Here is a 72,089-nt window from a genome sequence, read left to right on the forward strand (position 1 = left end):
CAGCCGTGTTAGTCTGTATTCGCAAAAAGAAAAGGAGGACTTGTGGCACCTTAGAGACTAACCAATTTATTTGAGCATGAGCTTTCGTGAGCTAGTGAGCTGTAGCTCACGAAAGCTTATGCTCAAATAAATTGGTTAGTCTCTAAGGTGCCACAAGTCCTCCTTTTCTTTTTCTGAACATATTGTAAACTATTCACTTTTCTGTAAGCTGAAGACTTCTATCCAGTTTCTTTTCCCATTCCCTTCTTCTGATCAATGCCCAAAAGAAAATCCCGTGCTATCCTTAGCTAGTCTCTTTCAGGGCAGCCAGCCAAAAAAAGGCATTAGTCACAAAGATATCCAAAGGAAGACATGAAGGTATTAGAAGTATGCTGTACTAAAAAGTATATCTCACCTGATATGTCCATAATTCACTGTATTCCAAAACTCTAATTCAGCATTGGATATATGAGTAATTTATAAAGATCTCAGACTCGAAAAAAAATAGTTTTCCCCCACTTCATTATATTGTTTTGGTAGTGTGTTGATTTTTTTTTTTTCCAGCTTGCTGCTGCTTCTACCATCACAGCTTTGGAAGGCTTCTGCAGCTGGTTCCTAAAAAGAAACCTATCCGAAATTCACATTTTGCCATCAGCTCAGAGCAATTGTTTTTGTCATTTCAGCTGCTTAAAGAGTTTCAGTATTTTATACAAAAGACCAAACTTTCCCATGAGAGTTGGATGCAAAATTCTAGTGTATTGTTTTTGGAGCTAACACAACTAGAATGATAAGCCTTCCAGTTTAAACAAATTTAGACTGTTGGTCAAGAGCACAGGAAGACTTAGTGAACTTAATGATTAGAAGGCTTAATGAACCATTTTGTTTTTCACTTTGCTCTTGGGAGTAGTCAGTACAGGGATCCTGAATATCTTGAGTCTCACAAGGAATGGGGATAGCTGTCTGTGATATCATTTCCCTTGCTCAATGTGAGAGAAATTTCTGTGGGAATGTACTGCAGAAGAACCCTGGTCTGTGTATAACTCCTGACAAGGGGCCTGGAGGGAGCAAAGGTACTGAATGGGCAGCAGCTTGGGGAGACAGGTCATCAGCTGATTCACCTTATACTGTATTCTGATGACCAAACTCCTTGCTACTTATGCAAGGTCGAAGGATGTGTGTGTTTTGAACCCATTTGGAGTTTCCTGTCCCTATTGCAGAATCAGTACACGTAGGGGATGAGCTCTTTATACTTAGTTATTAATTGTTTTTTAATTGTTACCTGTTTCTCACCTTCAGCATTGAAAACTGCTTTTTTAACACCCAATTAATTTCCTGTTTCTGTTGCCTTATATATCTGAAGTATATGAAACATTTTAGTCCTATTTTTAAAAAAAAAAATCTCTCAATCAGGCATATTAATAAACATTTTGAAGACTGTTTTGATCAAAAGGCAATGTTGAATTTTCTACAAAGAGAGTGTAAATTACACTTAACTAGTCCAGTTATATTTGAGACCAATTATAATTTATGGAATATTAATTTTAGTACAGTTCATAATATAGCTAGAAAAAACTTTGAAATGAATATTAAACATAGGGTAGACATTAACAGTGATTTATCTTCTGTCAGTAATTTTAGACCATATTCTTGCTTGAATTGAAACATTGTTTTATTAAGACAAGAGCATAGTTTTAAGTACAACTTCTGCAGTCACTGTGTTGGTATTTTGGGAGAAAAGCTCAGAGCTACCAATGATTGGTATGTATAGGTCATACACTTTGAAAGTGCTAAAAAGGTATCATTGCAGGATGAAGTAAAACCTTAAATTGGACTCATGGTCAATATTTCAAACGAAGAAAATAAAATTTAACAATTGTGAATATTCTTTCATAAGGGTTCTGAGATTCTCATATTTCCTCTTAAAACACCTTACGTTGAAATAGTAGAGCTTAATCCTACAATGATCTGGAGGGTGAGGTGCCTGCTGCCAGCTGTCTGTCTATCATAAGTACTCATACGGCCCTGTAATAGGGTACACTCACTGCTGTGGCACCTCCATCTAATATGGGGATTAGCTCTCTCCTGATCTGGCGCCCCCTCCTTTGGTTGCATGGCCCATGATCGGTCAGTCTCTCTTTCTCTAGACTCAGGGTGTTCCCTCTTCATGATATGGTGGAAACCCCTAGTTCTAGCACCTATGCTTCCAGGTGCAGCCTGTAAGGTTAGTTGGCCTATTTTACTGGCTCAGGCCATATGTGGGGTAGACACCCCATCATAGGCCCATTACCATAGTATCTGAGTGTCTCTCAATCTTTAATGCATCCATTAATGTAATTAAAGCCAGCACATGAGAAATGCAGTAGCAAAACAATCAAACTCAACAAATAAATGAAAGTTAACATAATTGGCGAAGTTTCTACTGTATCAGGAAATACGCACTCTAATTATACATATATATATTTTAAAATCCCATGAATAAAGTATACAAAGCATGGAAAGAACTGTCCTGTGAGTCAGAAATTAACCAATAAATCAAAAGCACCATTAAAAAATAATGGAGATTCTTGATGTAGAAACTGAACACAGTTATAATTAATACAAGATAACTTTTTAAGTGTCACACAAAAAATACAGTGTAAAATAAAATAGTTGGTATGAAACAGTAAATCAATGTTAAAATATAAATTTTGACTTACAAATTTCTGAACTATGTACAACTAATATTTTGTTCCTTGTCTAAATTTAGACTTATGTTTAATTTATATTATGGAAGTGCTCAGAATTCCCAATCAGGATTGGCACCCTGCTGTGCTAGGCACTACAAACTTGGAGGTTAACATGGTCAATGCCCGACAGATCCCTTTATATAATGTTCCAGTTATGGTGAACAGCTCTACATGGGTTCCAGTCAGTGGGGTTCCACATGGGTTCTCAGGTCTTCCTGTATGTTGAATTTGCAGCATCTGACCTCAGAAGATAGGCAACATAAAATGGGGTGGGGAGGAGACAAGGGAGACAGTCAAATATATGCAGTTGTATAACATGTCATAATTTTATATACATTTTCTATATGCCTATGGAAACCCCTCTATACATTTTCTTCGCCCATTTGTGTGCTTTCTCTAGCTGCCTGTGGGTATACTATGTGACTGGAATAAGCAGGTGGTTGATATTTCCATATTTGGCATGGTGGAGAGGATATGGCAATGCATTAGGAGGCAATAAGAAGTGAAAGGCAAAGTTGTGAAGGCTAAGAAGCTTGAACTCGATGTGATAGAGGAGAGGAGCCAGTGAAGTGACTCAAGAGGAGGTGATAAACAAGGAGGATGTTCAAGAAAACAGGTTAGAATATTGTTTAAATGTGGTGTCACCTAATTCATTCTAAAAGCAAAAATGAAAATTCCCAACAGAGATTTGCATAAGCACAAAAGACCTATTGTCTCTGGCAGGCATGACTTAGCTCTGTCCAAGAAGACAGTGGCTCCTTCAGAGGCCACACAATTTCTTCACGCAACCTTGAAGACACAGGCAAACACCTATGGGAGCATTCACCTCAAGGGTAACTTCGGAAGAGCTGGAACAACAATATCAGCAAGTGCCCCGCAGCTTCTGCTGGGTGACAGACTTGTAACCAAGGACTGTAGAAATCACTGAAGCCCCCTCCACCCTGTCACTTTTTTTTTTCTACACAGTAATTGCAGACCTGCTTCTTGTGCAGAACTCTGGTAGGCTGCAGGCATGGCAAAAAAAATTCAGGGACTATTTGTGGGGGGAAAATTCAGACAGATCTCTTAAATACATGGCCTTACACTCAATGTCATTTCCCTAGCTCAACTCACAGTACCCCCGCTGCGGGGGAGGTGAGAGTTTGGGCAACTTGGGCATGGAGGGGGGTGAGAAGGGGCAGACACAGAGCTCCTAGCATGAAGGTGGGAATGGGGAGAAGGGTGTCTTTAGGGGATGCCTGTTTTTTACTAGAAAGTCCAGTTGAAAAGGGGACCTGACAGTGTCTGGTCAGATCTACTGACCAGACACCCAATATCCAGTTATTGCAGGTGGGCAGGCACCAAGTCATCACCCACGCCAGCCCCTACTTATCCAGGCCTGCCTCCTACCTTCATTGGGTGGGTGTAGCTATCAGCCCCGGCTCTGCAGGCGAGTCTCTCCCAACCTGGGCAGAGGTGGGGGAGAGAGATGAAGATCAACAAGCAACAGGGGGAGGGGGAAAGAGGAGCCAATAGGGACGGGGTTTCAAGGGGAAGGGGCAAAGGGCAGGAGTGGGGCCTCGGGCGCAGGGACAGGGCCTCAGGGGGAACGGACAGGGGCAGGGGCCGGTCCTCAGGGGGAAGGGACAGGGCAGAGGAGGTTCCGCCACTCCTGCTGGAGTGTCTGGTTTTTAAATATTACCCTAGATGACTTAGGGGGCAGACAAGAAATAAAGGTTTACATCTAGGCCTTGCAATGGGGGGTGAGAAAATGGGGGACCTTGGAATGGGTGAAGGGTGGATTAGGGGAGCCACACAGAACTTGTAATGTGGGGGGCAGAATGGAGGAATTGGTGCACACTCAGAACCCAGCCATAGTGGGCATAGTGGAAGACCCTACCAGTGCGGCGAAGGTGGACCCCACACAGCTCCTGGCATGGGGGAGAAGGAGGGGAATGGGGCACATAGAAACCCTATTGGGGGGAGATTGAGGGATATGGGGAGCATACAAACCCCTGGCAGAGGGGGAGATGCCTGCAGGGCATCCCTGAAATAGAGCAGGATGGGAAGGTGGCACGCAAGGAGCTTGTCTGGTGGAATGGAGGGATGCAAGCAGCCCCGGTATGTGCAGTATGTTCAGTCTACACAATTTACAAAGTGTGTGACTCCTAGACAACCAACATTTCAATCCTTGATATGATGTCTCCGCTGTTTTCCAAAACATCTTTCTCTTTTTCATCCCTCACACACCCTTGCTCAAAAGGAATCCAGCTATGGGAGATATTATGCAAAGCTGTACATTTTAACAAATCAGTCATGTTTTATATACCATATAAATGTTTGTGACTGTACAAATGGTCTGGTCATTGGATAAAGTTGATTGATGCAAGATGATAACCTGATTCACTTGCTGACTTTACCATGTGGAAGAATGCAAAAGGATAAGGCCTATATCTCTACTATCTGGCCCTGTGCATAGTTATTTACAACAGTAACGTGTGTGTGTGTGTGTGTGTGTAATGCTACCATTTTGATTTGGTAGCATTTTACACAGGTTCTGTAGAGATGTAAATAATTACACGGACAGTAGAAAATCAAGTCCTCATTGGCTGCAAGAAACAGGCCTGAAACCAAACCCTGGATCCAAAAATGTTGAAACTTTGGGGGAAGTTTGGATCTGAAGTTTGTGTCTCAGGCACATTTCCACTTTAGTTTCTGTGTACTAGCTGCTAATGTTTCTCTCTCTCTCTCTCCCAAGGTTACCTGTGATATGAACACTTCTATAGGAATTTGCTGGCGTTTTAGAACTATTTTTTTCTGCCACAGTTTGAATAGTATCTCTCCTTTCCCTTTCTTTGCTCCAGTTTGAAGAAAAATGTATTTGGTGCAGGAGATGTAAAACCAAGTATTCTGTTCTTATCTGCTCCTCACATCATCTTCACCCTTTTTTTCTCCAAACATTTTTTTCTAATTCCCCCTAAAACACGACACATTTATTATTGTTGAGAGCACTCTCAAATGTTGACAAGAACTTGTGTGTTAAAACTGACTGATAAGGATGCAGTTTTATTACAGGTCAGTCTTTGTGAAGATATTCAGTGTTGAAGGGCCTAAAGTACAGGCAGCTCCAGAAATGGTCAATACTTAGTTTGGCCATTCCTGGTCACTAGCCATTTCTTGCATCAGTAACTCTGTGTGCACGATCAAAGACTGAGTAAACTAAGTCAAACCAAGGCTTCTCCTACTGACAGCTGCTTCTACCATCAGTGATAGTGTTTCTTCTTTCTCTGAGGAGCTCTTGGGGACCACACTACATCAGGTGAACTTTTGGCCGATACCTAAAATGTTCTGCAGGAGGGAACTTGTCCTCATTTTTTTTTAAAAACACCGGGGTTTGAGAAATCATTGCCCTCCTGAAAGTGACCACTGCTGGGGGCTTTCTAGACACTTGCTCCTATGGTGATCCAGTTCCACTGGCAAAAATAGTGATCACACTGCAAGAATTCAATGACAGACCTATGACAGAAAGGCAAGAGCTAATGGTTGCCCAAGGACAAGAAAAGTCAGTCAATTATCACCTAAGCTACATAAGTGGAAATGCAGGAAATATGCATGCTATCATGGTAAAGATCATATAACTGCATGGAATGGAAGGAGGGGGAACCCACTTGTGTGTGACATAACAGTCTCTGACATTTTGCCAAATGATCCAGATAACATCTTACATCTTCAGGGTAGGGGAAAGAACTCTTAGCGGGTCATGCAAAGAAAGTAAAGGGAAGAAGGGAAATTATTTTAAATATGTCTTTTTTTTTTGAGTATTAGAAATAGCTGAAAGCCCTACCAGTTCATTTTTTGTGTGATTCTTTATTGTTATGCTGCATATTGATCTAGTGTAGTAATGCTGGTTTATACGGTGTGATTTATTTATTTAGTCATTTCTTACATTGAGAGGCTGAATCTGTCCTTTGTAATGTTTACTGCAGTCCACAATACCCAATTCCTAGTGGCAAATGTATTAAATCATTGTTACAGATAAAATGCACAGTCTAAATGTTGCAACACAACAAAGATGAAATTTGGCATTCTCTGCTTTTGTTAATCTACAGTCTATCAGTTCAGCATATGAGAACAGACATTTCTTCACTGTTTAATCAACTATCTAAAGAAATTAAAACTAAAAGAAATTAGGGTGACTTATAGATTCAGAAAAGGCAGCAAGTTCAAGATGGTCCACATTATTTTTTTTAATTAAATGTAATTTGCTAAACCTAAAAAGAATAGAGGCTGGGTCTTGAAAAGGGGATGAGGATTCTATAGAAATCGGTCTGTTGTTAAAGTTTACATTGCAGTATATAGGGGGAAAAAAAGAAGACCAAGTGTGTTAGATTTGGAAGGAAAAAATAAGGAAAATGGTGTGAGAATTGTAGGAAGCTAAAGAATAGCAAATTAATGACCAAAGAAAGATATATCGTGGTGAGTGACTATGTTAGATTTAGATTTTCGGACAAAAGTAATGAAGTCGAGGAGTACAACCAAACCAGTCAGAGGAAACCAGGTGTGAGCTTGTTTTTCAGATTTCATTCAGTACAGAAGATTATGTTTCACATAATCTTTAAAACGATGTATATAGAGACTTACCTTGTGGAGACTAAATTCTTTAGCTTTAAAAGGTTTATACAGCAGTGTCACAACCTTGGCTCTGAACATCTGAAGATTGCATTGTAATATACAGCATCCAATCATATAGGCGAATATGAGTAATAAAACCTAGGGCTCATAAACTGTCTCAGACTATGTACCTGTACTGCATTTTAATACGATCTCTCTACTTTCTGTATCATTAAATCTGACATACCAAATTTTATTCCCTTTAGTCGTGTTGTTAGGATGACTGCCCACTAAATATAAACCTTAAGTGAAGATGACTTCACCTTGGTACTGTACTTTCTTTGCTTCAATTAACTTTAGTACTTACCCTGTTTCAATTAACTTTGCAGCATGTGTTGTAAAGGTCCTCTTATTAATGTGAGATATTCTTCTAAGGCAGGAAACATATTTGGAGGGTACACAATGGTACAGAAATGCATTAAAGAAAATATCCATCTTTTGACAACTGGCAGCAGTTAAAGGCCCAATTAAATAATACAAACAAAGTTATATTATATACCACTTCTGGTTTAAAGATGGGACTTAAAACCACTACTCTTCCAAAGAGAGTCTCTACAAAGACATCTCCTTGACGTCCTCTGTCTGTGTTGTTCCTATGTATCCTGTTTATCTGAATTGGACTGTAAACTCCTCAGGGCAAGGACCATGTTTTTTTCTGTGTTTGAAGTGCTGTATAAATATTAATATTCCTAGCATTCGCTCTTCCCTTTAGATATCTCTAAAGTGGATCTTTATTTGGATTTTGCATTCTAATGTGAACTGTCAGCTTGAGTGTCTGATCAGGAGGTCGGATTAAGCCTATTGACTTGAAGCAGGAGTCATTCAAGAAATCCACAATGAATGTGGAGATGTCAACCTGTAAATGAACCAAGCATGAGAAGATGAGAGAAAGGTGAAGGATAACCAGTTCATGAACTGAACCGATCCATATTTTCCTGAAACAAAACATGAAAAAATCTTGATAATTAATGAATGGGAATGATTTGATTTCCATGGAGAAACAGAACTCGGTCATCTTTTGTTTTATTTTTAATCACAGTGGTAAACAAGTATTATTAAGCTTTTCTCTTTGGTTTTTGTGTTCGTGTTTTAGCTCTGTCTTGTTCAGAACTGGTCTTTGATCTTGCTTCCATTAGCTCAATACAAAATTTGACCAGGATTTCTGGGTGTCCAACTTGAAAGACCTTTAAAAGGGGGATTTTCTGAATGTGATTGTCCCTCACTAAAAATCATCATGTTTTGGGGCCCAAAAAACTGGAGGTACCCAAATTTACTACTCACTTTTTATGTTTCCTTGAAAGGGAGAAGAAGCAGGCATTATATCTCTCAGGTACTGACATGGGGAAATCACTTTATTAGTGCATTACAATGAGCTAATTAATTCAGCAAACATTTTGGCAGTTTTTCAGCAGAGGGAGGTGTAGTAATCTTTTAGTCCTTAACTAAAACTAAATACAGGCTAACATCACACCTTAAAACCTAGTCTAGAAGAGCCCCTAATGAAAGAGAGAGGCCCCAGAGGGCAATCTGTCCCTCACAGTAAAAAGACTATAATTAAAATTAAAGGTTTCAGAGTGGTAGCCATGTTAGTCTGGAATTAATTTGCAAACTGGGCACCATTAAATTAGGCTTGAATAAAGACTGGGAGCGGATGAGTCATTACACAAACTAAAAACTATTTCCCCATGCTAATTTTTGCCCTACTGTTACTCACACCTTCTTGTCAATTGTTTGAAATGGGCAATCCTGATTATCACTACAAAAGTTTTTTTTTCTCCTGCTGATAATAGCCCACCTTAATTGATTAGTCTCATTAGAGTTGGTATGGCAACACGCATTTTTTCATGTTCTCTCTCTATATATATTTTCCACATGCAGTGGATTATATATATAATCTTCCTAGTGTATTTTCCACTGCATGCATCCGATAAAGTAGGTTTTAGCCCACAAAAGCTTATGCCCTAATAAATTTGTTAGTCTCTAAGGTGCCACAAGTACTCCTCATTCCTTTTATTAAAATTAAAATGGCTGAATAACTGCTAAGCATACGATTTTCAGTGAAAGGCCCTTTCCCATTTTTCAAGGAGGCACAAAACCATATGTAATTTTCGTATTATTTTAATTATTTTTTCCTAAAATCCCACACTTGTCATTGGATTATACTGTACTTTGGCAGAATCCTCGCCCACCTTACCTGTTCTGATATTTCCCCTTATAACTACCGTCTGCTTAAAAGCTATTACAAGAAATATATTGAGTCACAAGTAAATGCTCTAACAATAATGAGGAGCTATTGAAGCAAAAATTACTTGAATTACTGAAGCATACTAGAGGCCTGAAAGATGTCCCACAGAAGCAAGGAGAAGCCCAATTTAACATTTTGCAGTCTTAAAAGGGAAAGGTAGAATGTTGTGATGGAAAATGTAATAAAGTCACAGTGTTTAAGTCCAGAAGGGACCACTAGATCATCTAGCCTGACCTTCTGTGTATCAGACCACCAACACTACCCAACAAGCAAAATCCAACTCTGTTATCCAATTGTTCCGTCTTCCCAAAACCTCATTAAGCAGTTTGTATCTTCCTAGATATTTCCATGTTCTTGGTTTTCTTCAGGCTTGCGTACATGCCAAACTCATGTATATAAGGAGTGGGGGTCTTGTAAATGTAACATTTTGCAATTACAAATATGTTAAGGGTTCCCTTGTAGCATTAAAGGCAAAAGGGAGATAACTTAATTTTCCTTGCCAGCTGTTTTCTACAATACTATATGCCGACTGTATGATTTTACACCTGGGCCAGGTGGGTTTGGTGCAGTGTGTGTAAAAGATCATTTCTTTGTCCTTAGAAGCCTATTTTTCTCGAGTCTTGAAGATAATAAGGTGATAAGTAACAGCCAGCACGGATTTGTCAAGAACAAATCATATCAAACCAACCTGTTAGCTTTCTTTGACAGGATAACAAACGTTGTGGATAGGGGGGAAGTGGTAGACATGGTATATCTTGACTTTAGTAAAGCCTTTGATGCTGTCTCACATGACCGTCTCATAAACAAACTAGGGAAATGCAACCTAGATGGAACTACTAAAAGGTGGGTGCACAAGTGGTTGGAAAACTGTTCCCAGAGAGGTTTCAGAGTAGCAGCCATGTTAGTCTGTATTTGCAAAAAAAAAAGAAAAGAGGAGTACTTGTGGCACCTTAGACTAACAAATTTATTTGAGCATAAGCTTTCCCAGAGAGTACTTATCAGTGGTTCACAGTCATGCTGGAAGGGCATAATGAGTGGGGTCCTGCAGGGATCAGTTCTGGATCCGGTTCCGTTCAATATCTTCATCAGTTATTTAGATAATGGCATAAAGAGTACACGTATAAAGTTTCTGGACAGTACCAAGCTGTGAGGGTTTGCAAATGCTTTGGAGGATAGGATTAAAATTCAAAATGATCTGGACAAACTGGAGAAATGGTCTGAAGTAAACAGGATGACATTCAATAAGGACAAATGCAAAGTACTCCATTTAGGAAGGAACAATCAGTTGCACACATATGAAATGTGAAATGACTGCCTAGGAAGGAGTACTGTGGAAAAGGATCTGGGGTCATAGTGGACCACAAGCTAAATATGAGTCAACAGTGTAATACTGTTGCCTCCTCCCCGCCCCCCCCCCCCCCCCAAAAAAAGGCGAACATCATTCTGGGATGTATTAGCAGGAGTGTTGTAAGCAAGACATGAGAAGTAATTCTTCCGCTCTACTCAGCACTGATCAGGCCTCAACTGGAGTATTGTGTCCAATTCTGGGCACCACATTTCAGAAAAGATGTGGACAAATTGAAGAAAATCCAGAGAAGAGCAATAAAAATAATTAAAGGTCTAGAAAACATGATCTATGAGGGAAGATTGGAAAAACTGGGTTTCTTTAGTCTGGAAAAGAGAAGACTGAGAGAGGACATAACAGTTTTCAAGTACATAAAAGGTTGTTACCAGGTGGAAGGAGAAGAATTATTCTTCTTAACCTTTGAGAATAGGATGAGAAGCAATGGTCTTAAACTGCAGCAAAGGAGGTTTAGTTTGGACATTAGGAAAAACTTCCTGTCAGGGTGGTTAAGTGCTGAAATAAATTGCCTAGGGAGGCTGTGGAATCTCCATCATTGGAGACTTTTAAGAGCAGTTTAGATAAACACCTGTTAGGAATGGTCTAGATAATAGTTAGTCCTGCCATGAATGTAGGGGATTGGACTAGATGACCTCTTGAGGTTCCTTCCAGTCCTATGATTCTGTGATTAACAGAATGTCTGTGACACATTCTTTTCTTGAATCTGGGTCTTATCATGTAATGTCCTCCCATTTTCTTCCTCTCTGTGCAATAGAATTTGAAAAGAGAAGACAACACCAGTGAAAATAATGTCATGTGCAATATTATTTAGTATATTGTGTATAAAAAAATGGTTTGAAAGGAAGTGAAAAGGGAATGTAATCAAAGTTATACTGATAATGAAAGGTTGAGTGAAATTTCTTAAACTAAACACAGTCTTCTGATTATTTAACACACAGCAGCTATGTTCCATCATCCAAGCCCCTGACTTTGCATTCTTGCTCCACACACTCAGGTTGCCCACCACTGATGTAGATATTTGTGTCCAGAATCCTAAGGATTAGGTGACATTGAGATTGCTGCACAGCATAAATATACTGGCACATATGCTCTTCTGGAACTGAAAAAAATTTCTTCTGTAAAGATAACTTTACCTCAGGTTATTTTCAAGTGGCTTGATTTGTAATATTTTCTTCCCTGGGCTTTCCTGTTTTAATAAGATGTATGGTAATGTACTAATAGCTTTGAAAAGTATTGTTACTCATGTCTAGACCTACCATAAATTTCAGCAGCATAAGGTGATATGATTGTGAGTGCGGGATTTGCCAAAGATTGATATAGTACACACAAGTTATTGAGGGGAATGGGAGAGAGTAATATTCATTCATTAGTATTCATTAAACTCATGCCAAATATGCTTTATGGGGACTTCATCACAACATTGCATCAGTTCTTTAAGCATTGTTGAATGGAGGAAAGGCACTTCATGAAGACTGAAAGGTTTGATAAGCAACAGGACAACTGTACAATTCATTGGAAATGTAACCTTGAAATAAAATTAAGCTACAAGAGCAGATTATTCAGGCATTCGTGTGTGCAGATGTTGTTGAAATACATAGGCTCTAAACTGCTGATTTATTCCTCACTAACGTAACTTGCACTCGTACATAAAGTACACCTGTATATTTCCCTAAAATGAGCAACTCAGACAACTGTTTGCATTTCTATGTCTCTGTTAGGAATGATGGATTAAAAAATAGGTCACCACTACAGTCCTACATTATCTACTTGCCAGAGGCAGAGAATCCTCCTGTGCAGCATAGTTTATTTTCTTCATAATCATCCTTCCTCCCTGGCTCCATGTGGATGTTCATGGTTTTCAGAGGGGATGATAGAGCAGGACAGGGTCCACTCTCCATGATCTCATCCCTAGAAATCTGGGTGAGAGTTTTATAGAGCTAGAGTTCTATTATGTTCCTCTAGGTCCTGCTACTGAACAGCCACAGAGGAACCCAATTAGTGGGGTCATGGCTTCTAAGATTGGGAGGATATGTGGCCCTCCAAATCCATGCCTCTGAATCCCCACCAGTGAAACTTCAGAGTTGTGTCCAGTCCTGCTTAGCTCCAACTGTATTTTTTTTTCCTGGAGGAAAGAACGATCTAATTATCTACTAAAAAATATGCCTATTGCAACATGTGGTGTACCTCATCCAGTGAGTTAAATGCCCCAATAACAACTGAGTGGGGAAACCAAATAATCACTAGCTCAAGTGTTTTTGTCTTTTATCACCTGTAGGTGAACACTTTTCACAAAGGTCAGATATAGAGTGATCACGATCAGGCCTCTTCCTCAAAGGAAACCTGCACAACACTCTCAAAAGGTGAGCCTGGGAGCTTAAATTCATCACTTTGTTACACACTAAAAATCATGGTCTTAATAAAGGCACTGGTTTTATGGCTCATTACAACAATCTGTAGCCCTCTAACTTCCCTTTTTTTTTTTCCTATCGCTACAGGGGTGTTAATGGGCCACTTCACCTTGAATGGTCCCTTAGAATACGTGCTAACTACTTTGCTAAACTATCTGTTTGACCTTGTATTTAGCTGTGACATTCTGAGTACCTTTCCCAGACCTGAAGAAGAAGTCTGTGTAGCTTGAAAGCTTGTTTCTGTTACCAATAGAAGTTGGTCCAATAAAAGGTATTACCTCACCTACCTCTAATCCCCCCAAAATACACATTTTCTGTTGTGGTGTAATAATAATCCTAGAGGTAGAATGTAAGAATCCTTGATGGGTAGGCACAACAGTTCTTCTGCCTCTAAATGATTTTTTTTCCTATAACTTTGAAGCTTGAGGGATTTGCAAAACTGCAAACTCAGTTTTGGTGTCCATTACATGGCCATACTTTAAGAATTCAAACACTGTCCAACCAATGGAATTAATCTCACGATGTGTTGTTTTTTTTTTTAAATCTCTTCAGAGATTTTTATCGCTCTGCCATAGAGATAGTATATATTATCTTCTCAGCAACTAAAACATAAAGTGCAATTTTGATCACTTTCGCCTTGAAGGGAGTTAGGCTTCAAAGCTGCCTAGAATTAATTGGCCAATTTTTACCCAGAACCTACACAATTTGCAGGTTCAGGGGTCAGCCAAAGAAAAACTGATCATGTTATATCCTGATATAGCACATAACCTTACCGTAGCTTCTCAGGCTTAGAGTTAACCCAGCCTAGCCATAATGGTAGAATGAAAAAATCATGTCAACAGGCCTTTTAAATAAGATTTGAGAGAGAGATTTTTTCAAAGGCATAAATGGGAATGAGTTAGGTGTCCAACTCCCATTGAAAAGCAATGGGAGTTGGGCACTCAACTCCCGTTTGTATCTTTGCAAATCTACTTTAAAATCACTTACATCCTCTTAAGATATTTCTTCACTGCTAAAAAAGTTATCTTGCGGTAGAAAACACACCTAACATACATTAGTTATCTTGCTGTAAAATCCTACTGGAGGCAGGGATCTAGTTTTTACCATGAGGTAGCAAAGTGAGGTTGACCATGGAGAAGGAATGTAACTGCATTAGGGTTTTGCAGTGAGATAACTAATGTGTGTTAGCTTTTACTCTGTACATACAAACCCTTTTGGGCAGTAAAGGTGCAGCCAAGTTAAGATTTCTCAATGCCTTACCTCAGTACCCCATCATCACAAGACTGCATCAATGGCATATCTTTTTGGCGAATGTGATTTAGGCTTTTCAATCTCTCGCATCTTCTATACCGGTGCCAAGGCTTGGGGTATGGTTCCTCCCAACCAACAGATGGAAATGAGACATCAAGACTTCTGATTATGTCATGTCCACACATAAGGAGCTAGCCATCTTCTAGTCTTCAATTGTTTCTATGCCCAGCAGGTGGAGGCCACTGTCCCCAAAAGGCTGTTGCTATGAGAGAGAAGAAAGAAACATACATTGGAGGCCTTGGCAACGCTTAATTTAAGAGCTCTCAGTCCCATGTGAGGGAGTCCCCTCCCCCACAATATGCTCTTTAGCTTCCTAGCTGCATTTAACATGGCAGTGATGAGTTTCCCCTCATGCAGTGGGGGATTCCCACACACTTACCAGATGTCCACCATTGCTGACCCGAGCAAGGGGACTGGGGCCCAGCGTAGGAACAATCTCTATTTCAGCCTAGCATTTTCCAACCCTTCCTAACTGACTACCTTTGCTGCACATGTGAAATTTTTCACATGACTCTGCTTAACTGTTAAAAGGCAATTTAAAAACTTAAATGTCTAAACAGAAATAAAGGCAGGGCACATTTGGCACCTAAAACCAAGCATGGAATAAAATAAGATTCAATACAACTGCTTACTTTTATGTATGTATAGTTTAAAAATAATCTTCACAATTTTTCAGTAAAATATACAACTCAGTTCTTTCAAATGTGTGTTACTTTTACTTTTACACTGTCCTGTCACTACATGGACTAAATATAATAGCAAATGCCTGTTTGTGGTGTGCATTCCACAGGAGAGCCCTGTAAGATTTGTATCAAAGAATTCTACTCTAGAGCTTGTGTTCTTTTTGTAATTACAATTCTGTTGGAAAATTCTTGCATTATACAATGAAAAGAGAACTTAAATTTACATTAAAATATCTACCAAACTGTATAATTCAGTCTAAGAGTTGTGTCCCTTCCCCAAATCATTGCTTAAAAATGAAAATAGCAAACAAAGCTAGAATCATCTATGAAGAGAAATAGCCTGCATGTAGTAGGTAAAGAGACAATACCTAAAGAGAACCCTGAAATCTGTCTATGACCCTAACATCAAAGTATACCTTGATGTGTGTATGCACTAAATATATAATTTAATTTTAAAGAGAAATAAATTATACTAGTTTACATGTTATAATACTAGGATACAAAACAAAATACATATCTAAAATACTGGTATGCCTTCAGTTCATAGGCATTACCAAGAAAGGTTATCACAGCATATTTAAACCTTAGCAGATCAGGTGACAGATATTTGCATTTAGTTTAGCTGATTTTGCAAGTTACTATGATTAATATATAACATATTTGAAAGAGTAGGTTTCATCCATATTGGAAAAACAACATCCTTTATTTATAGCAATCATCATTACTTTCAAAACGTGGAGCTTCTGAGAAGGATTCAAGCAGTCCGGGCCACTAGAGGATTCCACAATTTTTCTATCCATACTGTAAGCCCAAGGTGAAGCTCATATTTTCTAGTTTATAAAGCTCTATAATCTTAGGCAACTCTGACTTCATGTATATCAAGGTAACCCTAATGGATTTTACATATCCAACATATACTTTAATGATTGAAAGACCACCAACAACTCTTGAGTAGAGCAGCTACCCAAATTAACTTTTGGAAAACTTTATGTTGTGTTGTGCATTGAATGGAAGCATGCAAAGAGGATGCTTTCTGATCACTCTTTACATTAAAATTACTTACCAAATTTATGATCGTGTTCTTCTCCCAAGACTTGTTCCCAACCTTCCTTCAAACCAGTGTTTGGGTGTCCCCGCCTGTTTAACAGTTTCTACTCATGAACATTGCCTGTTTTTAATGACACCACTATTTTCCACTTACAGGAGATGTATTGTTTGGGGGGTTCTTTTGGTATGTTTTTATTGGTTCTAGCTTTCATAGTAAGATTTTTTTATATGTATGGAATTCAGTGTTGTCGCCAGCTATGTAGTGCACTGCTAATTGCTGGTGTGTTTGATACTGTTCCTCAATCCTACAGTTGGTTAATGTCCTCTGTTTCTGAAATAATAGTGTTTTTCTTAGATTGAGGAAGGCACGGGCTTTGAACATATAACACTTATTTGGCTATCAGAGATGACGTTTCCTTCACTGATAATTAGCATTAAACCCACCCCCCCCCTTGAATGGCTAGCTCAGATGTTATGCAGCAAAGGAGGATAGTAGTAATACCCAGATCTTATGGTGTTCCCTCAAGTACTCAGATAGATCAGCAATGTAGTTATTGAGCCGTTTTCTCAAGTAGCTGTGGTCAAAGCTAGGGATTCTTGTTTCCAAATATGAGCACTCGAAACTTCAACTTCAATTAGTTTTCATCAGACTCCTCCACTGTTCCCTTTATAAGTTAGAAGAAGATTTTTTGTAAAATTGCTGGAGTTGATAGAGGAGTAAATGGGAAACATGGAAAACAGAAGTCTCAACCAAATGAAAGTGTATTATCTTCTCTGTTGTTGTTCATTATCACTTGCTTTTCCCATGCTATGGCTGATTATTTTGTACTTAGTGTAAGAGCCATCTGTGTACCAAGGAGACAGCTGTTACTCAAAGTGAGGACTAAGAACAGTACTGAAATGATAATGCTCGGTATTCATTGTACTGTAGACTGTTTAGCAGATTCCTTGTTTTTAGCAGTCTGTTAGCAAGCAATACACAAGATCTGTTGGGTTTGTTTGGGTTGTTTTTGGATTGGAAATTCCACTGCATTGCTCCTCAAGTTACTGTGTGTTCTCAGAAAAAATTATAATAAAGCCAATGATTTAGTTGTAATGCATTTGTCACAGTGACAGGACAAGCTGTGCTTAAGATCCCTTTTAGCCCCTCTCAAGTGCACCACAAAGGTATATAGCATGTAGATCAGAGGGAAGGATAAAACAAAAAAAAACTATATTATTATTACTTCTGTTACTGTAGCGCCGAGGAGCCCAGTATGCATATCTCCCCTTATGTAAACCTTAAGCTTTCCTTCCACGCTTTAGTAACTTTCATTGAGCCCAATTACCTCCATCTTTGGGTGGGGAGATGGCCTGCTTGCTGTAAGTTTGGTCTCTTTCTCTGGCCTTGTCTACAGTGGTGGTGTAGAGTACATGTAGCTACATGAAAAACAGGCTGCGTCCATGCTGTGGTGTATTGCTCCATAAAGCAGCAGAAGGTTCTGGCGGGGCAGAGGCAGGAGAGATAGTTAGGCTGGAGCCTTTCCCTACTGCCTCCCTTCTGCCAGAGCCCTTCCTGCTGCCAGAGTCTTTCACTGAAGTAGGGAAAAGCTCTAGAAGCTCCCTGTGGTGAAGTGCTCCAGCAGCAGGGAGCTATCAGAACCTTTTCTCGCTCCCTCCCCCTGCCAGAGCTTTTCCCTGCTGCCGGAGCCTTTTCCTGCTGTGGGGAATTTGCTGCTCTGGGGAGGCAATGGGACGCTATACTGCTAAAAATGGCAGAGTAGACACAGGAGACATTGCTTGTGCATTTAGAGAGCTGTGTAGGGTACATGCCCTAAGGTTCTGTACTCTACTCACCTAAGCAGTGCCTCACCAGCTACATGACTGTCTTACGCCAGGCTAGGGAGCTTGTAATGTACATACTGTAGGTCAGTGGTTTTCAAACTGGGTTGCCACCCAGTACTGGGTCACAGAATGTAAGGCACTGGGTCATGTGGCTCTGGTCAGCAGCGCCTACTGGGCAGTTAAAAGTCCCATCGGCAGGGCTGCCCGGCTAAGGCAGGCTAGTGCCTACCTGTTCCGACACTGTGCTGCGCCCCAGAAGCACCCAGCAGCAGGTCCGGCTCCTAGGTGTTGGGGGGAGCCACAGGGCTTGGCACACTGCCCCTGCCCTGAGTACTGGCTCTGCACTCCCATTGGCCAGTCGCCAGCCTCCACCTAGGAGCTGGACCTGCTGCTGGCTGCTTCTGGGGTGCAGCACGGTCCCTGCTGCCAGGACAGGCGGGAAGCCTTCCTCTGCACCCCGACTGCACCGCTGACCAGGAGCCGCTGGAGGTAAGCCTGTGCCCCAGCCCCATGCTCCAATCCCCTGCCCCAGCCCTGACCCTCCCCTCAAACCAAGAGCCCCTTCCTGCACCCCAAACCCCTCATCTCTGGCCCCAGCCCAGAGCCTGCACCCCCAGCCCAGAGCTCTGACCCCTTCCCACACCCCAACACCCTGCCACAGCCCGGAACCCCCCCAAACCTGCACCCCAAAGCCCTCATCCCCATCCCCACCCCAGAGCCTGCACCCCCAGTCCAGACCCCGACCCCCTCCCACACCCCAAACTCCTCATCCCCAGCTCCACTGCGTCACGGACATCAACAATTTTCTTCAACTGGGTGGCCAGAAAAAAAGTTTGAAAACCACTGCTGTAGGTGCTGCCATGAGTGTAGATGTAGCCTGTGTGCCTCTGTCAGCATCTAACCCTGGATAGCTGCTGACAACCCACTTAATCCCTCCCGCCTCTTCCCTCGGCCAGTATCTTCAAAGTTTTAGTATTTCTTTTATACCTAGGCTTAGGTCTGGAAAAAGTAACGTTTGGAAGCCTCGTTGGAAATAGGCTGGGGGTATTCCCCTGTTAATTGTTCCGCCCTTGTTTCCTCCTGGACCCTTGGTATTCTCTGCCCTGTACCTTATCTTTGCCATTCTTTTGTTTTCCGTTTGCTTCTCCACAGTCTCTTTGATTTAACTGGTTTCAGAGTAGCTCTATGATTTAACTCTATATAGTCAGGCACAGTTGTAAACTAGTAAGCAGAGGTGCCTATAATACCCAGAGCTTCCTCTTCTCCACAGCAATTGTAATACTTTGTACATGTAGAAATCAATTTTTTAACCCAAATCCAATAGAAGTGTCTGATTCTCCACTGCTTTCCTACTTTGGTAGTCATTTATGCATGTGGTGAGTGACGATAAAATGCTGCCACATCAGAATGGTGGCGTTTTACATTCAGTTTGCATGGATACACATTGCTAGATGAGGCAATAAAGAGTCTCAAGCTAGTATGCTAGCAGGGTGGACATTCCAGCTCAGGCTCTCAAGCCCACCTGACACCCTAGGCTTCAAAGCCTGAGTTCCAGCTCAAGCCAGAACATCAGCAGTGCTATTTTTAGGTTGTTAGCTTGAGCATCGTATCACTAGTTTGAGTCCCACTAGTGCAAGTCAGTCTATCTGAGTTGGGAGGCTTGTTCCCAGATTCAGAGTAGACATACCCTTACAGGCTCTCTGTGCCTCAGGTTCTCATCTGTAAAATGGGGAGCCACCTGAAAAGGTGTTGAGGATAAATACATTTAAAAGATTTTGAGTTGCTCAGCTACTATAGTGATAAAGATAGACTGTTACCTTCTGACCTTTCTGACAAATACTCTTCTTGGGATGATATATGTGAGGAGGAACAGCCTTCAAACTCCCTCAGATCTTATAGTTCTGCATGGAATGGATACTCTTTTATTCAGGTATGTAGGACCACCTGTATGATGCTTCCCAGCCTCTCCTTTCCATCCGTCATTAACCATTTGTTTCTACTTGGGCAATCCACATTCCCTAAGCGGCATAAACTTACACTTGAATGTTCTCCTAACTAGGAGGACGCAAGCCATGGAGAATGGCTGCTTGCTACCCACAGCTCCATGACATGCCCCACTGACTTGAATGACATTTTGGGAAGCAAGGAATGCAGAACTGTACCTCAGATGTAATATCTCTGCACTCACATAACTCAAAAGATGGTAAACTAGTTTCATTTGAATTTTTAAACAATAGCTACTGGGCTGAGGCTTTGTATGTTAGTAAGAAAACGTCTGCAGCTCAATTACAGCCAGGAAAATATGTTTATAATGAGCTTCTTGTGTCAGTGTAATCGAAAGTAAAAGAGAGAACTTCCTTTGGGAAATAAGCCAGCCAACTAATAGCATAAAAAAACCCTCCTACTTTATTTATGCTCTTCAATTTGGCAAGTGATGAGCACAGCTCAAAGACAGTTCCTGTAAACATTTACACTAATGAGTAACTTTACATATGTGGACAATCCTGTTGAGTTCACTGTTGCTACTCACATATGTAACATTATGCACATGTGTAAGTATTTGCAGGATTGGAGCCAAAGTGTCTTCCTAAGAGAAAAAAATACCATGCATTCCTTTTGCTCAAATCACACTTTTTGCATTGAAACATCAGCAGTGCTTCTACTTTAACACTTTATCTGTTGTTATGAAGAAATTTAAATAAAGCAAGAGTTTCTTTTACCTTCATTTTTGTTGACTTATTTCCAGCAGGACATTTTTCATTTCATTTTGGAGCATGGTGGTTTCCCTTAAAAAATGTTCTCTTGCCTTAGTGACTAAAATAGTTTATATAAGATTTCCTATTTGTATTCTCTTTAGTAAGCCGGGGGAGTACAGCAAATACATCTGTGACATTATTTTGTTATCCAAGGCAAAGCTGGATATTTTTGATGGACAATCACTGTCAAACTCATTAAACATTTTGGGGCTCTTTTTTTCTTGTAAACTGCTGTTTAAATGCCACTACTGAATTGACTTGTGTTTATGAAGCACCTCAATTCACATTTTCCTATTAAAAAAAAAATCCTTCTTTGGAGTTTGGGGTCAGAGTTCTATATGAAACAATTCCCCCTCTCCCTTACTGAGATATTGAACACCAAATTTCAGCCGTAAGCAGTTTTTATATGAATAATAGACCATGAAACGAGAGGTTGACACTGAAGGGAGCAGCTCCCGTGTTGCTACAAATAGTGGCTGCTCAGTAGTAAAGCTGCAGAACACTTTCCATTACAAGGGCCTAAAATACTAAACCCCTTCACACACACCCTCCCTTTTTTTCCCCTTTGAATTGCAAGCTAACTCAAAAATCTTATTCATCCAATTCTAGTTAACACCAACATGTCATCCTTGGTCTTTAGATTTTACATTCCTATGAACTTAATAGAGGACAAGGAAGTTCACATCACTGAGTAATTGTTTCAGGCTGTCTTCAGACTCGGCAAAAATCACCTTAGCATTAGGTTGAGTCATAAAAAAATATTTCATATAGGACACCAAGACTCTTTAGACCTGTCATTTAAAAATATGCTACCTTACCTCTTCCAACACAACACAATGGCATGAGTGGGAGCCTGTCCAAGCAGCCTTTGAATAGGGGGAAGAGACCATTTTTAAAGTGACAGATCTAATTTAGAAAGAGAGTTTCAGTGTTCTAAATGAAATCATTATTTTACAAATGAGTTAATACAAAAGTACTCTGAAGTATCCAGTGTTTCTCAGTAAATTACCTTGACCCAGAACTTGCAAAAGCAGAAAATCCATTCAAAGAAAATCAAGCTACAGCTAGACACAGCAGTGAAACAGAGTGGGGGTGTTTTAGTGTAAGGCCAAGAAACTTTCACTAGTGCTTTTATATTTAGGTTTGTCTATTGATGAATTCTAAGTAATAACCAACGGACTTTATTCAGTTCTGTTTTTACCGGCCTCTGCTGGTCCAACTTAGAGACAAGGGCTTCCAACAGTGGAAAGTGTACCTAAAATGGTGTTGCAATGGTTCAAGATGCTCTCAGTCCCTCATCTGCTGTGGGACCCTTAGCCCATTGTTACAAAAGTGGGCAACACTGGCATGAAGGGCATGTGTCTGGGGAACATGCCAATTTCAACTCACCGAGTGCACCACCAACTCAAGCATGGATCATCCACAGAGTATACTTGTCCCCATAGTACAAGAGCATGCCGTCTGAACTTTCCATATACCAGGGGACCAACCAAGCCCAGTGTACTACAGGTAATATGCAGTAGTCTTTCCATTTCAGAGCTCTCAGTCAGGGAGAAGAGATGGGGTCCATTGGCCTTGATGATTCCCTTTCTCAGTGGTTGACAGTGAAGACAAGGAGAAGCCACCTGCTATAGTGTGGATGACCCCCCAAAACTTCACTTCTCCAGTGGTTAGTAGAGGCCCCCATCTATCCAAAAGGAAAAAACTGGTTCCAGAATCATCTCTCCTCCATCACTGCAGCTGATACCACTGGCTAACTCCTGTATTTTTCTGGTGTTTGTGTGTGTTTGGTGTTGAAGGAAAGGGGTTCTCTTGAGTCTGCATTAGTTCAATAATAAACCTTGAATAAGTCATTTTTGATTGTATTTATTGATTTAGCAGTTAGTAAAGATAGCACATACACAGAAAGGTATACAGTTACCAGCTGCTGCAGCAGATCTTTCCTGTAGTTCTCTGACAAACTGTGTCCAATCTTTAGATGGTGTTACTTCCCCCTGGTTTCTTAGGGTAACTATACCATTATTATTCTTCATTGCTTATCATTACAAGCTTTATTGATTTCCTCCTTTGGGAAATTTCTTCTTATCTTAAGTATCAGAGGGATAGCTGTGTTAGTCTGTATCCACAAAAACCACAAGTAGTCCGGTGGTACCTTAAAGACTAACCAGATTTATTTGGGCATAAGCTTTTGTGGGTAAAAAACCTTACTTCTTCAGATGCATAGAGTGAAAATTACAGATACAGGCATAACTCCCTTCTCTTCATGTGCCAGTATATTTATGCCTGTATCTGTACTTTTCACTCCATGCATCTGAAGAAGTGGCGTTTTTTACCCATGAAAGCTTATGCCCAAATAAATATGTTAGTCTTTAAGGTGCCACCGGACTCCTCCTCCTTATTTTAGGTTATTTTCTAAGTTCCTTGTTCCCTTGTAAAATTCCAAATGCCTTAAACCTTATGCTTAGTCATTGTTCATTCCCTTATTTTGGGTAATATTATTCATTATACCTCTTGCACATATTTTGCAGTTTGAATTATTAAAATATCTATTTCAGCTATTTTAAAATATACTAAAGGATTACTGCTTAGTAAAATTCCATTCAAATTTAGCTTCACTGCAAAGCATCATAAGACTCTTTCTCCCAGACAAGCCTTGGGTTGTTTCTTTGGCCTCTTAAGTGTCAATACGTCCATGAGACTGATTGTCTATAAGAGAGAAGTGGGTAAACAACAGCACTAATGCACATTGTCCTCCCTTGGAGGGAATCTTTGAAAAGTTATTGTCTGAGGTGTGCATTATTTTTTCATCACAGCACTCTTGGCCTATGGAAATTCTTTTAGAACAGACTGAAGGGTAGAGACAGGTTGAGGAGCTCCTCACCCCTATAGATGTGCATTCGAGGGACTAATCACCCTCCTCATTTGTGGCGGAGGTGAGCAGGAAAGGAAAATAGGACTTCTCCCCCATACACACATACAACGGCTTGGGGAAAACTTTTCAAGGACATCCATGCACGGCTTCCCTGTCTCTGTGGCCTCCGCCTCATTGAATTTCTGTACAGGATGAAGCTATCTAGCGAAGTTGGATTTCACTGCTTAACTTTCTTTAACATAAACATAATCTTCAACTTTTGAAAAGGCTAAAAAATGGGGAACATTTCTTTTTTTATTCCTGTTCTCATATTTCCCATTTTAACTTGAGCCTATTGCACAGCTTCTTATGTTCTGTTTTTGGAGATAGTAAGGAAATATCAAAATACAGTATTCTTATAGCACCTTAGAATCATAGAATATCAGGGTTGGAAGGGACCTCAGAAGGTCATCTAGTCCAACCCCCTGCTCAAAGCCAATCCCCAACTAAATCATCCCAGCCAGGGCTTTGTCAAGCCTTACTTTAAAAACCTGTAAGGAAGGAGATTCCGCCACCTCCCTAGGTAACCCACTCCAGTGCTTCACCACCCTCCTAGTGATTCCAACCTAAACCTTCCCCACTGCAACTTGAGACCATTACTCCTTGTTCTGTCATTTGGTACCACTGAGAACTGTGAGATCCATCCTCTTTGGAACCCCCTTTCAGGTAGTTGAAAGCAGCTATCAAATCCCTCCCCCCCATTCTTCTCTTCTGCAGACTAAATAATCCCAGTTCCCTCAGCTTCTCCTCATAAGTCATGTGCTCCAGCCCCCTAATCATTTTTGTTGCCCTCCGCTGGACTCTTTCCAATTTTTCCACATCCTTCTTGTAGTGTGGGGCCCACAACTGGACACAGTACTCCAGATGAGGCCTCACCAATGCCGAATAGAGGGGAATGATCATGTCCCTCGATCTGCTGGCAATGCTCCTACTTATACAGCCCAAAATGTCGTTAGCTTTCTTGGAAACAAAGGCACACTTGACTCATATCCAGCTGCTCGTCCAGTGTAACCCCTAGGTCCTTTTCTGCAGAACTGCTGCCTAGCCACTTGATCCCTAGTCTGTAGCAGTACATGGGATTCTTCCTTCCTAAGTGCAGGACTCTGCACTTGTCCTTGTTGAACCTCAGATTTCTTTTGGCCCAATCCTCTAATTTGTCTAGGTCCCTCTGTATCCTATCCCTACCCTCCAGCGTATCTACCTCTCCTCCCAGTTTAGTGTCATCTGCAAACTTGCTGAGGGTGCAATCCACGCCATCCTCCAGATCATTAATGAAGATATTGAACAAAACCAGCCCCAGGACTGACCCTTGGGGCACTCCGCTTGATACCGGCTGCCTACTAGACATGGAGCCATTGATCATTACCTGTTGAGCCCAACGATCTAGCCAGCTTTCTATCCACCTTATAGTCCATTCATCCAGCCTATATTTCTTTAAAAAAAGAAAAGGAGTACTTGTGGCACCTTAGAGACTAACAAATTTATTTGAGCATAAGCTTTCATGAGCTACAGCTCACTTCCACTGAATGAATCCGATGAAGTGAGCTGTAGCTCACAAAAGCTTATGCTCAAATAAATTTGTTAGTCTCTAAGGTGCCACAAGTACTCCTTTTCTTTTTGTGAATACAGACTAACATGGCTGCTACTCTGAAACCTATATTTCTTTAACTTTCTGGCAAGAATACTGTGGAAGACCGTATCAAAAGCTTTGCTAAAGTCAAGGAATAACATGTCCACTGTTTTCCCCTCATCCACAGAGCCACTTATCTCATCAGAGAAGGCAGTTCGATTAGTCAGGCATGACTTGCCCTTGGTGAATACATGCTGACTGTTCCTGATCACTTTCCTCTCCTCAAAGTGCTTCAAAATTGATTCCTTGACGACCTGCTCCATGATTTTTCCAGGGACTGAGGTGAGGCTGAATGGTCTGTAGTTCCCCGGATCCTCCTCCTTCCCTTTTTTAAAGATGGGCACTACATTAGCCTTTTTCCAGTCATCTGGGACCTCACCCAGTCGCCATGAGTTTTCAAAGATAATGTCCAGTGGCTCTGCAGTCACATCCACCAACTCCTTTAGCACCCTTGGATGCAGCGCATCCAGCCCCATGGACTTGTGCTCATCCAGCTTTTCTAAATAATCCTGAACCGCTTCTTTCTCCACAGAGGGCTGGTCACCTCCTCCCCATGCTGTGTTGCCCAATGCAGTAGTCTGGGAGCTGACCTTGTTCGTGAAGACAGAGGCAAAAATAGCATTGAGTACATTAGCTTTTTCCACATCCTCTGTCATTAGGTTGCCTCCCCCATTCAGTAAGGGGCCCACACTTACCCTGACCTTCTTCTTGTAGCTAACATACCTGTAGAAACCCTTCTTGTTACTCTTAACATCCCTTGCTAGCTGCAACTCCCAGTGTGATTTGGCCTTCCTGATTTCACTCCTGCATGCCTGAGCAGTATTTTTATACTCCTTCCTAGTCATTTGTCTAATCTTCCACTTCTTGTAAGCTTCTTTTTTCTGTTCAAGATCAGCAAGGATTTCACTGTTTAGCCAAGCTGGTCAACTGCCATATTTACTATTCTTTCTACACATCTGGATGGTTTGTTCCTGCAGCCTCAGTAAGGATTTTTTTTAAAATACAGCCAGCTCTCCTGGACTCCTTTCCCCCTCATGTTATTCTCCCAGGGGATCCTGCCCATCAGTTCCCTGAGGGAGTCAAAGTCTGCCTTTCTGAAGTCCAGGGTCCATATTCTGCTGCTCTCCTTTCTTCCTTGTGTCAGGATCCTGAACTCAACCATCTCATCATCACTGCCTCCCAGGTTCCCATCCACTTTTGCTTCCCCTACTAATTCTTCTCTGTTTGTGAGCAACAGGTTGAGAAGAGCTCTGCTCCTAGTTGGTTCCTCTAGCACTTGCACCAGGAAATTGTCCCCTACACTTTCCAAAAACTTCTTGGATTGTCTGTGCACCGCTGTATTGCTCTCCCAGCAGATATTGGGGTGATTGAAGTTCCCCATGAGAACCAGGACCTGTGATCTAGTAACCTTGTGACCTTTCATCTGAGAATCTGAAAATGGACTACATTTGTTAATTAAGGTTCACAGAACACCTGCGGCAGAGACATCAGTAAAATGACATTTGGAGTTTGTGTCTGGATGAAGGATAGAATCAGGAGTTCAGGCTTCTAGTCATATGCTTTAATTATTAAACAAGCATTCCGTCACTTTGTACTTAGACCGACTGAAGGAAGGTCTGAGTTTCATGACACACACAATGTGGGACCCAGAATCATAATTTCTCTTATTTTTTCTGGCATATGTTTATGTCTTAAATAACATGGATATAAATTAGTAAATCTAATCTATAATACAATTTCTTTTCCATGAGGGAATGAAAAAATATATATACAGTTAGGGCCCTACCCAAATTCACCGTCCATTCTGGTCAATTTCACAGTCATAGGATTTTAAAAATTGTCAATTTCATGGTTTCAGATATTTACACCTGAAATTTCAGGGTGTTATAACCATGGAGGTCCCAACCCAAAAGAGGGTTGAGGGTGCAAGGCTATTATAGGGGGGTAGTGGTATTGCTACCCTTACTTCTGCGCTGCTGCTGATGGAGGCGCTACCTTCAGAGTTGGGTAACCGGAGAGCAGTGGGCAGCGCAGATGTGAGGGTTGGATGGTATTGGCGGGGGTCATCACTTTTGCAGTAGGGGACAGGACCGGCCTTACAGTTGAGTGACCACCCAGGGCCTCATGGTCAGGAGAGCACTGTGGTCTGTCCCCCGCCCGCCCCCCCACACAGCCAGCCCAAGGCCCCTTTAACCTCTGAGTGCTGGGCCCAGAGCTGGGGGGTGGCAGGGCTGGAGACAAGGGCACGGAAACCTTTGCAGAAATGGGGAGGCACCAGCGCCAGAACCAGAGGAGACTGGGGGCCATGCCTCACCACTTTCTAACATGGTCTTCGTTTGGGAATACAGGGGGCAGCGTTGCCCCCCTTCCCCCACCCAAACTGTAAGCCTCAGATTGGTGCTATTCCAGTCACCATTATTCGCTCCAGCCCCTTCCTGTGCCACTCCACGCCTGCCCAAGGCTTGCAGTTGGGGGAGAGGTGGCAACACCACCCTTCTGCACCCCCTCAAACTAAGCCCATGTTAAAAGGGGGTGTGGCCCCCTGGACTCACCAATTCTTGCACCATTGGCTGGGGGGCACCGTGCACTGGGCTCCAGCTGCTCGTCCCAGATGGGCTGGGGAGAGATGGGACTTCCTCTTCTGCTGCAGCGGTCACTCCCAGAGCCATGTCAGACCCACTTCCGGGAATGTCCCCTGGCTTCAAGACGCTCTGCAGCTGCTCCTTGTACAGTGGCCCCTCCCCCCACATCTGGGGAGCAATGGGGGCAGGAGTGGCCCCTGCCGCAGAAGAGGAAACCCCATCCCTCCCCAACCCCTCCAGAAGTAGCAGCTGGAGCCTGGCGCATGGTAGGAGCCTCAGTTGGGGCTCCCCTAGTCCTGCTCATCCAAGACAGATTTCACAGTCCATGACACATTTTCCACAGCCGTGAATTTGGTGGAGACTTATACCAATACACTCTGGTGTTTTTAGTCTTTTTCAAGTATATTGGTGGAAAGAAGCATATTTAAAGAAATTGTCCAGGTCAAGTGAATTCTCCAGCTTTCAGCATTGAGTAGGATTGTGCCTGTTATACAACGATCAAGTAATGGAAAGATCAGGTTAAAGACTCCCCTGGAGTTCTTACTGAGTGCACAGATATTCAGTGAAGTGATGAGTTGCTCATCAAAGGTTCATTCTGCTCAGTATACAATGTCTTTTAGAGCCCTTAATCATGTTGGTATTTAAAATAATAAAATAAGTTAATATATTATTATTTGCCCCCCCAAAAAAACAACCAAAATGAGAAAAATGCACCTCACCTCTTCCCTCTCCCTTACCTTGAGAAGTGTTTATATTGTTTAAAGAGCTTCCTAGGAGAAAGGCATGTTTTATTTTAAATTCAGGCAATGATAAGATACATTTTTTTCAAATGATATTTAGGTATGTGATTTGATGTGATTCAGTTTTTAATTCATCCATTATCTCATTGCAGTCATTCATTTGAAATGAAGAATTCCTATCTATTGATTGTATCCACTTTACCAGTGACCCGAGTGTTGCTCTTCGAGAAAAGAAAATGTTAGACTTAATTCTGCCTGGTTCTGTACTCAGAGTGCTACTGAAAGTCCATTAGAGCAGGGGTTCTCAGACTTTTGTACTGGTGACCCCTTTCACAGAGCAAGCCTCTGAGTGCTTTTTATAAGTTAAAAACACTTTTTAAAAATATATGTAACACCATTTTAAATGCTGGAGGCAAAGTGGGGTTTGGGCTGTGAGTCAGGCTGACAGCTCGTGACCCCCCATGTAATAACCACGTGACGCCTTGAGGGGTCCTGACCGCCAGTTTGAGAACCCTTACATTAGGGTATAGAATTCAGGTTGACCCCTTCTGAGTGACAAATTAAAATATAGAGGAGCTACTGGACAGGCTGTTTGTAATAGGAGCTATGGAGAAGTATTCCAGGGTGAGGGTTGTTGGTCAGTGGATGCGATCCAATGTGTGTCCTCTGATCTGGTAATAGTACGTACACAGCAGTAAGTGAGATTTTACCTGCCCAGTGGTAAACCTATGAGTGGGACTGCAGCTAGTTAGTGCATACCATTACTGTTAATGCAAGCACATTTTAATTTTTTTACCTATTTTATAAAAGTCCAGAATTTGACCCATTCATTGTAAGAAAAAAAAATCACTAAATTACAACATTACAAAAATACAGAAGAATGTCTTTCAGGGCTGCAATAGCCACTTTAACTTGAAAAGAACAATCGTGCACATTAATGACTACATTCTTGAGGAACTTGTGGTTAAATTATAGTCCCTCCACCCCTGGACACAGTTTATTAAAATATTTCCCATTTTCCTCCCATCCATAAATAGTTGCTCTTAAATGCTCTTAACAAACCTGTCAATGCCATATTTTCAGTTCGCTTAAAATATTAGAACATATTTGAGGATTATATATGAGAAATGATTGAATATAGTGAGGATCATTTAATCCATTCCCAATTAAAGAGAGGTTAGTTTGGTAAGACGTATAAGAAAGAGAATAACAGGTCTGGTGCTTAACTCTGTGTTGCTTTCAGTAGGTATGAAATCAGATTCCGCATGGATCTGGAACTCTCCACCTTTTGTTGCTTTCACGGATCAGCCTTATTTCACACTTGAAATACCAAGTGGGGGTGGTGATAACAAGCCTGAACAATGAGACTAAAAAGCATCTGTTTGCTTGTGGTCATTCTCAGTTTTGTAAGATAGAGTGACTTTACTCCCAGTTTCACCTGGTTTGTTTTTTTTCTAAGCTGTAGGTAGGAAACCCATGTTTTCTGGGTTTCAGTACAATAATCTGGGTGGAAATAGAATGAGTTGGTGATAAATTTGAATTGCTACAAGAGTCTGGATTATTGGAGTATCTGGTCTCCTTGTATTGAATTTTATTTTGGGGTCTCATGTACTGGCTTTCTTATGTGACTAATTCTGGACTTCTAATTCCTTGTTCTGTTTCATATTCTAAATGGCTGCCCTTACCAAAATATCATTCAGGAATTATGTTATGGCTGTTTGCCTCATCATCCTTCTGCTTTCCCAATGATTCTAAATTGGGTTCCTGGAGCAATCTTCAAGGTCAGTAGCTTTTTCATTAAGTGCAGAGAACCTTAGCTTTTCTGAGTTACATGAGTTCCTGTGCTCTGGGCCACTGATTCTACTTTTAGTAATTTCCATTTATTTTTGTATTTGGTCAAAGTTAATGTGACTAGGTGTGAGAGTTATCAACTTTTAAAAAAATGAAGTGCTCATGCTTTGAGTCTTGTATATTACCTGCATAATTGCTGAGCTATTAAGTCCTGTCTCCTCTGTGTCATTAGCTTTAGGTAGGTCAAGAATACAGGTTCCACCTCAGCTAGGCTGAAAAGTCTATAGAAAGTGATTTTCTGTCATTCTTTTACCATAGTGGCATTTATATCTGTTAATAAGTTCTTGTTATGTTGTTGAACAATGTCAAATGCTATGTGCGATCCAAAATTATGCAGGTCTCCAACAGAGCACTTTAGAACGCAGATGTCAGCATTAATAATCTCTAGTCCCTTACCATTATTGACTTGATCAGAATAACACTTCTACAGAATTATATGTGTGCATTGTGTGTGTATATAAACTAGAATTACACAGAACACCATTCCTGGCTTCTTCTCCCTGCTTCCAACTACAGCTGTCCACACTAGTGCACATACTCACACGTGGTGCACATATTCATACTTATGCCGAGTGTCCACATTATGCTATGCTGGACTCGGGTATAATGATGCGTACGTGTATATAAGTGTGTCCACGCTGCTGCTGTGTGATGTTGGCTCTGCACACATCACACATTTGCTGAAGGCAGTTCCTATCATGTTGCCCCTCCCTGTCTCTGCAAAACTAGGTGGAAGACTTGGGGCAATAGGATGATGATCTGGTTCTACTTCTTATTGCAGAACAAATAATTGTGCAGTGGAGTAGCTGACAGGTGAGAGGCAGGATTGAATTTGGGCAGCACTTTCTGACACATTGAAGATGGCTGGTTTTCAGGGTCAATAACAATTCATTCAGCTCACACAGCACAGATATGGTGAATGTCAGTATTGCCACAAAAAGAAAAGGAGGACTTGTGGCACCTTATAGACTAACCAATTTATTAGACAGAAGCTTTCGTGAGCTACAGCTCACTTCATCGGATGCAAATACAGACTAACACGGCTGCTCCTCTGAAACCTGTCAGTTTTGCCACAGTATGCCGTTGGGCTGGTCATCCCTTCTGGCGCAGGAGAATAAGCACTGTGTGGTGGGATCACATCATTTCAGAAGAGTGGAATGAGCAATGGTGGCTTCAGAACTTCCAAATGAGGAAACAGGCCTTCATGAAGCTGTGTACGGAGTTTGCACCAAACCTCCAGCATGAGAACACTCGAGTCAGGGAAGTTGTACTGCTGCGGAAGTGGGTGGTTATTGCCCTATGGAAGTTGGCAACACCAATAGGTCTGTTCCAAACCACATTGGGGTTGGAAAGACCACCATGTTGGGGGCATGGTGATGCAGGTTTGAAAGGCAATTACCACAGTGACCTACTCACAAGTAATAGGAAAAGTTCAAAAATTAATAGCTGTATTTAAGAGGATGATATTTCCAAACTGTGCAAGGCCAGTACTTTGCCCGCCACCGACAACAAGTGAGTATGTGAACTGAAGAGATCACTATTCATTTGTTCAGCAAGGTTTGATAGAACACAGAGGCAGATTCATGAATACAAACATGGAAACATTCAAGATGCCTGGTTGCTGAGGAGACCAGGATTGTACTTGAAGAGTGAAGAAGGGACTCTATTACCCAGAAATGATGTTATTCTATCCCGCGTGTCTGTGTCTTGGGGCCCCTGCATACTTGCTCCTACCTTGGCTCATGAAATCATAGCCTAACATCAATGACCCTGGAAAAAGGGAATTCAGCTACAAGCTCTGTAGCCCCAGAATGGCCATTAAGTCCGCATTTGACAGACTGAATTCTCATTGACACTGCTTATGCACCCATCTGGATTCCAATGTGGCAAACACCAGTCATATAATTCTCATCTGCTGCACACTCCATAATGTTTGAGAGGGTAAAGGGGATTGCTTCTATCCCGAGAGGACTCAGGACAAGTCTGGTTTACAATCTCTGCACAGGCAGCTGGGTCTTACCCTCAGGTACACTGGTCCGAGTTCCCTTCAGGCAAGAGAAAACAGGGATGCCATATGTGCGCACATCTTGACACAAGAGGGAGGCTGAGGGAAACCTTCACATCCTGTTCACAACTGCTGGAAAAGCACCTGACAGTCTGTAGCCATTCATTCCTGTGACAATTTAGACATTGCATAACAGGACACCTCCACTGAGTTTTAACATTAGGGTTGGGGTTGTGCTGTGGACAGTGTCAGCCAAGTTGTAATGTGGTCACTGTAAAACACTTTTATGTTCACTATTCATGCTTGTTTACAAACCTTTGTTAGCAGGAGCACTCAATTGCTCGACAACCTTAACCACTCTTGCACCCAGAGCTGCTACCTGTATTTAGTGGCTGTTGTGGAACAACAATCCCTACTATGCTTGAAATTGGTCAAGGTTTCAGGTGGGGAAGGAGAGGGCATCTAGTCACAGGGTAATGGCAGATGCTGTCTTTGCCTTTATTCTTACTGGAATTGTGATTCGATTTTCTGCTTGTAAACTGAGCCATAAAGATGCTCATCTAGCCCTTTTCTGTCTTCTGAGTACTGCTGAGTTGAGGACTAGCAGTGCTTTATGTGCTTACACATTCTACTTTCCCCATCCCTCTGGATATCCTTGGGACCCTGGATATTTCTGAACCATGGAAGTGGGAGAAGTCTGTGTGTGTGCGCGGGGGGGCGGGAGGGGTGAGGGTGCAGTGGCATGGCTTCTCCGTGCAGTTTCTTTCCCAAAAGCCACATTGCTGGTGTGACAGGAGGTATCACACAAGTCACCAGAAGTGGGGTAGTCCTGCACAGTTTTAGTATGGATTCATAACCTACTACTAACACGAAAAATCTTTCCAGGGGCTCAGATACCAGAGTGACAAGTGCATTAGAAGGACCCCCATAGAACAGAATAGACTTCTTTCAAGACTGAATGAATCTGCATTTAGGAGGGAATTTTTTTCCTAGCATGTTGACTGCCTGTATTATGTACCATTTTAATTTTTATTCTGAATGCATCTTACTTTGATAGGAAGGAAGGAAGAGAATAATTGTATGAATTCTGTGTCATCTTCATTCTCAATTTCTTTTTTCCTTTTGACCATCTTTCTTGATAACAGTTCTGAAAGGACTTGCAAGTCGAGTTTGCTCTTAAGCTTTATAGGCAGTCATTCTTCAGAAATAATGCCAGATAGTTACATAATTATTAAATTATTTCATTTTTAAAGGTTGAATATTATTAGGTTAAATATAGTGCTTTAACTTACAGTCAAAAGAACACTTGACAATGTGTTCCACGTGCATGGTTAAAAAAGATTGTTGTAAATCTCGAGCCTGCAATCCTGGTTTCCTTATCAACGTGACATGAAGAAAATAAAGTCAAATATAAGGTCCCAAATAATAAGAGAGACAGTGAAAGAAGAATGTTAAAGTTCGAACTATAAAGTTTGCAGATGTATTTATACCAAAAAAAAAATACAATTAGACAGTTTAAGTTCTGTTACAAGCACTGTAATGTACAGGGATATGATAAACAACCTTCCTGACGTGAAAACAAATGCTATTTTTTTTTAATTCTAGCTTTGTACATTAATGCTAATTAAGGAATACTTCTTTTTCCCAATATCTCCTTTTTTGTGCTTTGCATAATTTTGACATGCCCAGCAGGTTTCCTTTTGTACCAAGCATACGAATGGTCAATAGTGGAATAGAAAGTGAGAAGAGTATATCTCTAATATAATACAATCCTTGAAAAAAAGAGAGAGAAAATCTGCAGATTAATTATGAATAATGTTACCTTAGGTTTCAGTTGTATGTTTCTAGTAATTTCGGGTAGCTGTCATTTTTACTTAGTATCTCAAAACTGTAGTTTTGTTCAAAGTTGTTGAAACTAGCTTTGAGAAAATACCACAGTAAATACTTAGCTAAGTAGTTCAAGGTCAAAGTTCTGCTTTAGTAGAATTCAAAATAATTTGCTTCATAAAAATTTAATGCATTTTAAACTAATCAACAATTTTAAATTTTGTGGGGGATTTAACTTCTTTTTACAATTAAAAGTATGCTCAGAATATATAAATGGCCTAATAGCACCATCTTCTGACAAGTTGCAATTTCTGCAGTAACCTTGAAGAGTGTTATTTTAATCGTATGTATACATATTTTGGTTACTGTCACAATGAAGGATGGGTTTCTTCATGTAAACAGAAATCTTGGGATTTCAGGGGGAAAGGTGTGAGAAATAAATATAAGAGTAACCCCATGCATTCTGACAGAGAGAATTGGCTGGATGTCATAGGGCAGAAACTACTTATTTTACTCTCAAATTTCATGAAAAGAAACACTGAATAGAATGCAGTCCGTGCAGTTAAATGTCTCAAATTCTTGGTAAAAGATTTAGGCAGCAAGCAAGATTTTGGATTAACAGAAACATTTCAAAAGGGTATCAGTGTCAGACATTTGGAAAGATGTATTTAGCATTTGATATCCCTAGTCTACACTGTAAATGCAGGAAAGAAGATTTCTGCAAATCTGTAAACATATGTTAGCAGTTAAAAACACCACTGATTTTAAGTATATTATATATTTGTTGTAATTTCAATAGTAGTAGTAGTACCCAATTTTGCCTTTTTTTGCACACCACACATTGCTATTGCTTGGTAATTTTGGATGTGCAAGAAGTATAGGCTCTATAAAGGCCCAGATTAGTCAGGCAGTCAACAGACCCTGATCTGTTTTAATAAATTTATTAGAGAGACAAGGTGGGTGAGCTAATATATTTTATTGAACCAACTTCTGCTGGAGAGAGAGACAAGCTTTCAAGCCACACAGAGCTCCTCTTCAGGTCTGGGAAAGTTATTCCCAGCATCACAGCAAAATGCAAGGGGGTCCAGATTGTTTAGCATAAGTAGTTAGCACATATTTCAAGGGACCATTCAAGGTAGAATGGGCTGTAACACCTCTGCAGTCATAGGACAAAAATATGGGGTTAGTGGGCTATAGATTGTTGTAATAAACCGTAAACTCAGTGTCCCTGTCCAGTCCATGATTTTTAGTGTCGAGCACAATAATGAATGTAAGCGCCCATTCTTGTCTTTTGAAAGTATTATGCAGGATTCCTTTGATGATGGGGACTAATTGGTCAGACACAAAGTGATCACTTTGTGAAAAAAGTGTTGTGAAAAGTGTTCACCACAGGTGATATGGTTCACCAACAGGTGATAGGATGTTTTTGTCTTTTATCATTTTTATCTTCTTGACATTTTGAATGAAAAAGTCACTAGAACTCTTCAGATTTAGATTGCAACTCATTTTTGTGTATATGTTTGCTTGTTTTTACCTGTAAATAACTTATTTCTTTTTCCTAGTTAATAAACCTTTAGATAGTTTATTACAGGATTGACTACAGGCACTGTGTTTGGTGTAAGACCTCGGGTACCAATTGATCTAGGGTAGTGGTCACCAACCAGTCGATCGAGATCAACTGGTCAATCCTAGAGGATCTCCCAATCGATCGCAATCTCTGGTGGCACAGAGGGGCTGCCCCTAAGACAGGCTCCCTGCCTGCCCCAGCCCCACGCCACTCCTGGAAGTGGTCAGCATGGCCCCGTGGCCCGGGGGACAGGGCAGCAGGAGTCTCCCTCTGCGCGCTGCTCCTGCCTGCATGCTCCCATTGGCTCCTACCTCCACAGCTCCCATTGGCCAGGAACGGGGAGCTGTGGCCAATGGGAGCTGCAGGGGAGGTACTTGCAGAGAGAGGCAGTGCGCGGAGCCACGTGTGACCCCCTCCCCCCCCCGGTCCCCTTCCCAGGAGTCGCATGAGTAGTTGGTCCCTTCTGGGAGTGGCGTGAAGCGGAGTTAGGCAGGAAGCCTGCCTTAGTGGCAGCCATGCTGCACTGCCGACCGGGAGCCGCCAGAGGTCAGTGCTGCCCTGCAGGAGGCCACACCCCAGTCCTGAGCTCCTTCCCGGAGCCAGCACTGCAAACCCCCTCCTGCACCCCAAGCCCCAGCCCTGAGCCCGCTTCCAGAGCTAGCACCCCTACCCCCTCCTGTACCCCAACACTCTGCCCCAGCCCAGAGCACCCTCCCAGAGCCCACACCCCACACCCTCTCCTACATCCCAACATTCTGCCCCAGCCCGGAGCCCACTCCTGCACCCAAATTCCCTCCCAGAATTTGCACACCTCACCCCCTCTTGCACCCCAATCTCCTGCCCCAGGCTCAGCCCAGAGCCCCCTCCCACATTGCAAACTGCTCAGCTCCAGCCCAGAGACTGCACCCCCTCCCGAATCCCTACCCCAGCCTGGTGAAAGTGAATGAGGGTGGGGGAGAGTGAGTGACGGAAAGACGGGGAGATGGAGTGAGTGGGTCGGGGCTTTGGGGAAGGGACTGGGCCTCAGGGAAGAGGCGGAATAGATCCTGTGTTGCCCTTAAATTCAAAAAGTGATCTTGGGCATAAAAAGTTTGGAGACCACTGATTTAGGGTAAGTGACTGAAAGCAACCTGAATATTTTTGTGATTTGTGATATAAGTAATTTATCACTAAGTCCAATTTGTCTGGGTGGCAAGATAGACTGGAGAGCCTAAGGTGATAGTCTGTGACCCCATGGTAAGACTGTTACAGTGGTCTAGGAGTTCACATTTATTACTGAGTTTATGAAATCTAATTATAGACCATTCCACTATGGGTGCCTGGCCTGTTTCTCACATTCTGCCCCATCATGAGCCAATCCAGGCAGTGTGACAGAGATAATGCAGTGATCAGAGTCAGGAGTTCTGAGCAAGTAGGGACTAGGGCTAGAGCAGAGGCAGGCATGGGTTCTGGTAAGGGCCGATGCACAAAGTTGGTCTGGCACAGCTGCAGGTGTGCAACGCATTGAGCAGTCACTATGCTGCTGTTACTACCAGCCTTAAATAAGGAAATGTTGGCCCTTCTGTCCAATCAGAGAGCATGGTCACTTAGTGAGGGTTTATTGAGCCTAGCCAAGCTTATTGCATTCTTATGTGACTGCACACGGAGCCAACTGAATTCCTAACAGTACCTTGACTAGCATACTGTTGACCCTGTGTTGTTAGGGTCACTGGTGAGATTGCCTCAGGAGATTGGGAGCATGAACTTTTTCTTCTGGTTCCCAGGATTGCTCCTCTGGCCCATACCCCTTCCAATCTATCAGATACTGGAGCTTCCTCCTGACCTGTCAGGAGTTGTGGAGATGATCGACTTTGTATTCCTCCTGCCCACGGACAATTGCAGGGGGTAGAGGAGGGTCTACCTGGTTGGGGAAGGGCTTGTCAACAAACAGTTTGAAGAGAGAAACATGGAAGACAGGATGAATATTGAGGGATTCTGGGAGCTGAAGCTTGAAGGCCACTGGGTTTATTTGTCTGATGATGTGCAAACGCAGGCATTGGTGGTCAAGCTTGGCTGAAGGACAGCCCATTCTTGGGTTCCGAGTCAAGAGCCAAACCTTATCCCCTACTTCAAGGTTAGGGGCAGCCTAGTGCTTTCGATCCACATAATGCTTATAAGTTTCTTTAGTGGAAAATAAGTGCTCCTTGAGTTGCTGGTGTGTTTTCAGGAGGTGGAAGGCCAGGTCCATGTCTGCTGTATGGCAAAGAGTTCAGGCATATCTGGATGGAATCAGGGATAAAAACCAAAATTTGAAAAGAATGGGTGTCTTGGCTTGAAGGGGTCAAGTTATTGTATGTGAACTCAGCCAACACAGCAGTGAAAGCCAATCATCCTGATGGAAGTTCAGCAAACAACAAAAATACTGCTCCATGCTCTGTCTCCTTTGGTTTGACCATCAGTCTGTGGACGGTAGGCTATCAAGGTGAGGGTCTTGGTGCCAAGAAAGCAAAGAAATTCATGCCAGAATCAAGAAACAAATTGTGGGCTTCAATCTAAAATGATGTTAGTTAGCATGCCCTGGTACCAAAAGACATGCTTCAGGAAACCTTGTTCAGTTTCATGAATGGAAGGCATGGTGCAGCAGGGAATAAAATGAGCCATTTTGGTGAGGCGGTCCACTACAATCAGAATTACTGAGCATTCTTGGTAGCGAAGTAACTCCACTATAAAGTCCATTGAGAGAATGGACCAAGGATGCGGAGGTATGGGAAAGGGTTATATGAGGCCCATAGATCTTGTTTGTGGTCCCTTCATGTGGATGCAGAGGTTGCAGGATCTAACATAGTTTTTAACGTGAATTTGTAGGGTTGGCCACCAGAAGTGTCTAGAGATTGAGTCTAGGTTTTAAATTGGCCAAAATGTCCTGCCATGGGTGAGTCATGGGCATAACATCAGCACCTAAAGCCAGGAGTTGCCCTCACTAATGTAAAAAAACAATCTCCATGATAAAGCGTGTCTTGTTTTGTTGCAGATGGAATCTTGAATCTGGGGAAGCACCAGTGGTTCTTAGAGTCTGGAAAATGGGGCCACAAATAGGTCACTTGGAAGCAAAGAACATTTAGTGGTCATCAGGTGAGCAGTGAGGGTCCCACAGACAAAGTGAGAGGGTTTATAAATGGTGGTGCGAGCCTCCTGCTTCAGCTCTTGGTACTCATCCTCATGGGATAAGACATCTGTGGATAAATTGGAGAGAGTCCAGCAAAGGGCAACAAAAATGATTAGGGGTCTGGAACACATGACTTATGAGGAGAGGCTGAGGGAACTGGGATTGTTTAGTCTGCAGAAGAGAAGAATGAGGGGGGATTTGATAGCTGCTTTCAACTACCTGAGAGGTGGTTCCAAAGAGGATGGTTCTAGACTATTCTCAGTGGTAGAAGATGACAGGACAAGGAGTAATGGTCTCAAGTTGCAGTGGGGGAGGTTTAGGTTGGATATTAGGAAAAACTTTTTCACTAGGAGGGTGGTGAAACACTGGAATGCGTTACCTAGGAAGGTGGTGGAATCTCCTTCCTTAGAAGTTTTTAAGGTCAGGCTTGACAAAGGCCTGGCTGGGATGATTTAATTGGGGATTGGACCTGCTTTGAGCAGGGGGTTGGACTAGATGACCTCCTGAGGTCCCTTCCAACCCTGATATTCTATGATTCTATGATTCTTGTTCTTCACAATCATAAAGTTAAATGGGGAAAAGAAAAGAGCCAAGTGAAGCTGATGTTGGTTGATATATCATGTTGTCTGTAGACACTCCAAATTCTTGTCATCTGTTCAGACTTGAACAGGAGTGTGGGCCCCCTCAAGGAGGCAGCACCATTCCTCAAAGGTGGCCTTGATGGCCAGGAGGTCCATATGTCATAATTTCTCTCATCAGGAATCCATTTCTAAGAGAAAGCACAGGGATGAAGCAACTGGTGAGACCTGTAAATTGTGAGAGAACCACCCTTATTGCAAAGTCCAAGGTGTCAGTCTTGACTATGATGATTTTTGTGGAGTCTGGATGGGTCAAAAAGGGGGCAGAAATAAACACTTTTTTTCAAGTGATCAAAAGCCACCCCTGTGTAGTTGGACCAGATGAACTTTAGTCTCCTTCTTGAGAAGAGACATTGTAGAAGTTATCAGGTCAGAGAATCCTTGGATAAATCACTGGTAAAAAAAAAATGTGAATCAAAGAAACCATTGTACTCCATGTATATTTGCGGTTGCCTTCCATTCAGTGATGGATTTAGAGGTCCATGGTGAGTCCCGCCGCATAGCCCAGAAACTCCACAGTATCCTTGTCACATTCATATATCCTGGGTTTCACATAAACTTGATTGTGGCAAAGCTGATCGACAATGGTGGACACGTGGTGGTCTTGGTTTTCTGAAAAAATGAGAACATAATCTAAGTGAATCATCACAAATTTGTGGAAGATGTTGCAGAAGACATTGTTCGTGAAATGCTGGAAGGTAGCGGAGGCATTACAGAGACCAAATGACATGACCAGGTATTCAAAATGGCTGTATCTTCTCCAAACTGCTGTCTTCAATGCCTCCCCCTGTTGGATTCTAACTAGGTTGTATGTTCCATGCACATCTAGTTTCATGAAGACCCAAGCCAAATGGAATCTTTCCAGGAGTTTGTTTATGGGAGAAAGCGGGTATCAATTGTGGATGGTAGTCTTATTTAGGGATCAATAATCAGTAAAGGTTGGAGGGAGCCATCTTTCTTAGCCACAAAGAAGATAGGTGTTCCTGTTGGGGAAGGCAATCCCCTTTCACAGATTTTCCTCAAGGTACTCATACAAGGACTGCAGCTCAGGTTGGGATAGGGCATAAATGTATCCAAAACAAACCTCCATTCCAGGTTGAAGGTTGGTTGGGCAATTGTACTATGGTGAGGAAGTAGAGCATGTTTTCTTCTGTTTGTCAAATATCTTGGCATATTCTAGGTACTTGGCAGGAGTTCAGGCAATGCTAATGAATCTTCAGTTTGTGACTCTGAATCATTCGAGGGCGGGAGCATGCTGAAGAACATGACCATCTGTCTCCTGGAGCTGGGGAGGCATGCTCATCAGCACTGCAGGGAACAGAAGGGTACAGATCACAAGAGGCAGTTGATTCGGGGGTCATGAGTGACATGCCAGGAGATACTACCAGGACTAGCAGCAAATATGAAGTGCAGATTACCTTGAACTGCAAGATCTCTTGTGATCGCCAAGGGTAATGACCTCAGGGGGGACTGTCCGATCCACAATGAGTCCTGAAGAGAGAAGTGACCCATCATAGCCTTGACAAACTCAGCGAAGTCCTTGCAAAGGATGAGATTTGATGCCCCTTAACCAATTACTGGTCAATGAAGTTGCCAGAAGCACCTGAGTCAACCAATGCTTGAAGTGGACATCTGGCATGGCAGAATGCCGGAGGTGAAGAGGGAGATGGGGAGAGGTAGTTTGCTGATTAGGGGTTGGCATGATTCTGGAAGATAGGCATCAGTGCAATTCACTATGTGGAGGAGGGGAGCACTATGGGAAGAAGTAGCCCCCTTACTGGGGATGGGTTCTGGCATTTTCCGACCTGCAGGTGGATTGGTCTTTGGTCAGGCACTCTGCTACAAGTTGCCCAGGCATCCCACAATACAGGCACAACCCCAATGCCCAAAGACAGTTATTTTCATCAGCGGAGAGGTGGGGCTGGGCTCAGTCAACTTGCATCAATTCAAAGTCTGGTAGGGCAACTGGGGCACCAGGAGATAGAAGAACTCTGGCTGGCAGAGGTCGGGTGGCATGTTGCTTTTCTTGGGCTGACTCTATTAGCCAATGACTCCTAATACAAAGATTAGTTAAGACTTCCACGTTAGGTGGAGGTTACACCCATGCTAACTCATCTTTGATAGAGTTGTAGAGTCCCCGCCACAACTGGTATCACTGAACAGCTTCATTTCAGTGGGTATCTGCAGCCAGGCATTGAAATTCTGCTGCATATTTGGCAACAGACCCAGGACCTTGCCGGAGGGCATGGAGAACAGTCTCTGCATTACATTTTTAATTAGGATTATTGAAGATGCCTGCTGTCGCCTGTAAAAATTCTCAAAGTGTTCAGAAAGAGGACTGGACTCCTCCAGAAGCGGGGATGCCCATTTAAGGGCCTCTCTGGTGAGCAGAGTAAGTACTAATCCTACTTGGGACTGATCTGTGGAGTAGGACAATGGCAGCAACACAAACTGGAGATGTCATTTGCTAAGGAACACCTTGAAATTTGGCATAATCCACATCAAATTTATCAGGTAGCAGCAGTTTGGGCTCATGGAGAACAGAAGACACTCCGTGGTCTTGTACCTGGGCCTGAAATGTCGCATTCTGATTATGTAGTGCAACAACGTGAGCTTGCGGTTCCTGCAAGTCCCCAACAACATCTGAGGTGGGTTGGGCTCCTGCTGGGGCCCTTCTGGAGGGAAGTTCCATGCCATAGGACAAAGTCCCCTCTTATCTTCTAGTGGGTTGCTCAAACTGTAACACACTGAGGTGTAGGTGGGGTATCCTAGTGGTCAGAACAGGAATCTGACCTAGTGGTTGGAGCAGAATCAGGGCAGAACTGGAGTTGTGGTCAGGAGATAAGCCAGTGGTCAGAGCCAGGAGTTGGGAGTTCTGAGGAAGGTAGGAACTAGGTCTGGAGCAGGAGCAGGCTTGGATTAAAGCAAGGGCTGGTACAGGAAGCAGACTTGGCACAGCTGTGAGTATGGAACACATTGAGTAGCCACTGTGCTGTTGTTGCTACCAGGCTGTTGGCCCTTCGTTTCAATCAGGGAATTATCAATCATCAATTAGTGAGGGCTTAGTGGGCCCTGCCAAGGTCATTGGGTTACTAGGAGATGGCACCAAGAGCCAGCTGAGAGTCTGACAGCCATTTAGAAATATTAGAGAAATTTATTTATTGGCGACAGTCCCAGCAGTAATGAATGCTACTTGACAAGTGTTGATAAAGAATTATACAGTCTCATTAGGAAAAATGGAAGATGGAGACAGTACCAGAAGAATTTAAGGAATGGAAAGTAATCACATATCATATGGAAAGGAAACAAGGAGTGCTGTAGCCTACCCCAAGTAATTTGTAAACATACATTTTATTTCTGAAGTCTATTATGTCTTAGAAAGAGACAAGTTTTGGTACTCCCTAGTTTTAAAATGTATGCATAAGGTTGTAACCATATGAGAACATTTCATCTTATCATGAATGTAGAGATTAATTATGTTTAATGCTTAGAGATGGGCTAAACAGGAAAAACATGCTACACGTTGCCATAATTCCTAGAAGCCATTGGCAGGGATTATCTTTGAGAGTGATCTCTGAGACTGGTATTTCGTTTCCAACTTTGTAATGGTGGGTATAGGTGTGTTATGTAGACACTGTGTTGAGAGATACTTGAATATTTCCAGGGATGACAGTAACATTTCTAATAATAAATGATTAAATGGAGCATGAAATTACATTCAGTAGTCCCAAACTAGAAGACAGGAATCTTCATGGAAGAGAAGTGGTTGTTATTATTAAGGTCATTTTGGTAAAGCTATCATACCTCTAGTGTGTAACCAGATGGGATGGCCCGTGTTATAGCATAATGGCAGTAGAAGCTAGTATTGGACTACTTGTGTCCTTCCCTCAGACATGTGAGGCACATTGTTCTCAATCACTTTCAATATAGTGATGTTACACCCCCAAAGACAGTTCTGTCTTGCTGGTGCTATGACATTTTTATTTTCAAAAATATTGAGTTAGGACAATGGTGGTGTACTCTGGGCGGGGGAAGGGGGAGGGCAGGGGAGGAAGCATTGTACTATAGTGTTTGGCATACACAAATACATAACATATTCATGTGTATACACTCAGGGAAGAGAATTGTCAGTAAAGGTAGTTCTAGCCTATCTGTCATTCTGACGTTCACTGTGTTTATGGTATGTTGAAACAAATTAAAAGGTAGGGAAACATTATTCGAAAAGGACACTGAGGAACACAGCTTTAATGAACTGAAGAGTTGTACAGAAAAAAATAACGATTTGTATAAATCCACAAAGTTTTATTACTATAAAACTATTACTGTACTGGAAATTGATATAAGCATTAGAGTAATTATCCTTAAATGAAGCTACAAATACAAAGTTCAACAGATGATTCAACATACTGTGGATTAGGGGAAAGATTGTGTATAGCAAAAGTTCATGAACCTATTTCACACCTGCTAAAAATCCGGTTGATGTAAGATTACTCAGCTAGTAATAATTGAAACCTATTGTAATTCTATTTTACTAATTTATGTTTTAACTGTCTGATGTACAGGTAGTTCACTGCTTGGGTTTCAGCATGTTACTCATTGAAGTCTGGAAGTGCTCTGGGAGTTTTGGATTACCATCTGGAAGTTATACCCCCTTCTTCCTAGCTGATAAAATCTAGCAAGGTGATAGTAGGTCCTTTGTTGGAAGAGATTGTTGATGCTTCTCTTCAGGAAGGCAGAGTGCCAATATCTCTTAAAGAAACAATGTTTAAGCTCTTGGCCAAGAAACTATCCCTTGAAGCTAAGAATTTTGCCAATTGCTGCCTTTCTTTAGGGAATAATTTTGAGTTGGTTTTGGGATGGCCACTCTAGCAATGCCTGCAGTCCTCAGATTCCCTTGGCCGCTCTCTGGCTGACTTTTTAGCCTAGCACTGGTTTCACTGATATAATTCTCTCTTGATGATGTACAAAGATCCAGCATCGGCATCCAATTCTCTTAAAGCAGATTTTGAGGCTGCTGATATGCCTGTGGATTCTTGCAGCAGTGGGTATAATTGCATTTGAATGACTGATTTTTTAAAAAATTGTTTTCCTGAGATAATCCATAGGGTACTATTGGGCCATTGCTCTTTTCTGCCAAGGATACTCTCCAACAGGATACCAAGAGTTTTATTTTGTTCACTTCTCTGATTAAGTACATATATGAAACCATTAGTGAAGGTAGGGATACAGAGTAACCTGTCTTCTCTCCAGAGTGCGTATGAGAGACACTTCCACATCTCTGTTTCACTGGAGACAGATTTGGTAGTCAATCGATTCACTCTCTGTCTAGACACAACTGGGACCTGATTAATAGCTGACTATTGAAGGGTAAATCCACGTAATGTTTGGAGTCTGGCTGGAGGAAACAACCAAAATAAACAGTAGATCTGATTTTAGCTCCCTTGATTGATGGAGTTTGTCTGCCTTGTGGTAGGCAGGTTCACAACCTGGGGGTTTTGTTAAATTCTCAGATGCTTCTGGATGTTCATATAGCAGCAGTGATCAAAAAGCTTTGTTATGTCTTTGCTTGGCCAGGAGTACAGCTGGTCAAAAATATTTCCATCAGAAAATACTGTAAATTTTTACACAATGTTTTACTGAAAATTTTTGAGAAAATTTGAATCAAAATGGGGTATTTCATTTTGATGTTCATTTTGAGCTTATCGTCTTGGTTCATTTCTTTCCAACATTTTAATTTCATTTGGATTTGATGTGGAAATTTTTCAGTGTACTGTGCTTTGTCTTGTCACATGTAACCCTGTGTCCTTTTTTGTTGTTGGAGTAGTGCACATTGTTTCAGATTGGTTCTATTTTACCATTGTGATGACATGGTGAACAGCATCTTTCAGATAGTAGCAAGCCCCGACTTTGGGTGAGGCTGTGATTGCAGGACATGCATCTTTGAAGAAAGAGAGCAGTGATTACTAGGCACTGTGTCTATTTGTGACCCCCACAGGTCCTATGTGCTGTTACGAAGAAAGGCATATTTATTGATTTCACCTCACAAACCCCCTCTTGTCTTCCTTCCTACTGCTTTCCCCCATTCTGAATGATGAAAAGAGGGAGTGGAAGTGGTTCAAGTCACACTGAAGTTGTCTGACTCCCTCACAAACAAACAAGTTTTTTTTTTTCTGATGCTGCTCCTAATACAAGTAACGTTGCACCATCCCTCACACAGGTCCCATATGAGAGCTGTGTTAATGGATCCAAAAGGCCCCAGCATGAGGCTGCTCAGAAGTAGCATTCTTCTATGTAGCAATTTGGAGTGGGAAAAAGACCAACACTCGAGGCTTGCACTAGCTCAGTAGAGAAAGTGTTGTGGAAGCTCCACACCATGAACCCCAGGAAGTGAAGGGAGAGAAACCAGATTGCCTAGAGTGGCAGTCAGCAGAATTAATTTTGTCTCAGGCAGACATCTCCTCTGGAGGAGGAGGTTAGTGTACTCTGATTCATCAAGTACTATATGAGGTTGTTTCTCTTCTATAGGCTGACTCCCAGTGGGCCAATGCCTTAGACCATCAGCTAAAGCTCCCTCTAAGTCTTTGCTTCATTACTTCAGTTCTAGAAAGGTTTCAATTACTAGTCACAACTTCCTTCTCTGCTGAACATGGTTTTGATGGGAACACAAGTGGGAAAGGTAGTGCTCCCACATTGCATTTCTCTCAGTTGCAACCATGACCGCACATCAGCCCCCTCCTGCAAGATGCATTAACCAGACATCCTCCTGGGTTAGGCAACATTTCACAGTTGATGCTAGGAACAGTCCCAGTGTCATTTGCCAACTATGAAGATATAGGGTCACTCTGAGCTATGACCCCAAAAGGCTGGGGACATTAGCTGTGCTGAAACACATGGAACATAATCACAGAGCACATGCAGTAGTTGGGCTAGCTCAGGAGAAAAGCAAACAAGGACTGGGTCAACTACAGAACAAAGGTTGACACCAGCAATGTTTTCCATGGTATTATCAGCTGAATCTCCCAGCAATATTCCACAGACCACAGCAGAGTGTGTTCAGGGGGGGCAGAAATATGATCACAAATACCCTACGCTATGTCACTAACCATTACATGTGAGAGGATGCTGGCTGTGGACATGCTTCCTTCTCTCCTGGTGGATAGAGGATGAGGGCTTCAGAGGCCTTATGGCTACAGCTGCTCCCAAGGGGGGAGATGCCTTCCACTCTTTCTATTTTGCTAAAAAGACCAGATCTGTGTGCTGCTGTGGGAACTGCAGCACAGAATGCCCTGGATATCTGCGAAGAACGGATGGTGCAACTGATTACATATCTGTTACACCCCACTGAGTGAGCAGCAGCATAAAGGCTAGCAGCAGCACTAGGAACTTGTACACCCTCATGTGACAGCCCACCACTCTTTGCTTATGTTACGAAACACAGCATACCTCCAGAATCAAATTATTTCCAGACAAATTGTGTGCTGTCGTGGAGGAGTGGCGAAGGCTATACACCCTCCATGCTGGGTTTGTGGCAACAAGTAATGCATTAAATATTGCAAAAGCAGGGCAGGAAGAGGCTTTCCAACATGTCCCTTGCTTCATTCACTGACCTTAATGGTTGTGAGGCAATTGCTGGAGAGCGATGCCTGGGTGAAGGCACTATGTCAGTGGCCAGGAAGATCTGTTGCCATTTCAGCTGGTACAGTGCAGCATACCACATACTTAGCTAAGGCAGACACTTTCTCTGCCTCACCAGCAGATGAAGCAGAAGGTGGGGACCATGTGGAACACCACCTTTCACAGGCTGGAACATCTGTCTGAGTAGATAGTAGGAGTGATAGCATTCTACATCCCTGGCTCCAGACAAGCATAGACAGACATTAGCCTCCATTTGTCACCTTCCCACTGGTCATTCATGGTGACTCTAATAGATGTCATTGGTTACTTGGAAGTCACAAAGCTAGTCAGCAGGGATGACGCTGGAACTAGCGACGTAATTCTCTTACAGTATCTGTTGGGGAGAAAACTGACCTACATGAAGAGGTCTAAAGTGTGATGACAGTTGTGAATCGTTGGTAGATGGGAATCATGCCGTCTGCTCTTCTAGGAATATGCCACCTCCACATCATCGGGGAGCAGAAGCACTACTTGATGGGAACATATCTAGAACTCCGAGTCAAAAGCATCATGGTTTCCATCCTCCCAGGTAACAGGGAGGCAGGTCCCACTTGTAAGAAAGGCTGAACATCATGGTGACTGAAGTCATTGCTCCTGGCCCTCTAAGACATGGGCAGCAGCATGCTCACCACTAGGAATTAGATGAGGTACTCAGGGTAAAATCCTCATATATAGATGCAAGAGCATTTTGAATTAGTCCTTGTGAGAGACGATGGGATGGTTGAGGAAGAAAAGTCTACATTTTGTGGGTTTGGGCGAGTGCTTTAACTGTAGATATTGTTTGTAACAATGTTGCTTTTGTATATGTACCTAGAATTATGGGTAAATGCACTTTAAATTGAAACATAAATGTGCTGGTCTGTAGATTCTCCAGGCTAATGGCCTCAAGTAAGATTAACTAGAGATTAATGTAATAATATTTTTCATTATCTCTGGTGTTCTATTTGGTATACTGAGGGTGAATTAACTGCTTTCTTATTACTCTCCCCTACCTCCTTTTCATCCTTATACTTCTCTTTCCTCATACGGAATGTAGGTAACACAAAAAACATGATTCAATGAGAACTAATTACAAAATACAAGAGTGGGTGGTACCAATTTGCATTGTTGGAGCTTGAAAGTTTCAAGTTTAACATATTTTCTGGTGACTTATTTGTTCACATATTCCATAAAATGCAGAATTACCCATGAGACATCCAAGACAAAGAAGATGCCAAGAGACTAATGTGTTTGCATTTCTAAGTTTCCTTGGAGTGACTACAAATACAGTATAATTTAGAGTGGAAAAATATGTCTGTATTATTATTATTATTATTATTATTAACAACAACAATAATTTACTTTGCCTATTGTAGGTTGGCCTCAGCCAAAAAAAAAAAAAAAGACATGACGTGTGTTTAGGGGAATGAAAGGAAACAGGCTGCAATTTCACATGACATAAATATATATAAATATCCATATCAGTATGCATCCGATGAAGTGAGCTGTAGATCACGAAAGTTTATGCTCAAATAAATTGGTTAGTCTCTAAGGTGCCACAAGTACTCCTTTTCTTTATCCATAAATTGTCACTCATCAAATCAAATTCCTGTGTTAACTCTCCATAGTAAGCCTTGTATGCCGACAGATTTCCCAGTGCTCACTCTTTGGGAGGATCAATCCTTAAGCTCTAAATCCTCAAACTACCCCTTTTTCCAGAGTCAGTCTTCAGTGCAGGGTTGCTTTAAAAATAAAATGTCCCCAGTCTACTTTTGGACTGTTTACTCCTTGCACCAGGGACTAACACTTCTTGAATGCCTGAAAAATGCCAAACATTTGATGGCCTGAGGAGATAGCCCTTGCTTTTGGTGACAGATGTCCTGGATTTAAACCTAGGAGATATCCAGTGGCAAGAGCTAAATCTATGGCTCCTTTATAGAATTAAGAGAATAGTGGATTTTTTCATTTGGGGGTCGAACTGAAAAATCCAAAAGATATTCTGGTTGGGTTTTCATATTTTGTTTTTAGTTTTTCATTTTCATTTCAAATAAATTTTCAGGTGTTTTTCACCTCACCTTTGATTTCTCAAAATCAGCTATTTTTTTTAAACAAAACCCCATTTTAAAACAGTCAGAATGTTTAGTTTCAAAGCTGTTCAACTGAAACGTTTCAGAAATGTTAAAATGGAAGAGTTTGGCACTGCCTAAAAAAATAGTGTTATTTTTTTTCCCCCACAAGCTGAAACTATTAGTTTAATTCACAAAGGGTTTGATACCATGAAAAATGCATTTTCTGATTAAATTTCTATTCATTGAAACGAATTTGCCCAGGTCCACTCCTTTATTTTTGGGGTGAAATTCTTTGGCCTGTGTAATGCAGGAGGTCAGGATAGGTGACTATAATGGTCCCATCTAGCTTTAAAATCTACGATAAATAAATTATAATCGACCAGTATCTCAAAGGAAAAAAATTCTCTCTGATCTTATATGGTTGTCGGTGCTAATGTATGCGTATGACCAAGAAACACCTTGAACCCCTTTCAAATTCACACTTACACTTACTTTTTACCTTCCAACCACCTTTCAAATTCTCTGAAATAAGGTGTGGATCGGATGTGCTGACACTGAGGTGGGCTGAGCATAGATTTCTGTTGCCAACCTTTTAGCTGCCAGCTCTAACCAGCTAAACTGGTGGGACCCAAGCCTACCAGCCACATTTGTTTATCTATTCTTTCTGAATATGTATTTTCCAGAAAATACCATCAGTAGTGGGGTGTGCATATTCCCTGGACATCCGCTTTCTGGTGTGGGAAAGAACATGATTTTTTGTCTTACCTCGTAGACGCTGAAGCCAAGAGGGAATTAAATCTGGGAGAAACTAGTGGCACCATGTCCATGTGTGCAATTTCTTTTGTGATTCTATTGTCATGTAGTCTTAGAAATTAAATAATAGTCCTATGCTACATGGTGTGACAGGGTCAGGCCAGATGGCTATCGGAGAGTAATAGAAGGCAGATATATTAGCCCCAGGATAAGTAGATCCCTTTTCCTTGGATAAGGTAACAGGGAAGGTTCCAGAACAATCAGGAACCTTCTGGAGACAATTAGGACAGACAGGCTGATTGGCTGCAGGTGTTCTAATCAAGAACCTGCTAGAATCAATTAAGGCAGGCTAATCAGGGCACCTGGGTTTAAAAAGGAGCTCACTTCAGTTTGCGGTATGCGTGTGAGGAGCTGGGAGCAAGAGGCACTAGGAGCTGAGAGTGAGAACGCGGACTGTTGGAGGACTGAGGTGTACAAGCATTATCAGACACCAGGAGGAAGGTCCTGTGGTGAGTATAAAGAAGATGTTGGGAGGAGGCCATGGGGAAGTAGCCCAGGGAGTTCTAGCTGTTACACAGCTGTTCCAGGAGGCACTCTAGACAGCTGCATTCCAAAGGGCCTGGGCTGGAACCCGGAGTAGAGGGCGGGCCCGGGTTCCCCCCAAATCCTCCCAACTCCTGGCTAGACACAGGAGGAGTCGACCTGGACTGTGGGTTCAGAAAAACGTCCAAGCTGAGGGCTGCCGTGAAGCTCCAAGGCGAGCAAATCTGCCAATAAGCACAAGACCCACCAAGGTATAGCAGGAACTTTGTCACAATGGCTACTGTACTACTGTCCGAAACAAATTCTATCAGGAAACAAATTCCAGCTGCAATTTAAACATTTGTTTTCCAGGAATATTTACCCAAACAAAACTTTAATCACCCAGATGTTTGTGAAAAGAAAATATAAAAGGAATACAAAAATGGCAAATTGAAATTCAGATTCTAAATCACCAAAATGTTTGAAATTAATTTTTCCCACTATTGACTCTCATTTAATGGTAAGGCTAATTTGCTTTCCAGCACCAAAATGGCTCCCTTTCCTCAGTGGGTGACATGAAACATCAAATATATTTATGCAGTTGTTTCTCAAATACATATCCTGTTGGTTGGGATTTTTCTCACCTCTAGGTATGGGAAGTCAAGGGGGTAAAATTCTCATTGACTTCAATGGGATCAGAGATAGATCAACACAGAGCTTTTGAAAGTCCAACCCTGTGTTCTTTTTGGTGCAGCCAGACAACAGATTACATTTCCAAAATGAAAAGGCTCCTTGGATGACATCATTAACTTATGGTATGTATTTATTGTTCGAGATTAATGAATGGTCTGATATGACATTGATTATGAAAATTAAAGTACGCAAGGGACCTCAAAGCATGGCATAGGTGTTTGTATATGCTTTATAAATAAATAAGTAATCCCTACCTCACATGTCAATGAAGATGCTAGAAAATAATCATGTGAAAAGTGAACAAAATGCCAAAGGAATTAAAAATATTCCTCTAAAATGTAACAGAGATTGTTTTCCTATTTGGTTCCTTGTTAACCTTTATTTTGAAAGAGATGCCAGGGGTCTTAATAAGTTCAGATTATATCTGGTTCACCTGGGTATTTAATGTCTTATGTGACATTGAAGATCTCTTTCAGTCTTTGGAGATCTCTATGGTATGCCTAAACACTGTGCTTAACTTTGAATGCCCTTGCTCTTGTGGGTGTGACTTAGACCCCTGATATTATTGAACACACAGTCGATTTTTTTGTCTGTGAATAAGATCTTTTTTTCTACTGATAGAAAATAAGACTATAAATCCCAGTGGTGGGACTTGAAAAATTGGGTTTGTGTGGTTAAAATCTTCTGAAAATTCTATAAAGCAGCATGAGACATTGTTCTATTCAATTTCTAGCTATTGATCCAACCAAATGCTTGTTTGGAGATTGCTTTTACAGCTTTAGTTGAACATAAGAAATACTTCTCTCTTTAGAGATAGGGTGGGTGGGGATTTCATTTACAAGGGACACATATGATGTATACGGATTTCTCATGCTGAGGTCAATAAAGGAGTTTTGCCCTTGAAAAAAGTATTGTACACCTCCCAGCTGCAGAGCTTGCGTATGTGTTAATTGCAAAAAGGATGGTGAACAGCTGACAATTGGGAAGATAAATGCCTTGACTAGCTGAGGAAAATAGTTCTGATTAAAGATATGTCAAACAAGGCAGCCTGCTGGTGTATCAGATGCCCTGTGAGAAAACTAACACTGGAATAGATTCAAAGCTGTAAGTGTCAGATTTTAGGCCAGAGGAGATTGAGACTGTCATAAAAAGAGAACTATCTTTATGAAGGGAGACATGAACTGACCTAGTCTCTCTGCATCCTTACAGGCTAACCCACAGGTAGAATGGATATTGGTCTCAAAAGAGGTGCCTGCATTTGTTGCCCTCACAACAGAAACAGAAAGGTAGAGGCCTGTTTTCAGAAACAAAGAGCTAAAGGTAATCAGAACACAGGGGTATGCTACACGTTGCCCTTATCTTCCTCCCTTCCTCAGACATATATTTTCCTTATTCTCTTTTATATCATTAAAATTATATTGAACTGTAATGATGAATCAATGCATACACAACTATCTATATATTTTTAACACTGAGTATTCTGAGATTTTAATCCTAGCATTGAAACAGATTCTATAGAGTGCTTTTTAACAGAGCACATGAGCACTGTAGGACAATGTCTAACACCATCAAATTGCTAAGGCAAAACTCAGGTTTAGGTCGGACATATCAAAGAGAAGGTACCTACATGTGACCTACATGAAAACCCTGAGCCAATCACCCCACACTTGCTAAATGTTACCAGCCCTCCACTCTTGTCCTGAGGATTCCTTCTGACACATTCCCTTCATCTGCTGCTCACTATTTCAGGGAGGACACTGTCTGGTATGCCACAGCCTGCTGACAGTCCCCATGGCAAAAAGACACCATGTGCACTTCTGCAGACACAACCTATGAAACTCAGCATTGAAATGAGATATACATGATCCTTCAAAGTACACCTTTTGTCATATCTCAGTGACATCTTTGGCAAGATGCTCCAACTAATCCTTCCACCGTTCAATACAGTTATACAAGTTGCATGCAGATAAATCTGTGGAGCACAGCACAAACAATGGCAGATTCTCTTAAAACTTCCTCATATCTATTTATTCTGATACCCCACCCCATTACTAAGTCATTCTCAGTGGTTATTGTCTGCTCCAGGGGCAGATTTCAGTTTGCATTGCTGGGATGTTGTGTAACTTATCTGTATTTCCTGGTTTTCAGAGGTTTGTTAGCTATTTTCCATATTCTGGAAGGGCATGAGGCATCACTGGGCAACCTCAACCCTCCACTAACAAAGTTTTGGGGCATTTAATTGATAACCTTTCTGCTGGCCAATGCCTAGTTGTGTTAATATTTCTACACAACATTTCTGGCCTTCACAGGTATTTTCCAAGGTTATTTGATGTTGTGTAGAATTGCATTACATTAAATTACAAACATGATGAAAATGCAGTATTGACGTAGGTGTTTCATATAGTCTATATTATTTTGTAAAGTAATATTGATTCATCTTCAGTTTGGAAGGTCAGCATAAAGTTTACAAAGAAAAATATATGAGGTTTGGCAATATTATATGGTGCTTGCCTATTAAAGGACTAAAATGTGAATAGCTGCTACAGGAGCTTTTCTTTAAAAAAAAGCTTTAATATCCTCATCAACTCCAAGATGTATTCATTTGATCTACATTTTGGCTTATAAAAATGAATATAATGATGCAATGATGATGATATTTTGCACTTCTAGCACACTTTCATCTGAAGATCTCTGTGTGTACTGCTATCTATCCTTCAGGAGCAGAACACAGATTTCCTGACTCACGGCCTTGAGCTCTATGCATCTGACCACAGACGCTTTGAATAATACTTTGCTCTTCCACAATATCTAGAATCTTGAAGCACTTTATAACCTTGAATGAATGTTGCTTCAGCACATCTGCTTGAGGTAGGTAAATATTAATAACCCTCTCTAGAGGGAGATAATGAAACACAGCAGAATTAAGTGACATGCCTAAGATCGCATGGAAAGTCTGTGGTGGCAGAACCAAAAATAGAACCCACAATTCTCAAATACTGATCCTATACTGTGACCGCAAAATTATCCTTCCAATGCTTTACAACATTAATTGAACAATTCTGTAATGTGATATTCTGAGAATTACTGTAATTTATAGGAATCTCACTCTGTCACTATTGCATTAAGACTAAGTAAGCCTGATTTAGGAAAGCACTTAATCAGGTGCTTTAAGTCCTGTTGACCTTCAGTGTAACTCAAAGCACCCTTCCTGAGTGGGTATGCTTTCTGAATTGATGCCTATGTGAGGTTGCGGACTGGCATTATAGAACTAGATGGAGTATCTAGTTTAAGGGAGGAGCGCTGGTCTTGTGGTACAGGCACAGGACACGGACTTAGGACAACCCTAAATTATTTTCCTATCTTTGTCACTTGCTTCCTTTGTGATTTTAGCTCAAGCCAAGTAGATTACTCACACATTACCCCTATACCTTATATCATATAGTAAAATTGTCTGGTATGTAGTGGGAAAAAAAAACTGTATTGAGAATCTTCATGATGGTTTCTCCTAAACGAGAAAAAAAAGAACATTACCATGACTATTTTAGTTGACCAAGTTTTTGAGAAAGCCGGAGAAAGGTCACACAGGTTCCTCTTTTACTTGCTTGTGCAAATTTTTTCTAACACTCATGTAACTATCATACCACATAGTTGAGAAATTCTGCAGGCAAGAAAACATGGTCAATTAAGTTTAATTTCCATCACGTTTTGCGTTCATGTAGACATTAAGAAATGTAATTTGTTTGAATCCTGCAGTTTATTATTAAAATGTTAATTACTTTTATATATTAGCATTCTCCTAGACCTCCAGCACTTCATTTATAAAATTGAAAATATATTTTTGCTGTGAAAAAGAGAGTATATTTAGCTCTATTTTTAATGATCATTTTAGACATTCTTAGCTTTTATATTATTTTCATATTATAGTATATACAATATATGCAACAAAATCCTATGGTAAATCTTATCGTCTTCAACAAACTGTTGATACCCTTCAAGATACCCTTTCAGAAACAAAAAAGTAAAGCTCACCTTGACAGATTAGGAAAGAATATGGTTTCAATCTGTGCTAAATTAGCAATAGCATTGTAGGTTTTTCACCTTCCCAGGAAAAGCTGGATGTTTTTGAATGCTTCTACAGTCATGTTTTGCTGTGACAACTTTTGGCAAAATACATTGTGAGAGGAGTCTTCTAGCAGGACTCAGTTTCGTGAAGAGCACTCTGTCATAGAATCAGGAAGTGTTTGCCTGGACCTTCAGTATGTTACAGGGTATAAGTAAGGTTATACCATCTTGCAATAATCCAGACATGTAAACCCTTGTCTGTAGTCCTATCCATCATGTGAGAGGAGGGGGCAGGGATCTTAGCTGCAGAGACAGATTATGGTACATATCCCATAGGAGGTAGGGCTAAATCTGGATTTCCTTTTGATTGTTTGGGTCTGCACAATTATTGCCAGGTACTGCCGGACAATGGTGTTAGTTTTTCCAACCATGTGTTTGGTATGTTAATTAGGGCATGTCTACACTTGCAAAGTTACAGCGCCGGCAGTTACAGTGCCACTCAGAGAGCGCCGAAGGAAAACTGCTGTTGTGTGTTCACACTGAAAGCTGCCTGCGCAATAGCGTGTTCACACTTGCAGCGCTATTCGGAGCGGTGCACTCTGGGCAGCTACTCCACAAAGCATCTCTTTCTCTTTTCCCGCTAAGACTTGTGGGAAGGCAGAAGGGGTTGCGGGGCAGCCTGAGTCCTGTCCCAATGCCCCGTGATGCATTGCTCTGCATCCCAGCAATCCCTGTGCTTCTGTGCACATCTGGCACCATCTTTCAACGGTTTGTATGCTGCACGCCCTGCCCGGCCGCTTTCGGGCTGCAGGAATGGATCCCGAGCTGTTGACCAGTATGCTGCTCACACTAACCAACACGTCACAAGTGGCAGTGGAGTTATTCCTTAAACTACACAGACAAGAGGAGTGTGACATTGATCTTGCCATGCATACTAGCTACGACACGAGATTGCTTGTGACCACAGTGGGCTTTTGGGCTCGGGAAACAAGCACTGAGTGGTAGGATCACATCATGATGCACGTCTGGGATGATGAGCAGTGGCTGCAGAACTTTCGCATGAGGAAAGCCACATTCATGGGACTGTGTGATGAGCTCGCCCCAGCCCTGCGGCACAAGGAAATGAGAATGAGAGCTGCCCCGTTGCTGGAGAAGCATGTGGAGATTACACTGTGGAAGCTGCTACCAGAGTGCTACCGATCAGTTGCTAACCAGTTCATAGTGGGAAAGTTGACTGTTGGACTCGTGTTGATGGAAATGTGCAGGGCCATTATTCGCATCCTGCTCCGAAAGACCGTGACTCTGGTCAACGTGCATGACATTGTGGCAGGCTTTGCACAAATGGGCTTCCCTAACTGCAGAAGGGTGATCGATGGCACGCACGTTCCAATTCTGGCACCAGATCACCTAGCCACCGAGTACATTCATTACAAAGTGTATTTCTCAAAGGTTCTCCAGGCGCTTGTGGATCACCGTGGGTGTTTCACAGACATTAACGCGGGCTGGTCCAGAAAGGAGCATGATGCACACATCTTTCAGAACACTGGCCCATTCAAGAAGTTGCAAGCAGGTACTTTCTTCCCTTTCCAGAAGATCACTGTAGGTGAAGTCGAAATGCCCATTGTGATCCTGGGAGACCCCGCCTACCTCATAATGCCGTGGCTTATGAAGCCATACACGGGGCAACTTGACAGCATCAAGGAGCGATTCAACAACAGGCTGAGCAAGTGCAGAATGACTGTGAAGTGTGCATTTGGCCATTTAAATGCCCGCTGGTGATGCCTGTATAGGAAGTTGGACATGGCCGATAACAATATTCCTATGTTTATAGCCACGTGCTGTACTCTCCATAATATTTGTGAAGGGAAGGGTGAAAGCTTCAGGGGCTGGGGATGAAGGGTTTGGGGTGTTGGAGGGGCTCAGGGCTAGGACAGAGGGTTGGGGTGTTGGGGGGTGAGGGCTCTGGCTGGGGGGCAGGCTCTGGGGTGGGGTGTGGAGAGGGATGAGGAGTTTGGGGTGCAGACAGGCTGCCCCGGGGTTGGGACCAGAGAGGAGGCCTCCCCCAGCCTTCTCCCTGCCAGCAGCAGCGAGCTCTTAGGGAAGGGAGCTCTTGCCCCCCCAGCAGCACACTCATCTCTCACCACTGTCACTGCACATGCTCCTTGGGCTCCTGCACATGCTCCTTGGGCTCCTGCACATGCTCCTGTGGGCAGTGGGGGGGAGGGGCGTGTGCTGGTGGAGGGTCCCTCCAGAAAAGGGAAGGATCCGAGGCAGAAGGCAAGGTCAGGGTCAGCCAGCCCTGGCACTAGTGAATAGGGAGCACTAGGACCCTGCAGCAGCAGTTAATTCCAGGAGCCAGCAGAGCGGAGCACAACATGCAGCTGCAGGGGGCAGCCACCGGCTTGAGGCAGGGATGATCTGGGGCCTGAAAGGTGCACGGGGGCAGCAAGTGGGGGCTGAGGGACACTCGGGGGGGGCACACGGGGGCAGCAGGTGGGGCCAGGGGAGAGACCTGACCCCAAACATTGGTGGAGCTGTCCCCCGGGCCCTGAATATTGCTGGAGCCCGGGCACCACGGGCCCATATAACTCACTGCCCCTGAGTAGGCGTTAGTACCTGTAGTTTTGAGTAGTGTTAGTTTACCAGGGTAGAGCTCAGTGTGCTAATGTTCACACACCTGAGTGGAATACAGATCTGCACCCACATCTTGAAGAACAATAGTTACAGAACAAATAAATAATTGGGATTTTTTTATATCGACACTTTCCTGTGCATGTCTCATTCCCTGCTGTGTCTGAATCAGTGTTTTGTTTCTTTTTACTAAGAAGGGTTTCCAGATCAGTTTGAAGTCCTGGAGTTTCCTACATGATTTGTGAGTTACAATCTCTAACGGAGCAGTTCACACAACTTGATGGATAGAAGTGGAGTTTATGTACTAAAAAGGGCAGGGGGATGGGAGCAATGTTCTCTCTAATTTTTGACAGGCCGAAAAATTTCTTCTGTGTGCAGAAAAAATGTCTTCTGTGCAAATGTTTGTGCTTCTGTGCAAATTTTTGTGTGTGCGGTGTTTCGCCGTGTGCGCGGGGTTTAGCATCTGTGTGCGCGCGCACACGCACACAGCTTAGAGGGAACAGTGGATGGGAGAGGGAGTGCCAAGTGAAGTACTCTTTGGATCTCATGTTCTTAGTAAAGGAAGAAGTTAAAGTAGTTATAGAAAAAGACAGATGTTTTGATTAGATAATCATTAGGTACAACATTCATAGGGTTTACTGTAGCTTTTGTGTTGTTACTGATGGGACATTTCATTATTTGATTTCAGTGTGTCACTGTTACCTCTTGTTTTTCAAAGTACTCGGTAGGTATTTTTGTTAGCACCCTATACACATTTTCTGATAGCATACAAAGTTAGTTTCACTAACCTTATGATTTCATTTCCAGGGTATTATTTATGAGTTACAAGATAAGCATTTTCAATGCACACTTAAATGAGTCACTGTAGCATTCTGTATAATTTCAAAATTATTCTATATTTAGTATGTAGTTAAACATATGCTTGTGTTTGATCATTCAGAAAACAATCATTTCTGGGATTCAGCTACAGTATTCCTAAGCAATATACTGTACAGTAACTCCTTGCTTAACATTGTAGTTATGTTCTTGAAAAATTTGACTTTAAGCGAAACAATGTTAAGTGAATCCAATTTCCCCATAAGAATTAATGTAAATGGGGGGGTTAGGTTCCAGGGGAAAAAATTTTTGCCAGACAAAAGACATTATATACATATGCAGTATAAGTTTTAAGCAAGTTCTAATCAGAGGATTGTCTGCTCATGAGCTCCCTGAGATTCTCCTAAAGCAACCATGTTTATATGAGGTGGGATATTTCCCAGGGAATGCCTTGCTGCTAAATGATGAACTAGCACTCGGCTGAGCCCTCAAGGGTTAACACTTTGTTGTTAATCTAGCCTTCCCACTCTTCAGGTGGCACCAAAGGAGGCAGGAGGGAGGAGACACAACAGTCGCATGGCAGTGGCTGCAAACACTTCCCTGTGGAAACTGAATGTGATGATGAACCCATGCTATCCCACTGGAGCGCACCACTCTCTCCTCTGGATGGCGCATGCATGGCTGCACAGGTACCAACTTTCCAAAGCGCCAGGGGGTGCTTAACCCCACCCAGCTCTGTCCTAGGCCCTCCCACACTCCACCCCCTCTCCCCGAGCGCACCGCATCCTCGCTACTCTCCTCTCCCTCCCCTCGCCTCCCGCCCACAGCAATCAGCTGTTTCGCGGCATTCAGGAGGCTCAGGGGTTGAGGAGCGAGGACGCAGCATGCAGCCTCCTCCCTTCCTTCCCCTGCCTCCCTCCTGCAGCAATCAACTGCTCAGGGGGATGGGAGAGGAGAGAGGACGCGGCATGCAGCCTCCCTGCACCTCCCACCCACAGGAATCAGCTGCCCGTTTCTCAGTGTTCAGGAGGCTCTGGGGGGAGGAGTGAGGACACGGTGCGCAGGCTCCCCACTCCCTCCCCGCACCTACACCCGCAGCAATCAGCTGTTTCTCAGCATTCAAAAGGCTCTGGGGGAGAACAGGAAGGCTGCACGCCATGTCCTCACTCCTCCCCCTTCCCTCCCAAGCCTCCTGAATGCCGCAAAACAGCTGATTGCTGCAGGCAGAAGGCACAGGGAGGGATGGGGGAGTTACTGAATCATGGGGCCCACCGGTGGGCGGGAGGTGCGGGGGGGGGTGGGAGGGAGCTGATGAGGGGCTGCCGGCCCACCCTGGTTCCAAGCCCCCCACTCACTAGCAGGCGGCAGCCAGACAATGTTATAAGCAAACATTGTGCAACTTTAAATGAATGTGTTCTCTAATAGATCAGTGATGTCACAACGCAGCAACATTAACTGGGATGACGTTTAATCTCTCTCTATCCAGATATCCCTGGGGGGAGGGATAGCTCAGTGGTTTGAGCTTTGGCCTGCTAAACCCAGGGTTGTGAGTTGAATCCTTGAGGGGGCCATTTGGGATCTGGGGCAAAAATTGGGGATTCGTCCTGCTTTGAGCAGGGGGTTGGACTAGATGACCTCCTGAGGTCCCTTCCAACTGTGGCATTCTATGATTCTATGATACTTCCCAGCTGGTGACAGATTTAAGGCAACCTACTATTTCATGTGTCATCCTATGAAAGAGAAATAAGCTTCTGTGCTAAGGATTTTTTTTAAAATCACTGTAATTAAGGCATATTGGGCAAGTAGTGCATGAGTACAGTTTGGCTGTATTGCCTTAGAGTCTAAGGCTTAGAGAATGCACAGGTGGGGCACATGTGGACAAGCTCACTTGGAACCCAGTCCTCCAAGGTTCTGAATTCCCCTGAGAGGTGTTGCGCATTCACAATAATAATTGAAGCCAAAGCGACTGGAGCGTAATTAATTCCTCTCCGCAGAAACTTAGCACTTTTACAGCATGGAGCCTTGGTTTGCCTTTTTTTTTTTTTTTTTTTTTTCGAGCCTCTGTGTGAAAATGCATCCTCAGCTGAAACCCATTTTAAGTTCCGGGGTTCTAACATATGATTCAGAGAGAAGCCAGAAATAGACTTGTGGTGGTGTGGTCTTTGCAATTTCTCAGTCTAAGCTCCAGCAATACTTTTGTTCAACACAGAACTTACCAAACGTAGAACTTGAACATCCCCAGCAGAAAACAAGGAGTATATAAATCTTACACTGGTTTAACAGAAGCACAAATATGAACTTTGAGGAAAGAGGGACAAGCAGATGAAAATAGATCAATCTATCTGTCCCATGGTAGTTGGGCCCTGAAGGGGACAGGCCGTTGCCCTACCTGTTTCAGATTCTGCTGAAAAGAAAACCTCCCCCAGATCCACCTGTGGATTGTTAATTACTTAACTGGGGTGCTACTAGAGCAGGGGTGGGCAAACTTTTTGGCCCGAGGACCACATCGGGGTTGTGAAACTGTATGGAGGGCCAGGTAGGGAAGGCTGTGCCCCCCAAACAGCCTGGCCCCGCCCCCATCTGCCCCCTCCCACTTTCCGCCCCCGACTACCCCCCTCGGAGCCCCCAACCTATCCAACCCCCCCTGCTCCTTGTCCCCTGACTGCCCCAACCCCTGCCTAGACCCCCGCCCCCTGACAGCCCCCCGGGACTCCGACCCCCTATCCAACCACCCCTGTTCCCAGTCCCCTGATCCCCCCCAATCTCTGCCCCATCCAACTGCTCCCTGTCCCCTGACTGGCCACCGGGACCCCCTGCCCCTTATCCGATCCCCCTGCTCCCTGCCCCCTTACCATGCAGCTCAGAGCGGCAGGAGCTCGCAGCTGCCCAGCTGGAGCCAGCCACACTGCCCAGAGTGCTGGCAGCATGGTAAGGTGAGGTTGCGGGGGAGGGGGGACAGCAGGGAAGGGGCTGGAGGCTAGCCTCCCTGTTAGGGAGCTCAAGGGCCGGGCAGGACAGTCCTGCGGGCCAGATGTGGCCCACAGGCTGTAGTTTGCCCACCTCTGTACTAGAGACTGGCTCAGCAAAGAGTGATGCACTGTTGGGGGAAGAGTGGCATGTATCTGAACCCCCAGCAGAGGCTCAAGCCCCAAGCAGGGAATTCATCCGGAGGGTGTTCTGTGGACAGCGGGGCAAGACATAAGATTGATTAACCCAGAGGCCAAGAGTTTCTGATGGAGTAGCTGACTAAAGCGTTTGTTTCTTTTCATATTGTCCTTCTCTGATAAATAAAATGGTAACCTCCAAAGAGGGTACACTGTAATACTAGAAAGGGCTGCTTGGATTTGTTTATACCTCCGGTGAAGGGAACCTGAGGCTGGAGCACACCTGCGGCACCATACCTAACTGCCGGGGAGCAAGCCAGTGTGACCTCCATGCCATTACACCATCCAAATTATATAAGGAACTGGGCATTTTGGATCTGTTGGCATCATATGCTTGTTATTTCTTGACTTCATGATATACAGTTAGACCTTAGTAAGTGGGTTAAATGAGTTCTTATTCTGACTCAACTTCTCTTTGCATGTTAGTTTGATTCAAATATCAGTTGTATTCTTTCTGCAATAGAAACATTAAGGTTAATTTGTTACCTAATGCAAGTGTGTAATTGCCTATGCAAGAATATACTATCATCTTGTTTGACAATGCATGTAGCAAGGACTTAAAATGTAAATATGTGGTGTTAGGTATTCTTTAAGTGCACTATTTAATTATTCGCTTACACCTTAATGATTAGTAATGTCTAAAGTAATGTTTTTACAGTACTTGAGGTTTTAGATGAGCTTGTAATGTCTTTCGCTCTGAGTTAATATAACTAATGCAATATTCATATAGGACGACGCCAGAATATCGATCATATTAAAATCTAACCTGTGTAACAATGGACTAATGAGTGACTTTATATGCAAAACCTACCTTGTGTTCCTGTGTTTCTTTGAACTACTCTGTTTATTATTTGTGTTCTAGCGTGCCCAGGGTGTATCTAAAATGTATTATTCCCAAATAAACATTGTACATTCTTCCCATGGTTTCACAAACAGAATATAGGAAAATAAAATGGTTCTTTTTCGGAAAGGAAGAATTTCAATTCTACAGTTTTCTTTTGGGAAACTGGAGTTTCCCTTAGTTAGAACACTACTTTTTTGCTAGCAGTTTTCATATGTCATTAAATTGCTCTTGTTATTTAGCAATGTTCATGTTGCAAAGCAAACCCCAATCAGTGGGATGATTACCTCTACGACAATTTCTATTAAACTTAGTATAGTAGCAATGGCCTATTGTAATGCTCCCCTGCTGTTACAGAATTCCTATTTAATGAGACTTAAGTGAAAAAACAAGTCTGATAAAAGATGCCACATACAGTAAGCTGCACAGTTGCATTTTTTAATGAGTATGCATATTAAGCACCACATACTCTATAACAAATTGACTGTGTAGAAAGCCAGGTTTTGGTTTTGTCCATGAGTAATTCTGTAGAATTATCACAAGAAACCATTTGAATATGTTCATACACTCTAATCTTGGATACAAACAGTAAGTGCTGGCTAATCTCTTGTTTCTGAAATGCAAGGCAATGAGATGAAGGAATTTTCTTGATAATTCTAGAAGTGCTAATACTGCTTCGGGGCATAATTTGTACTGAACAACCTTTATCTTTTTCAAACAATTTTACAACTGCATATGCTATTGTAGCTGTAGATACCTGTGATACAAGCTGACTACTCCTATGCCTTAACCAATTTTTTGCACAGTATATCTAGGGTTTTGTTAGAATCAAGAAAACAGAGATCTGTATGTTGCTATATATAAATGCTCAGTCTTCAGATTTCAGTTTATTCTGTAAAATGAAAAGTTTTGTTTTGTTTTAAAAAGACAGTTTTAAATGTAACTGTATAGTGACATTTGGGGCCTAGGACTGAATTTTCTGGTGCATTTGGTAAAATACAGGAGAAGAAACAAATGTTTTCATGTTTTTAATGAATGTGTTTAATTTAACAATACAGTTCTCAGTCTATAGGATTCCATGCTTAGAAGAAGACTGCAAATATATCATTGTGATGTGTACATGGATATAAGTGCTACCTAATGGCTATTCTGTGAGGTTTTGGTGACATTAATTGGATGTTACTTTATGTTTATGATTATGCTGTCATCTCAAAGGAATGAGGTTAGATGGTAAGCTTAGTAATAGAGATACATTAAAATTTGTATCTATCTAGTATCACTTTTCTTTTAAAAAGAGTATTCCTCTTACTTTCAGGCAAAACAGAAACTTTAGAAAATTGTTGAATTTAATCACATTTGTACCGTTCAGAATGCACAAATGTATTTTAGTCTCAGTCTTAGCTGGACCATCTCTGTTAATGAAGGTAATGGGTTGTAAATGTGTAACCAGTTATGCCATAAATAAGTAGGAACTCCAGCGAAGGTTTGGAAGCAGTGTCTTGTATCTAGTTATTTTGCACAAGGGGGTGGGGGGCAACCAGGGGTATTGCCCCCCACTCCCCCAAATCTCTGTGTTCCTGCAGCTGGTGAGAGAGGAAGCAGGCTGCCAGCTGAGCTGCTCCTTCTCCCACCCCCCACCCCACCACCTACAGCTGCAGCCTGCTGCTTCTCCTTCCTTGTTGTCGGAGTCCCACATGTTGCCTCTGCCTCCAGCCCCTGGCTCACATAATGGGTGCCTGCAAAGCAGGCAGCGATGCTGGGACCCAGCAGCAGGGAAGGAGAAGCAGCAGGCTGCAGCTGTAAGGGTCAGGGGAGTACCCCGCAGCCAGCCAGCCACCCTGCTGCTTCCTCCTGCCCAGGTTGCAGGGACATGGAGAGTGCAGCTGCCGGGGGAGCCTCTGTCTCCTGGCGGCTGAGCGCCCCTGCCAGAGGCATCCCGAGAAAGGGTGGGGCATCCCGCAAACCTTTCATTTGTATGTGTTTAACAAGCCCCTCCAAAAGTATTCAAATTCAAATTCCTTCGCACACTCCTGGATAAAATGGGACTATTTCTTTTTCAGGGACTTGGAAATCATCCCATCTTATCAACATTTTACCAGACTTTAGTTTGCCAAAAATTCAGATAGCCAACTGGCTGTCAAGCTGATTGTGGTTATCCAATCAAAACCATTTTTTTTTCTTATTTAAATTTTGACAGTTGTCATGTTTCATCAGTCACATCAGATTTCTAGGCTTGATGCCCCTGTCACTGACAGACTGTAAGTCAAGAGCACCTCTACGGAAGTCAAAGGAGTTATACCAGTGTAAAATTGATGTAAAGGAGAGGAGAATTAGGCTTTGTCGGTTTACTTTTTCATGCCGATGAAACATAAACAATGCAGTATGACACAGCAATCATATTTCAAAAGTTTTCATAATTTTAAATATTATAGTTCCTATTATGGAAAATACCCATGGCCCTCTTGGATATTCCCTGGAAGGGTGCAGAAGCTAGTTCAAAATCAGGTTTCCAAGGACAGTGAAATAGTGCTGAAAAGCAACATCCCCTCTGACTTTCTAAACCCTGTAACACTGTCCTGGTGCACCATCAAGGAGAGCAGAGCTCAAGTAAGTGAATTCCTTGCCTCCGCCACTCCTAGAATATATATGCCAGAGCTGATTACATTCACTGGATCTTCACAGTCCACTGGAGCTTCAACAGCCCTTAGGCTTGAATAGCTTCCCTGCATAACCCCTTAATGGGGAGATAACTGGCACTTATCTGGAAGTTCGGTGAGAAATAGAGGAAACTTCTGCCCTCCCACTGGAGTTTTGTTGGTGGTGCTAAGGAGTGGACAGTTACATCCTGTTGCTACAGCTCTCTGCTGGTGTGCTGGAGCTTGGGGTTACATAAGAATGGCCATACTGGGTCAGACCAAATGTCCATCTAGCCCAGGATCCTATCTTTCCACATTGGCCAATGCCAGGTGCCCCAGGAGGAATGAACAGAAGAGGTAATCATCAAGTGATCCATTCTTTGTTGCCCATTCCCAGTTCTGGCAAACAGAGCCTATGGACACCATCCCTGCCCATCCTGGTTAATAGCCATTGATGGACCTATCCTCCATGAATTTATCTAGTTCTCTTTTGAACCCTTTTATAGTCTTGGCCTTCACAACATCCTCTGACAAGGAGTCCCACAGGTTGACTGTGTTTTTGTGAAAAAATACTTCCTTTTTTAAAAAAACAACAACCCTGCTGCCTATTAATTTCATTTGGTGTCCCCTAGTTTTTATGTTATGAGAAGGAGTAAATAACAATTTCTTACTTACTTTCTCCACACCAGTCATGATTTTATAGACTTTTATTGATATAGACATGATTTTACATACCCCATGAACACCATTATCACAAGCTGTCTGACCATTTACCCGTCTATCTAGTTTTCATACAACACCTACCACCCTTGTATTTAGCACCATGGGTGTAATCATGAAGGCTGATTTTTATCTATATTTTGAAGCTCAGTCAAGACAAAGTGGTTTATGCCGTGTGATATTTCTACTTTTCTTTCCTCGTGGTCTGACATTGATGGTGTTCCCTGGATGTCATCCACAGAAGCTTGTTTGTCTTTTCTTAGATCAATAGATAAATATTCCTTAAACTTTGTTTTAGGTAATAAACATATCATCTTGGGAACACTGTAAATACTGAGAGAGGAAATCCTTAGCGTGGGTTTTTTGTTTTGTTTTTGTTTGTTTTTTAAGGCTGATAGCTACAGACATTATGCCATATATGGTTTATTATGATGTCTGAAGAATGATTCCAGCCCAAATCTTAATTGACTGTGGAAGCGTACACTCTTGTAACAATGAGCAGCATCCTTCCAGGCCTCATAAGCTTACAGAACATCTGAGGTATTCTTTCTTCTGTTAATCAACAATAATCAAATAAAATCAGAAGTGGTTAATATTAAATAACCAACAGCATGGTCTCTCTATTTTCTATATTTGGTGGTAGTAACAGAGTATTTACTCACTATTATCCACATTTACCATATAGATCCTAGGCCTCTGAAGCCAATGGAAAAACAGGATCTGACCCACACTAGTGTTCTTACATTATGAAATTGTTCCCTGTAAGGCCTGATCCCAAGCCCGTTGGAATCAATGGGAGCCTTTCCATTGATATCAACAGGTTTGGGAACAAGCCCTCGGACACCAGTATGTGGGAATAGTTAGTAAGTGTTAACCACACTATAATATTTGAAAAGACTAGATATGTAGGACTGAAAGGGATCTCGAGAGGTCATTTAGTCCAGCCCTCCCATGTTGAGGCAGGACAAACCTTTCCTTGTAGATCAGTTTTTCTAAACCTTTTATCATTTTTGTTACTCTCCTCTCCAGTTTGTCCACAACTTAAAGTGTGGTGTCCAGAACTGAACACAGTACTGCTGCTGAGTGTCAAGTACAGCAGGACAATTACCTCCCAGGTCTTACATACAACACCCTTGTTAATACACTCCAGGATATTAACCTTATGTGCAGCTGCATCACATTGTTGATTCATACTGAGTTTGTGATACTCTATAACCCCCAGATCCTTTTCAGTAGTACTACCAGTTCACCAGTTATTCCTCATTTTGTAGTTGTGTTTTTGACTTTTGCTTCGTAAATATAATACTTTTACTTGTCTTTATTGAATTTAATCTTGTTGGTTTCAGACCAATTCTCCAATTTGTCCGAGTTATTTTGAATTCTAATCCTGTCCTCCAAAATGTTTGTAGCCCCTCCCAGCCTGGTGTCACCCACAAATTTTATAAGCATACTCTCCACTCCATTATACAAGTAATTAATGAAATTATTGAATTGTACCAGAACCAGGACAGAGTGCCAAGGGACACTACTAGACACACAATCTCAGTTTGACAGTGAACCATTGATAACTACTCTTTAATTACAGTCTTTCAACCAGTTGTTCATTCACCTTATAGTAATTTTATCTAGACCACATGTCCCTAGTTTTAACTAAGAGAATGTCATGTGGAATGGCATGAAAAGTCTTACTATCAAGATATATCATGTGTACAGCTTTCCGCTTCATCCACCTGGCCAGTTACCCTGCCAAAGAAGGAAATTAGGTTGGTTTGGCATAATTTGTTCTTAACAAATCCATGCTGATTATTCTTATAACCCTATTATCCTCTTTGTACTTACAAACTGATTATTTAATATTTTTTCCAGTATCTTTCCAGATATCAAAGTTAGGCTCACTGGTCTATAATTCCCTGAGTCCTCTTTGTTCCCCTTTTCAAAAATAGGTGTTGCCTTTCTTGAGTCTTCTGGGACCTCACCTATTCTCCATGATTTCTCAAAGTCAATCACTAGTTCTGAGATTGCTTCATCTACTTCCTTAAGTATCCTAGGATTAATTTAGTCAGTTGAATACATCTAACTTATCTAAATATTCTTTAACCTGTCCTCTCCATATTTTGATTTATGTTCCTTCACCCTTGTTATTAATATTGAGTATATTGCCACCATTAACCTTTTCAGAGAAGACTGAAGCAAAATAGGCATTAAACACCTTCTCTATCTTGATGTCTCTATTATTAGCTTTTCTCGCTAAGTAGAGGACCTACACTTTCCATTGTATTTCTTTTTCTCCTAATATATTTATAGAATCATTTCTTATTGTTCTTTATGTTCCTTTCTAGGTGTAACTAATCCTTTTTTGATTTTTCAGGTTATTAAAGAGCTCCTGATAAAGCCGTTTTGGCCTATTACTCTTCTTCCTATCTTTCCTTAGCACCAGGATAGATTGTGCTTGAATACCTTCAGTATTGTGTGTCTGAGAAACTGCCAACTCTCCTGAACTCCTTTTTCTTTTATATTTTCGTCCCATGGGACTTTTCCTATCAGTTATAAGTTTGTCTGGATTTTGTTTGTTTGTTTCTGCAGTTCATTGTCTTTATTCTGCTGCTCTCGCTCCTTCCATTCCTTACAATCATGAAATCTATAATTTATGATCACTTTCATCCAAATTCCCTTCTACCTTCAGATTTGCAATCATTTCCTTTCTGTTAGTCAGAATCAAGTCTCAAATGGCCGTTCCCCTGATTATTACTTCCACTTTTTGAAACTAAACGTTGTTCCAAATACATTCCAAGAAGTTATTGGACATTTTGTGTCTTGCTATATTACTATTCCATCAGATGTCTCAGTAGTTAAATCCTCCATTACCACCAGGTCTTGTGTTTTGGAAACTTCTCTTCTTTGTCCCAGAAATGCCTCATCCTCCACCTTCTCCTGATTTGGTGGTATTTAGAAGCCCCCTCTCACAAAACCTCTGTTTTTCCCCTTTATCTTCACCCAGACATGTTCTCAGGTCCAGAAGGCAGTGAGAGGCAGACCAGTTGAAAAAGTGTATATGTTCTTGATGTATCATGCAATACCTTCTCCCTTTTTCCCTATCTGTCCTGCCTGAACAAGCTGTATCCCTCTCTATCAATATTTCAGTAATGAGATTTATCCCACCAAGTTTCTGTGATGCCAATTAAATCACGTTTAGGTATGTGTGTGCGAGAGAGAGACTGCTCACCATCTTAATTGTTTGTCTGTATTTCAACATATGTGACAGACTTTAAAAAAAGTGTTTAAAGGAAAGTATTTGAAGTATTGTTTTTTCTAGTTTGGAGTATACTTTACAAGACACCGTAAGTGTTAGGACAAAATAATACTGAACAATAAAATGCAGTTTGCTGTGAAATTACATTTGTGTTAAACCATATATACTGACTTCAAAGGCAATGGCTGTCCTTCTGAAGGTGAATCTCTACTCCTATGGTTTCAAATCCACAGAGCTGCAGTGTCTATAATAATTATATCAAAGGCAAATTCTTGGCTCAGTACATTAAAAATGAATGATCCCTGGATTGTTGTCTGTTTTTTTAAAGAAAGAGAAACTCTGCTTTAAAAAACAAAATATTAATTACTTGTGATCCACTACAAATAAAATAGAGAAATATAATAGCTGCAAATATTACATCAAACTGTTTTGAAGTTTTATCGGTCCACAATAATAAACAAAGTTGCAGTAAAAAATAACGTGGCACTCTTCAAATGAATTAAATTGTTGTTATAGCCAGATGAACATTTCAAACTCACTCTTGGCTTTGAGGAATCTTTTGTGTATAGTAAACAGACCTGTAGAGTGCTTCCAATACTGAAGGCAAAGCACTAAATCACCATTTCTGAAACCTGGCAGGGACATCACTCAAGTTTAACTAAAACGTGTTTGAAATATATGCCATACCCAACACTGTAGCTTGACTACCTTATTCCTTTCATGAAATGAAATAACAGCCATTGAGAAGACTTCAAAACCAAGAGTGGATTATCAACTAGTGAAGACAAAAAAAATATCAAGAGAATGCTTGATAAATCCAGAAGACAGAGAGAGAGATCCGAAAGTTGTTAGGAGAGAGAGCCAAAAGGTGGTAGACTGGATTTTTTTTTTCATGCACTACATCAACTCTGCATGTGTACATGCAAGCAACATAGTTAATAATTTTGTAAATCAGGGACGCAATTAGCTCTGACAGTGTTATTATAGCCCCATTTACAACCACATTCTAGCACATATTTGCATATTATGCTTTTTTTAAAAAGCTGCAGACACCAGCGTCCAGTCCTGGACCAGGTTTGTGCATCAGTATAGAGGCATGGTGTAGAGTTATGGTAACCAGGCTCACCTTTCATGGGACTGTCAGCCCTTGTGCACAAAGTAGGCTGCTTCTCCACAGCTCTGAAGAAGGCCAAAACAGCAATGAAACAATTGGCCAGCTGCAGACCTGGTGTAAATAGTCTAACCTCCATTGCAGGCAGTGGAGTTACCACACTGCTGAATCTGGGCCACAGTCTTCAATATCGGTAATTCAAAGCAACTATATTAAGAGGATTAAAATTCTATCTTCTCTGAGTGTGTATGTGTGGTTCTGCATATGTGTTAAGTGGTTTTTTGAGTGCTTCAAGTTTAGCGTTCCCAGCTTGATACATTTAGTACCCCAAAATATGGAGACTGTTTTTATTAAAATATTTATGAATTCAAATGAGTATAATAAGATAAATGGTAACATTAATCTTTCTGAAATATATTGATAATTTGTTATATTTGATAGTTGGGAAGTTCTGGTTCAAAATATCACCATGACTCTGACCACTTAGAATAAGCATTTCTGAATGAAACTTAATAATTATTAAGAACCTTCCTATGTCCTTGGCTCTTTTGACACTGCCAGTCAAAATTTGTCCTCCCTGTGGACACCTCTTGTGAGCTTTTCAGATCAAGAACAATTTATAATGAGTAAATCAAACAATCCTCTAACATGTTAATAGCTTTAATTTCCTCCTTCTCCTCAAGGTCTAAAGATTTAATTGCTGTATTGAGAATATGAAAATGAATATTATAAATTGGAATCTGTCAGATGGTCAGAAGGAAAAAAGTGCTGATACAAGAAACAATGAACGGTACATAAAAATGAAAACCTTCTGGCTACTGTTCATGCCATGCATAAGGAATAACTTCTTGTGTTGCGCTATGACAATAAATACTATTTATTTTAATGAAATATATACATTTGTATGATTATAAATTTATTTGTATGCTATAAAAGCATTTCTGGAATCAGACCTTTATTATAAGCCAATCGGGGTATGTACAAGGAGCACTGCTGACCCAAAGGGAAATAAGTAATTAATGAAATTGTGTCCTGGTGGAACGTGGCCTTTAGTTACTGGCTATAATATCTCATAGGGAAAATAAGACTGGCCTTTAAAAGCCACTAATTTATGAGTCTATGCTGGGTACTTTTATATAAATTACAGGTTATATTACATGCATTTATAAGGCATTCATCATCATAGTATTTGGCCATATACTTATAATATTACATACTATATATGTTAGAATGAAAATACTTCAAAGGTAACAGTGAGATACAAGATGTCTAGGGAATTC

This window comes from Natator depressus, chromosome 9, assembly GCF_965152275.1.
Source record: "Natator depressus isolate rNatDep1 chromosome 9, rNatDep2.hap1, whole genome shotgun sequence".
Lineage (NCBI taxonomy): Eukaryota > Metazoa > Chordata > Testudines > Cheloniidae > Natator > Natator depressus.